Here is a 60948-nt window from a genome sequence, read left to right on the forward strand (position 1 = left end):
TAGAGGGGAAAGAAATTATTTTTTGATGGTTACGAGGCATCTGCGCCGTGCCATAAAAGCTCAAAGCTCGCACGAAAGGTACCACCCCTCTTGTGTCTGAACTGAAAAAAGTAATATAAGAACACCCCTGGAGTGTATATTGGTTTATTATTTTATAACGTTATTAATAATAAGGTATTACTTTAATAATAAAACCCTTGTTATAATTTTTTTTTCCATTTTTATCTAAAATTAACTAAAATTGATGAGCAGAAAGTACATAAAAAGGATTGTTGTATTTCTGTAATAAGTTTAATAATGAAATAAAACGATAGGGTGGTCCAAAAGGATAGAAGGAATGGGGTTACCACGAAAAAAATCAAAATCCAATTTCCTCTCATTCGTATTCATAAAAGGTTTTCACACCACCCGCACCCCAAGTTATCATAACTCGCCCCCCTGGTGACTTGTACAGTCAACGAAGGGCAGTCCAAAGTGTGTGGGTATCGCTCCCTTGTTTAATAGGGGAGTCAGCGTGATAATAGAGATATTTAGAAGGCAATTTAGAGTGTTATGATTAAGATTCGGGTATTTAACTAGCGGGTGATAATGCTTAATAATGTTAATATAAATGTGCTGGAATTTATGTAATACTCGTGCGACGAGTATTCTTTTTTCTATTAGATTAAAAAAAAACGCTTTTTAAGAAATACGTTCGTAGTGGGATTTCGAAGGCTGTTTAACTTTCTGGAAAACTCTTCGAAACGTTTCGCCCGACAATAACCGTAAACCATAAATTCGGCGATTCAATTTCGGGCCCGTTTCGACTGCGGCGCCGCCGAAAAATGTATAGAAAACAGGGTTCAATTTAAGTGCGAAGGCTCAGGGACCGTCGTCGTCGCCGTCCTGGCGCGCCTTGTAACGAGATTCGCTTTATATTCAAATGCGACAATCCGCCGTTCGCGTCGTTTTCGGCAATTTCGCCGGGCCGTAGCGGCCAGATGGAAACGCGAATGAAAAGTGGGGTAAAATTGCCGAGTTTGCCCGGTCTCCGTCCCGGGGTATAAGTAGTTTTTTATTCAAAGCACGCCCTCGTTTGAATTCCCCCAACTGCGAACGGGCCGCTATTAAGTATTCCCTGATTTCTGAAGGAAATTGTACGATGAGGGGATCTCCCTATTTTCGATGATGAAAACTCTTCCGGATTTTACCTAAAATTGCGAATAAGAATTTTTATTATATTGTTACAAAAACTAACTTTTTGACATCAATATAAATCACAATGAAACACGATATCTCTTAAACAAACAACTTTTATCGGCTAAAGCTTTATCGAAAATGTACCCTCCGCTCAAGATAACGAATCACCAAACGATTCTCTATTGTAAAATTAACAAGCGGCATTCAATTAATCCCGCGTCCGAAAAGCTCCGGACCGATTACATCATCGATCTGGTCGTTAACTTCACTTAGGTACCGAATGGGGGACTAAAAAGCCGGGGGGGTTCTCGTTATCTCTCCCTTTTTGGGAGAAAGAGGAAGCCCCGGACGGTGGCGACGCAATCGGCGCGGCATTATAATTCGCCGATTGTTAGGCTACAACAAACAAAATTGATCTAAATGCGTGATCTAAACATGACTCTCCCAAACTTTCGAGGGGTTGGTAACTGATGGGGTTCAATTATGGGGTACGATATCTTGTACGGATATCAGAATCTATATAAAATCTCATTTTTTATGCGTCTCAACTAGTAAAGTTGTTTTATAATTTTTACGATAACCTCTCTTCTTTTTAAAGTGTTGCAAATGTAATGAAAATTTGGAGATTATTCATATACAGCAAAATAACACAAGTTTTTTATATAAACATAGGAATCACTAAGGAATGAGCTTTATATAAAAAAAATCAAGGGGGTGGTGAATTTCATTCCCTTAGAGGGTGCTAGGGAAGTTTAAGGTATGCTTGAAAATAAGGTCTTAACCAGTAGTAAATTCGTAGAAAGTTTCAAATTCTACGGTTTATTTATAGCCGAAATAAAAAAGAAAGAGAGCCAATTTTTGGCTCAACTTTGATCACTAATACCTCGAAAACAAAAGAGTTACGACCTTATGTTTATATAATAAACTTGTGTTATTTTGGCAAGTACTACGTTCTAGTAAAGTTTCCCGATTAAAAACTGAACCACCCTGTATATGTATACAAAAAAGTTAAATTCTCATTTCTTAATAAATTTGAAGCTTTTAGTACTATTAACATAAAATTTGGTAGTTATATGTTTTCGAGCATGAGAAATACGAATTTGAAATTTGTTTTGTGATTACTCGTAGAGGGCGGTAGATACACACTATACGTTTGAGATATCAAGTCATGAGTATTTTGTCAGTTGAGGTATGGTGAATTAGAACCAGAAATCTGGAGGAGCTTTCAATTCTACACAAAAAAGGTAGTCTTGCTTACATTGCCCAAGTTATCTGCTTTTAATTGTTTCAAAGTAATTTTAAGGTTAACATTTAAAATCAATAACACACAGTAACTATAGCAATTAGAACCAATTGTCTGAAGTTAATATTTGCTTCATTAGGACAAAAATTGATCATAAACAAGAAACTTTAACATTTGATACTAAAACAAGTAATTATGTTAATTTAGTGCAAGAAATGAATTATTAAATATTGTTTAACTTATCTAAAAAAAAATGCAGTACACTTAAGGATTGTATTGTGTTTTTTTATAAATGAGTGTCTTTGAATTTTTGCTTCAACGATTTCGTATCCCAAGCTTTTCCCGCAGGCGGCGTGTATTTCCGTTCTAGCGCTTCAGCCGGATATTGGAAATACGATATTTATTACTTTTTATAAGATTAGGGTCGACGGGGGGTCGAATCACGACGGGGATTCTGTCCGCGTGAATTGACTTCAAGTTAGCCTCTGATCAATTGTGTACACTGCTATGAAAAGGATGGATATGGAACATAATATCACCGGAATTGTGTAACATTATATGGTATTGTTAATTGAAAGAATAAAAAAAGCTTCTTTTTGTAATTATAAAGATTAATCTAAAATTAAAATCGCCCTGAAAAAAAAATTGAGATATTTTTTCTTCTGTAATAATAGTAATTTTAAGGGAACGTTGGGAAAAGAAGGAAAATCGCATTTCCCGGTTTAAATCCGAGTGAAAATGGAAAACGGGAAAAGGGGCGACACTCAAATCGGAACGCCAGTTTTACAGCCCGCAATTTAAATATAAATATTTCAACCCAACCGTCGTAAAAACGTCGGGCCAAATTCTAATGTTGCTGAATTATTGCCGGGGAAATTAAAGTCAGCAAAAGGCGTCTCCGTTGGCGAGGGACGATTTTCATATAAACGGGTCTTTTTCTTCTCGCGCGTAATAACGTCGTCGTAACGTCCCTGATATTACGAGTGGAAACCGCCCCCTTTTCGCGTGCTCTTATATACGTCCTGAAATTCATTCGCGGCTCCCGCTGTAATTGCCAAAGTTTCCCAATTGAAAAAGGCCTCGGCGCGAACGGCCCGGGAAACGAGATGACGGGATTTACGTTTTTCGAAAATTGCCTCCAGCAATAACCGGTCTTCCTTCTCGAACGTCCCCCATTAATTCAATTGCCATCATAAATTTCCACCGTTTAATTCATTCGGAAGATGCCACTCTCGGTTCCTTCATTTTCATTTCCAATTTTAAATCAGTATTTTCCAACCGTCTAAATTATAATTTATAGGTAATGCGATTTCATACTACATTTCTAATTAAAACGATTTCATTCTTTAGTTAAGTTTGTACATCAATTAAAAAAAATCTAAACGTATGCGTCAATAAAAACGCGTATGGGTCGCCTGTAAATCACAAAATCCAATATGTATTCAAAGGAGAATTAGAGGTAATAAAACGATGCCACGACCGACTCAACGTATACAATGGGCTTTAAGCGCTACACTCATTTGCATAGATTTAAGCGTTATATGTTCAGACACCCCACGTTGGACGCGTAACTCGCTTGTAATCGACGAATATTATTATTATCATTATTATTATTTTCATAAAAGGTTGCGATCAATCACGTTACGACGCGGCACGTGCGTTCCTAAATACGCCTACCAAGAAACGCACGGCGTGATTAAGGCCTCACCATTAGATCATTTAAGTCGGCGGTTCACGTATGTGGTACGTTATGAGAAGGCGTCCATAAATAAACGTATGCAAATGTACTGTTTGATTATTTGCTGGGTTATTTCGGTTAGGGTTGGGTTCGTATACGCTTGGTCTATGCAAAACGACGACAGAATATTTTAATACTTAATGTTACTCCTATTTTAGCATTAATAAAGATTTTTTTAATTGAAATTAGATAATGATGAATAACAAATTTAGGTTTTATTTATTTTTATAGTAGCCTATAACGTAGACAAGGACAAAATCAGTATGATAATTAACGTACATCACACACGAAAAGATAAAATAGATGAGTCTATGTGCAATTCATCAACAGTTTATTCAAAATCTCGCAACTCACTTCATCAGATCACTTCATTACGAAGATTTAAACTGAAAACGACCCGAACTTTATTTCAGATTTTGAGAAGTGATAAAGAAATTTCTCGAAATGAGTGTAGAAGAAAGACATTTTGTTTCAATAGAAACAGAAATATCAAAGAGTGTGGTAGAAAAATTCTTTAATCATGTGTTATACTAAATCAAGTATTTAGATCCCTTTCTAACCGTTATAGTCTTTTTTCAATATCCCTCATCTCTGCCCAGTGTCTTCTTTTCTTGTTTTGGGTTTTGTTCTCTAAGTCTAGTATTTGTTCCCTTTCTAGCCTCTGTTCAGTCACTTTCTTCTAATATCAGTTTATTTTCAGCCTTCCTCTATTCTGTCTATCTGTTTGTTTTCTGTCTCATCTTCTCTATTAAGTCTCTATTTCTCCTTGTTGCACAGTGTCTTTATTCTAGTCCCAGTTTCATTCCTGTTAGTCTCTACAACAATCCTAAATATATGTATAGACTTACTCAAAATGTTGAAATAGTTTCCTTTCTGCCAGAGTCTTTCCGTTTTCTAATATCGGTCTATTCTTTGTCATTATTCTCTTCCTTTAGTATTCATCTTCCATATTTAGACCCTTCACTACTATTACAGTCTCTTTCCAGTCTTCTTTTTCTGTGTCCAGCATCAATTTTGCCTTTCCAGTCACTGTTCGGTTTCTTATTACCAGTGGCTCTTTCTATTTAATCCCTATTTCATCTTTCCAGTTCATGTTCAATCCTTTCTATCACTACCAGTCTGTTTTCAGTTTCCTTTCTTTCTGACCATCCATGAAGGAGATTCATCTCTTTTCACCTTCTGTTCCACGAATGCTATCTATTACCAGTCTCCTTCCAAACATCCACATCTCTAATTCCATTTTAAAATTAGTTGTTCATTGCTGAGACTTCTTGAAATGAAATCAAAATTCGGAATATACTGAAAAACTAATAAGCAAAGCAATCTTTACACAAACATTTTTAGTATTACTATACTTGTTAACATTATCCTAAGTTAATAAACGATTAATTATTATTAATCTGTTTTATATTTCCCCAAGGAAATAATTGTTACAAAAGCTTTTTGTTGGTGAAAAATAAAAAAATAAAAAGGTGACAAAAGTAGATTTTCTTGTTAACATTAAAACATCGAAGCAATTTCGCAGTTGCGTAACCACAGGATAAGCTCGTTAACACCCCACACCCACCCCCGCAATAAAAATCAAATCCTTGTAGCATATTTTCGCCAGGGATATTAGGTTACTTTATACCGCCCGTCGTACGGCCGTATACAATAAATAAGTCGGTAATCCAATATGCACCCCCTTATGGGAAAAACGACGGGGACCCCCCGTTAGGCGTGCGGTTACTCGGGATTAGCCCCGCGCTATTTTTTGCCCTATCACCCTAGCACACTATCCCGTTTTTCTTTCTCTTTTATTTCGCACTATATACAGCTTCAAGGCAGCTAGCATATTGTTATAACGACGATTATTAAACGATCCAATTTATGGGGTTCCGTTTTTGATTTATCTCCTCACCCCCTACCCGATTTGTTTGCGAAGGAATTACGCCCGATACCGAGTTGTTTAATCTTTGTTACGGGTTGTTTGATTTTCTCACACCGCCGAATACGGTCGTAATTGCGATTATTAATGACTATTTTTTTTTTTGGTGTGTGAGAAGAGTCGCGTGCGCTATCGAAATCGCTTCGGGTCGTTTTTATTTTCAAAGCCGTATCTTTACGGCCCTTCTCTGGTCGTTATTGTGATAGACGGGCTTAATACCTCGTAAACGACGCCCGGTATTTTATTATCCGATCATCCGAAATTAAACTTGTAGCGGAAATTGTAATCTTTCTATACATAATGGTCGGTGTTTTCAAAGTATGGTTCAAATGAAAATTTCTTTGTATAAGTATTAACTTAAAAGTGGATTTGATTGTAGAAAATATATATAAACCACATCCATCGATCATCAAGAAACGATTTTATTCGGTTTAGAATCATATCTTGTAAATTTAATGTCTGTAATATGTGACATGTTAAACAGTCAGTTTAAAAGTCAAGTTGACAGATTGAGACAGCCTGTAATTTTTTAGATTGTTTTGTTTTTTTCTTATTAATTCTGCTCAAACTGGTTATCTTCGCTGATTGAATGTTGTCATGTATTAATGGTTTTTGTTGTCTTATTTCTAGAGTTAAGCATTTGTAGTTCCATTTCAACCTGCATCGAACACGCAAAAACAACATTTATATCAACTTTAGGAATACAGACGATTCAGCGACAGGAGACTTCGGGAATTTGATTTTCATACAGACATTTGTGAGTTTCAACGAGATTGAGGTTGATTGTGAAGAAACCACCTATTTCAATAAATAATTAAATGATCCTGCTCACTTTAAAGTCACCACGGATGGTAAAACATTTTTAAGTGAAGACATCAGATAAGTCTCATAACTAACTCACTCAAGGGAATGGCTTATCTTTGGACAGTTCTGCAGCAGAATCTTTTAAGATTAATACTTTAAACTTGTCTATTATCTTTTCTCCTTCCAACCTCAGTTCAGTCACTTTCTTCTAATATTAGTTTATTTCCAACCTTCCTCTTTTCTGTCTCGTCCATTTATACCTATACATGTAGTCTTCATTTTCTCTATTAAGTCCCTCTCTGGTTTTTACTATCTGTTTCCAGTCTTTCTCCTCTTTGCATAGTGTCTTTATTCTATCACTTTTCTATCCTGAATATAGTTTGGTTGCTTTTACAGTTTGTATTGAATCTGTTTTTCTAATATCGGTCTTTATCCAGGCTTCCTCTTGTACAGGGTGTCCAAATTTCGATGGGTTTGCAGGGTATCTCAGTTATTATGAAAGATAGAAAGTTGCGGCTTTCGCGAACCTGGGCAACTTTTTTGTGAAACTTACAATGGCGCAAACCAAATTTTCATAGCCCTCTTTGTTTTTGATATACAAGGGAGTGTTTCAAAATTTACGATTTTCAGACACCTCCTGTATCTCGGCTATCCCTAAACTTAAAAACGGGTTCTAATAGATTTTTTCACGTAGAATCCAATGGTGCACGTAGAATTTTTCTAGTAATCACGGTTTTTGAGTTATAAAGAGCTGAGTATTTTAGAAGTTAAGTATTCAGTATTTGAGTTGTGTTTATAACTCAAAAACCGTGATGACTAGAAAAAGTCTACGTGCACCATTGGATTTCACGTGAAAAATCTATTAGAACCCGTTTTTACTTTCTTATTAAGTTTCCGGATAGCCGAGATACCGGAGGTGTCTGAAAACTGTAAATTTCAAACACTACCTGTATATCAAAAACGAAGAGGGCTATGAAAATTTGGTTTGCGCCATTGTAAGTTTCACAAAAAAGTAGCTCAGGTTCGCGAAAGCCGCAACTTTCCATCTTTCATAATAACTGAGATACCTTGCAAACCCATCGAAATTTGGACACCCTGTACTCTTCTTCTAGTTTTCGTATTCACTATCTAGTATCTTTATTACTGTTGTAGTTTATTTCCAGTTTCCAGTATCAGTTTCATCAAATTCATCAGTTTCTCTCTGCCCGGCAACAATTTTTTGTCCTGTCACTCTTTGGTTTCTTGTATGCAATAGTGGCTTTCTCAGAGGAAAAGTTTACAATGTAGTACCTCGAAAATCCTTGGCTTGTCATCGATAAGGTTGCTACAGGTTTTAAAACAAGTAAGATGCGAACTACAGCGATGGTTTGTGCAAATGTTAGTGGTGACTATGCAATATCAAATTGTCATTGGAAAAAGTAAGAAACTAAGGTGTTTCAAAAATGTTCCAAGCCTGCTTCCAACTAGTTATAGAGTACAAAAAACAATTTATTACCATATTGTGCGATACCTGGGTAAATTGGAAAGCTCTGCCTCGAAAATCCTTAGCTTGCCATCGAAAAGATTGGTACCGGTTTTAAAACAAGTAAGAAGCGAATTACAGTACGAAACCAAGGTGTTTCAAAAGAGCACAAAAAAGTGTCTGGATGGTGACAATTTACAGAGTAGGAAAAAATTTGTGATAGTTTTGCATAAAGGTAAACTTAACTGAAAAGAAGGATGGAACTATTTTCTTAAAAGCAAAAATATTAGATGAGGAGACAATGAAATTAAAGCAGAAACATTTAAAAATGTAAAAGAGGTGGCAGAATTAGTTTCTGATTTTCATGTTTACGATGAATCTGATCCTGCAGAATGCTTAAATATGGACAAACAAGATGAAATTCGCTATGAGAACGGTATTGCAACCTCAGTAGAAGTGAAGATGAAGATGACAATCTAACTGATGATAACTTTTATGACTGCAATGTTTTGGTACGAAACGTAGGTGGTATGACTTAGTAGACAGAAAATGAGTTTCAAAATAATTTTCAATTTGCGGAAAAATGTCCACAGCAAATAAAACTTTGAAAATTCGAAAATTTCAATAAAACGCAATTACCGGTTTTCGGGAGTTTGACCGAACGCTCGTTTTATCTGGCAAATAATAAATCGAATCGGCCGCTCGGTTGCGGCAATGCGACAATGACGCGGTGTAGCATACAAAAAGCTCGGCCGTTATCGGGGGTCCGCTTTTAATATCAAACACCGCCGACCGCGCTCGCGAAAAATGATGCCCATTCGTCGCAACGCGTCGGAACGATGGTTCGTGAATTACGCCCGCCTATGTGCAAATTGATTATTAAAAAGTTTCGTCACACCAAAACGTCCGGTCTTTTGTTCGTAGAGTTAGTGTTGTTTGTGCCGTTTCAATGGCGAGCTTTCGAATGCTTTTGTTTGCCGTACGGTAGTTAGATTGTATGTGGATGATTTAAAATGTTTTTTTAACTGTATTTTAATAAAAATAAAATTAGTTTTATGTTCCTGATTGGTATTTTAACTAAAGTTTAAATTCTTATTTGAAGTTATTTCTTGATCGTTATAAACTCAATTTCAGCACAATGAAGGTCAATTTTCAGAGTCAACGGAGGGAAACAGTGGCAGGCAGCCCTTTTGTACGTTTACTGTTGAGTTCGGCGGCCACCAGGGGGTACGCAATCGAGCGCCGTCGCCCCCTAGCGGCGCTGGCGCGATTGTGAGCGAGCCGGGCCGTGTAACAGTTTAATTTGCACATTAGCGCCCGCCGGAGAAAGGCGAAATTAATTAAGCCCATTATCGCCTATCATCTGTTTTAATTGCCAGCCGCCGAGCGCGAGAGTCGGTCGCCATCTTGTTTTTGCCCGAAGGGATTCGACAAAATGGCTGGTACTTTGGCGTCGACGGAGACGAGTCGATGCGGAACAAAGAACAATTCACTAAACAAATAGCGGGTTGGTTTAATGTTGCGTGGTTATCTCGTTTTTGAATGTTATTTAATAAGCAGATTATTACATTGAGGGAAAAAATTGATGTGCGTATAATAAATGATTTAGAATAAAAAAATTCACCCTCTTATAGAATAGAATGGTTAACACCACCCTAATCTTAAATTTTAAACGACTATACAGAGAATTACAAGTTCGGCCTATCCGCTCTACGACCCATTTAACACCATTAAGATCGTTGGGAAAGCGTCGGTTTGAATTTTTAACCCTTGGTTGTAGAGGGTAGGGAGAATTGATTAAACGGTCCGAGATTATGATTATCACTATTACGTCGAGGGGGCTAAAATAAACCGAGCTCCCGTTCCCTTTAGACGCCCTCCTCAAAGATCTTTATCTTGATGTATTGGCGTCTAGTATTTTCCACAACGCGCCACTAACTCAATCACGAAAAGTAAAGCGGGGTAGGGTGGTAGGAAATTACTTTCCATCTCGCTTCTTTTTCGTATTAAAGTCAAGTTATTAACTAAGGTTGACGTCCGTCCGAATTTAATTTCCGTTAATATTGTTTAATTTGCTTTGTACACCTACATAGTAGTCTGTATGCGGGGTTTGATTAACGTGCAAATGAGCGCGACAGAGTGATATAGGTGGCGCTGGTGGCCAGACGAAGTGAGAAGGAAAAACTCGCACCGTTTTAGTCGGAGATGGCGCCATCTCGGTACAAAGGCGGTCCATAATTGGTTTGTTTTAATTTACGCGACGGTAGGGAAAACAATTAACGCCAGCCTTTATAGTTTTAATTACTTCATTTTCGCCGGCCGCGAAATCGAGCTGCCGGTTTATAAGCGACACAATTTACCGACCGACGCGGACAATAGACTCGACTATCTAAATATAACAACCTTATCTTCATCGGGTGTCTTTTCGCTTCAGGGCACCCTTTGACGTTAAGCTTATTTGTAGGCGGCGCAATGTCATAGACGTTTGTCGATAACACGTGCCCAACAGAGACTTTGCCACGTGTCCGTTTCAGATTATATAACTTTGTAAGCTCGAACTACCAGTTTCCGTTCGATGTTTGTTTAAACAAATGATTGATGGCGTTCGTTTGTCATCGCGCGGCGATTAGTAACGAGCGGTGGTTAAAAATCGCGAAGGCAACGGTTATTTGATGATTGATTGAACGAGCGAAGAGACTATCTTAATTATCTTTGTTAAAATGGTTACCTTTGATCTATTTTTTGAATGACATAACCACGAATGTTTTCGGTATTTTCACAGCGGTAACTTGTCGGTTTATGTATCGTGCAAACATGTAATAAATTGTGACTGTGTTATTGGCTAATTTACTATTTCGCGTGTCTTAAATAAAGTGGCCCGCATAAAACAAAAGGGAATGTCATAAAATAACGAATGTTCAATTCAAAAATAGGGGAATCTTACATAAATATTTTACATCTACTCATAAATCAAATTATAACGATTATTTCAATTCGAAACAAAAACATATACTTATTATTATTAACTCTTATTTATTACAACTTAATTATTTACAATGCTGTTTTATATTAAAAAAGTAATTTTAACCCTCTAGTCCTCATTATCGATGTAGAAGATACATCAATGTTACTATTTCATGTAGTTTCAATGAAACATCCGTTAGAGATTCCATGAACTAAAATAACATTATTACATTACGCAATCTTTTTAGGTCAAGTATAATCAGTATAGAGATACAAGAAAATATGCAAATATAAATCATCTTCCTAGATGTTCAAAACAATATTAAAAGATAGGTGTTCAAAAGAAGTGTTTTTCTTCGTCCGACGTTCTTAGTTGTTGAAGAAACCACATGATGGTTAGCCAAATGAGGCAGGTATTAAGATTAGATAGGGGATTTGAGAGCTACGTATTTTTCTGGGTTATACAGGTGCCCATTATATATGGAATATAGTATACAGGTGTCTCAGCAAAACCGGTCATTAGACGTTTCTGGGGTTCTGGCCAAAATATAAATTTGAGAATTCAGATTTAAGCATAATCAATTGCGTTCTCTTCGACTAAAATATTTTCAGATTTCTAGCACTTCCGGTTATACACTATATATTTTTACAAATTTGGGTTTGTCTATTTTCAAGGTTTATTAAAAGCTTTACTTTTTGCAATTTGATTAGGCCGTTCTCAAATTATTCGAATTTTTCTAGAAAAATCTGCTCCAGCAGACATGTGTTTAAAAAATCAGAAAACACTCGATTTGTGGGATATCAATTTAGGATTCAGAACATGCTTAAGCAACACGATGGAGTATGTTTTGGTGCCGAGAACGGCTGTCTAGAATATTTGGTCACTTTACTATGGCACGTTAACTTTTCGAAATTTAGAAGTACCATAACTCCTATTTTATTACTTAGTCGTCTTCGGTGCCTTATTTTACATCCTTTATATCCCATATGTCGTATACCTATTAATGTAGTTTGGAAGATAATTAGGGTTTTTTGAAAAATGCACACATATCACAAATGCCAGATATCCGAGATCGTCAAGTACCTCGAATTATTACCGTAAATTAAATTTACATACAAAATAAAAGAAATAAACGAAAAATTAGTGTACATCTCCACTGATTCGAGGTACTTCGAGGTACTTGACGATCTCGGATGTCTAGATTATTGCCATTAGTTAAATTTTCTTAATAAACAATTTTTACATTTTTTTCAAAAATTTTCTGATATAAGGGTACTAAAATTTTACGTCATCGTAAAGAGAAAAGAAATCTCTATCAAATGAGCCTAACGAAAGGGTACATTGCCAAGTGCTATTCGTTGCTCATTTGTTTTCTGCAATAAAAACAATTGAATGCTGTCTTATTATGGCAAATAAAATATTAAACAACTTTTGTATAAAATGTTTTTTTATAAAGTTGATACATACCAAGATATATACTATATTCCATACATAATGGGTTCTATACAGGGTATAGAGTCTATATTATAGACATAGGGTATATCTTGGGGCAGTCCTGGGCACTTAGGACGCTTCTATTGGAAATTATCCCCTTTTGTATAGACCCTTTAAGGGATGCTTACTGTACTGGTCCAGACATAGAGAGTCCAAAACTATTAATATACCCTTATTCTATTTGTAATAAAGCACTTAAAAATGAAAAAAGAAATTAATTAATGAGTCTTAGCATGGTGGCAGAATAGCTGGGATCTAGAAACCAAAGCTAGGGCAACTTGCCGTTGTAGACGCATGCAAGCAATGACCTGCCAGGTTGGTTTAGCGTAGGAATTTAATGGATCACGGTCTCACCAGGACAAAGTTACATAAATTGAGTCTAATTGACACATGGTTGAGCGTCCACGGGAACGTGGAATCTCTAGACAAACCTATCAAGCACTAAAAAAATGTTCGAATTGTTAAAGATATTTGATGATGTGATATTTATAATAAGGAGACAGGAAAATGATACAATTTAGTGAAATAGGCAGAAATAATGTCTAGTCCTCGGAGCCTACTGCCGGGATAATCCATCGTGGTGATCCTCTTTGGGGATGATGGCGACCTAGAAGAAAATACGATCTTTTATCTTATCTCATCTTTTATTACAATTATAGGCTGTATAGGTTCAGGCAACATGACGTGAATAATCTGCTCAAAGTATCGAAAGGGAATGAAGAACCCAAGCTCAGTATGGCTCATCAGCGACCAACCTCAAAGAGCCCATAATTGAACCTCAATAAGTCAAAATTGTAAAAATTGGTGGCAAAAAAGATATGGTGGAGATGAGGGAAAGAGTAGAGATGCAATCTAAAAAATAGTCATCAGAAAATACAAAGACTTAATTTGCTTGTTTCTACATCATCACCTTCATGGACTTGGAAAAAGCGCTTATTGGTGTGTCAAGGAATAAAATATGGGAAATACTATAGGGAAGAGGAATTTTAGGAGAAACGTTAAGAGTTACACAGGTGAGTCCAAGGATGGCGAAGAAATTCCAAGAAATTAGGGAGTGTAAGAAGGAGCACGGAAAATTTTTCGCCTGTTGAAGTTGGAGATCATCGGAATGAAGATGAACCAAAATGAAACAAAAGTTATGGTGATACGCAATGAACAAAAAATGTGGAAATACAAACCAACGATACAAATATTAAGTAAGTGAAGCTTTAAGTACTTTGAGGTGGAAAGAGAAAATGATGTTGTCTTTTTTCGCCGATTGATGTTACTAGTTTTAACACATGACCAGTTTTAATATTTGTCATTTTTTATTATATCTAAAAAAAGATCCATCTGTTTAATTAATTTCGAATATTTTTTTCTTGGCACACTGAAAGACTCACAAACCTTATTTATGCGTGTTAATTAAGCGCGGCGGCTATTTCAGAATCGGGTACTGAACGCGCTCTTTTGTGCTGACGGGTTTATAAAACGGAAGATAAACGTCGGCCGATTAGGCCCGGAGCACTATTTTTGTTGGACGTCGCTCTTCTAGCGTTCATTTACTGCTTCCTCATCCTCGACTAACGAAAATTACACGTACCGGCAAGTTAGTAACAAAACGAATTTAAACCTCTGAATTTAATTTCACCAGACAGACAAGATAGTAACAAATAAACTCAAAAAAGGGGATTAAAAAAAGATAGATGAAACGAGTACATACGTTTAAACATGTCGAGGGCGCGCCGTATCTGTAACTAGGGAACGTTTTCAGAGAAAAAAAAACCAACAGGATCGAGCGGTACGCGCTGTCCCATCGGAAATTACAGCCCAGAGCTGCCCATAGTGGAGTTGTTATCTTTGACAGAAAACGTGGGGCGCGCGCGGGTATTCAATGTTTTCGCGTTTTCTTTTTATTCGGTCTTGTGATGGCAAAAACCCGGTATAGGGGATAACCGAATGAGCAAAAAATACTCATTCGCTACCTGGTTATTATTGTAGTAAAAATTGTTTCTGTAAGTTTTGCAATTAAAGAAGATGTTAGTAACGTTAAAACGCCACACTAATGTTTGGTTAGCTCAATTGGTCGCCGGAGGGCACCCGTTTATTGGCAGACCCTTAAATTTTAATGACCTATCGTAAATAATTTCTTGGTCGTTTTCAAAACTACATAAAAGTGTGCATTAGTATAGCAGCTGGGTTATATTTATGATACTTTTTTTTAACGTTTTTAATCGATTAGGAGCTCGTTTAACTTTACTACTTACTAAATTAACTCACTATGAATTGCTTCATTTTCATAAATAGATATTTTAATTTTTTTTTTAATAAAATTATGCATTCCAATTTTTTATAAAATACAAATATTGGTTTATATTTTGATATAGCTTATTCATGTACCTAGAGAAAGTTTTTGAGTTTGATTGTTTAGTTTGGAAAATTGAGTTGTTTCAATATAGCATCTTGCGCAACAAAGTACATCGCCCCCTCGACATAAATAATAAAACGAAGACCGGGCGAAGATGTAGGTCTGCGACGGAGTCGTTCGGACAGCAGAATGGGCTTGAAGGCACGAAGCTGACCGCGGATGACGTCCCGGCCATCTTGGACCATCCCGCGCAATAATAAAGTCGCTGCTATATGTTACGTACCTACACCTATGTACGGATCTCGAATTGAATTATTGTCCGGTAATCGATTGGTTGAACGCAATCCCTGCATTTTCCCTTGGATTAAGATGTGAAATCGATGAAGAGTAATACTTAAGTAGTACGTGGGCATAGGAAGAGTGGCTCTTAAATCACTGCTCTCGAACAGTTGGGTAATGAATTGTTCCTTGCAGACAATCAATATTGTGTTCCAAGTTAATTTTAGTTTGTTTGAAAAAAACTAAAAGTAAAAAAGAGAATAGTGTGAAAACAACCGGATGACAATAAAAGTGTACATATTCACTTTTGCGGTTTGGTGCAGTAATATAAACAATAGTTGGATGTGTACACATCCGTTCAAAAGTCCTAAATCGTTCGGTAAACACAGAAGGCGTGGTTGCGGTGCTCTCGACTTTCGGCAGTTTGTTTGGCGACCGAAGATCGTGTGTATTTTTCAGATTATCAAATAAACGCAAACGGCGTCGGTCACCGTAAAGTCCAGTCCAGACAGATTATTACCTGGAATTGCCTTACATACTTCTCTTCGTTAACACACTTCTGGTTGGTGCCAACTGTAGAAGACTACGTTTCGAACGAAGAGACCATCGCGTCATTGCAATTATTTCGGACTTCGTTTCGCGTAACAGCCGACGGACCAATCACGGCGAGGGTCCTCTTTAAAATGGAAATTGCCTCACTTCCTGTCCCTCATGCAAACGAGGTTTTATTGTTCAGCTAATTGTTGTGCAAAATGCTGTTACGCTGCGTCGTTACGGCACCAGCTATATATTATCTCTACCATCGGACCGAGCGTTGAAAGAAAGGCACTCTGTAACGAGGCATTGTTGAAATTTCCTCGTGACGTCTCAATACCTTTAAGTTATTTATTAATTATACTGGCTAAGCGATCGCCGTTCTATTCTAACTATTAAATAGGTCGACTATTCCTTATTGGGTGACATTAAATACAAAGCGTTCACTTAATACAAAAGATTATTTCAAAACATTATAAATACAAAATTTACTCTGTATGTGAGATACAAATGAGAAAGATAGAGTTTGTTAACGGGTTGGTGGGGAATCACGAGGAGTAATTATCCCCGTAATTGCTAGATGGCGTCCGGGCCTAGATTAGCCATTGTTTTACAATTCCCGCGGCGCAAGATAAATGAAGGTGCAATTGTTGCTCGTTTGTTTCCGCAGATAGCGCGACTTATGGTATATTTTGTCGTCGACGTCGCGCTCCCCACCGACGTTGGGGCCATTGTCAACGGCGCCGCCCCAACCGCCCGCTCGCGCCCCACCGTTCCGGGGCAAAAACTTTTAATTACGAACGCCGAGAAATTAATTACACCGCGCTTTTTGGCGGGGTGAGGGCGGAGCGCTAAGTAATGGCCGAAAGGGAGAGGAAAAAAGGGCAGGAGCGACGCCCTCCGCCAGCTACTCTACTAAGTACTAAATCACTTTATTGTTATGGTCTAAGTAAAGGTAATTAAGCTCGTCTTTTGTGTTCATTCTTTTAGCCTCTTCTTTAACCTTTTTATATCAACTTCTTTTTTTAGCTCCTATTTAGTATAATAATAAGTGATAATTTATTATCAAACGAAATTTAGTTTATAAGGGATTATTATTTTTTAGATTACGTTAGATTACAAATTAAAATTTATATACAGGGAGTTGCAGAATTTAATACACAAATTTCCACCTCACTTGCTTTGTCAAAATTAAATTCGTTTAAGGCTAGATACGCATTTAACGTGTGTCCAAACAAAGGTGTCTTCGCACATGGTATACAGTACTACTTTGGTATGTCCATACTTGCACGAGGCAGATTATGCAGTGGAAGCCACCAAAATCCCATATGTCTAGATCATAGCAGTGGCTATCGAATTCTAGAGATCGAAATCTAGAATCTAAAACTAGAATTAGAATAGTATAGCCGTCTTAAGAGACACACGGCTAAACCCCAATGCTTCTAGTTCTCGCGTTTGTTGTTAGTTTTAGTGCTGGCGATAGTTCTAGTATAGTTCATTAAAAATATACAACAAGCTAGCGCTAAATAACAATTAAAACCAGAACTAACAGTAGACCTAGAACTAGAAACATTGGGGTTGAACCTAAAACTTGCTTGTACAGTAACTTGTCACTGGATAAACGACATTTTAGACAGATAGCATTATTTTGTTGTTTTTGAACACATTCATGTAAAGGAAAATGCATATGCAGAACAGAAATCTGAAACTAAGTCAATCCAGGTATAAAGTTTGGTTCAGGTTAATTTTGTTTACAAATGTCAATCAATCAGGGAAAGAATGTTGAGTAAGGTTACTTTTCTTTTGAAATATCAATTATACCGTGAAAGAATGTTAGGTAATGCTAGTTTTGTTTACAAATGTCAACGTAGTCCTACTGCTACGTAGCCCAAACGTTCCAAATTGTACTAGGGCTTTATAACATACGTATGTCTCTGGAGTTGGAACAATGAAATGTTGTGATGCGATAAAATCCTGAACACAGAACACGTTATGAGGTGTACCTTACATATTTGGAAAGTTACTAATATATAGCAAAATGTGTAGTATTTTATAAACTCAAACAATACTGCATACAGCTTGGTCTTGAAAACTTTCCACATTAGTAAACGTTTGCCGTTTAAAATGTATTATCAATTTGAAAATGAAAAGTTAATATTTGGAAATATTAACTTAATAACTTTTGTAATCTGCAACATAGTATTCATTAAACAGGTCACATAAAAATATCAATGGAAATTCTTGAAATGCTGGGACACATGAATAGAGAAGGATCTACTAAAAGAGAAACAGATGCGCCATTTGCACCATGTATTAGAAGATTGGCGAACAATACAGGAAAAAATGTAACCTCTCCTAAGCCACCACAGTTCCTGAAGCTTGTTTTTCAATCTACACGTTCTGTTTCAACTAAACTTAGGGAGCTTGTTAGGAAAGTTTGGAAATATATTCTTGACCATTGTATAGTTTTGTATCAATGTATCAACGATGTAGGGCCTCACCCGCAAGCGACCTCGGCTCAATTATGATATATATTCTTCATTATGGTGTAGCTTACATTGATGTAGGCACAGAATAACGAGAAATGACACTAACGTCAATTCGTTTGACATTGGCGGCACCTCTTTTTGTGACCTCGATTTAAAATCCGCCATATTATCGCGAGTTACCAAAGGCACAGAATAAGCAGAAGTGACAATCCCGCCAAATCTTTACCACCAATAGCAGCAATACCTTGGCAACTCGCCATAATATGGCGTCAGTGATACCGTCAGTATCACTTCTGGTTGTTCTGTGATATAGGTTCGATGTAGCGCCTCGGCCACAAACGACCTTGGCTTCATTAATACATAAATCCTTCGAAATCGTGTAGTTTTACATCGACACATCTATATCATAGATATAACGCCAATTGTACCATGTCAGAAGAATTATGTTAAAACCATTTTATAATTTGTAAAGGTTTTAAAATGTAAGATTATGAATTTATTTATTAGTTATTCGTTAAGATTCAATTATTAACATAAAAAGTAATAAACTATCGTTGATTTGTATCTCGTGGACGATAAATAATCCCTTTACTCTTCATTTCTACTCGAATATCTTTAGAAACATCTTTTGGGCCCTGTATCTCGTTAGTTCTTTGTTCACTTTTTGACTCATTGTAACCAGATGCAAATTATTTTTGAACTGTGTTAATTTTCTTGGACTATGGGGAAACTTCACATTGAAGCTTACGCATCAAAGCTGTTATTTCATGTTTGATAAGGCAGATACATTCCCTAAAAATCTTAAGAAATTCTTTTGTTAATTAATTTCTCATTACCAATAAACCACACGACTCATCAAATTTATCACGCTGTAGGTAGATAAATTAATGTTAACTAATAAATGTTTAAAAATAACTAAAAATTTTTGTATTAAAAGATTAGTGATCGAAAAGTTATTTTTAAGCCGGTCCTCCTTTCAGACATCGGTCGTCGTCGCCAGGATTCCAAAGCACAAAGGTCCTTCTGTAAGCTCGCTGCGTTATCTCGATCTAAATTAGTAAAATCTTGTCCATTAATTAACCGTTATCTCGCCCGTTATCATTATACGCTATAGCCCATAATTTCCCGTGTCGTCAGCTGTTAAAATGACATGTTTATTGGCGCTTATTTTTAACTGTTACCAGCCACCATCGACGCGTCAAGTCATTGGCGTGGTTGTTTTCGTATAACTTGACATTGTAACAGTCAAGTTATATTATACACCCTGTATAATACGGTTGTAAGCCACCTGTCCAAGCTGAAGATGTCACAAAAAGTCGATAGCGAGGTATATTATTGTATACGTTATTGACCCAGAGGTACACTGCATAATGCGACAATGAACGAAAGGTGGTCGAGTCTGTTAAGATCCACTTATGGGAATGGAGTGTGGTCTATTGTGGTGTATTGTAAAGAGGGGTTTTTCACAATATACTAAGACGAATCGATTACCGCTTTTATTGTTAAACTGAAGTGTTCGACGGGGTGAGAAAAAAATTTTCAAGTGGCCAACTCTTAAAACTCTTGATATTTATTTAAAATTATAAAGTTTTAATACGCGATTTACGACTCGCAATTATTTACGAGGTTGTTACAAGCTTTTCTGGAACTATTCCACCCAGATTAAACACGAAAAATAAAATTTCGTAAACGTCGGAAATATTAAAATAATAAATGTCGACGCCTTCGCGAATCATCAAATGTGTGCGTATCTCACACAGGATTTTCGGACATTTACGAAACAACTTATTTAAACACAGTTCATTAAATAAATTATTCATCTCTTAAACTGTGCGTGACATTGTTCTCAATTTCGTTGGCAACCGTCGAGACTCGCAAGATTTTTATTTCTTTTTGACTAGCGTCGTTTATCAAAGCAAATTATCCTCTACTTGTCATGGAAAGTATAAAAAATTATATTCGCTGTATTATATATAAACGTTTTACATGTAATCGTGTCTAAATGCTAATTTAACAGTTAGTTAATTTGTTTATTTACCCAATTAAGCGGAGAGAATTAAATTACCCGTGCTAATGCCGCGAATGTCAAATCGGATGTAATGATTCAACGTATTACCATATTATACTGGTGTAATTAACAGTCATGTCATGCATGATCTATGCAGTGTAATTTAATATATGTACAGAACTACCCAAAAGTTTCCAAACCATAATTTTAACTCAATAAATTGGAATCAGATGACAACTTTTATGTTGCTGTCTGCTCTGCATTCATTAAAAATGTTTACCTTTTATAACCTAAGCTTCTTAAGTTATGTTTTTATGTGTTAATAGCAGCTGTTATTAGGACGGTCTTATTATTGGGTCAATTAGTGTGGATTAAAGAGGCAATTAGCTTATAAAGAGCCCGGTTTGATTATTGCGGAACTGGTTTGTTACGGTAATTAAGATCAAAAAAAAAAAAACAATTGTAAAGATAATATCTGGAATAACTAAATGATTAGTCGTTTGGAAAAGATTTAAATTTTTCTGTTTTTTTTGTTGTTGTGTAGTTTTCTTTTCTGGGATGTATTACATCAAAGGATAGACATTAAACAATAAATAATATGTTTTATAACTCCCGCGGACACCGAGCCTCTCATAAATATTCATCACCCTAATGGATTTTTTATTCCGTGTCGATAATTCACGTCAGGAACACCGCTCGCAAAGGGGCCCCACCATTCCTAATTATGAGGAATTTTAATTTTTCGATCTAATCCTCGAAATAATCTGGAATAATTAAGGACGTAGGCGATACGAAGCGGGCGAGGAGCGTAAAAATAAGGCGAGAGCGGTGCGCGATTCAAGTTAAAAAGGATCGAGAAACTCGGCTGCTCGCTTTCCATGGTTCTCGCAACCGGAATTAATTTGTATACCGAGACAGTGGTAGGAATAAATCAAGCCCCCGTATCTTGACTTTTCGATCGCCAACTTTTCGGTCGGAAACTACCGACCCTCGGACCCCACTACGGTTTAAAATTAAAACGGACCCAACACGAGAACCTCACCTACATACAACCAAAACCTTTACACAGTGTACTTACATAAAAGATTGAAAATTTATCATTTAAGTACAGTAAAACTCGATATAACGATTATAACACTAGCATTAGAACTAACACTTCTTTATAAACATTCGGGTTTAGCCGTCTTCGGGTCGCAGGGCTAAATCCGAATGTTTCTAGTTCTAGGACTAGTGTTACTTCTAATGCTAGTGTTAGTTCTAGTTTTAGTTGTTATTCAGTACTAGATTGTTGCATACCTTTATTGAATTAGCACTAGACTTAGAACTAGAAACATTCGGGTTTAGCCGGTTTTAATATCCGGCTTTGGCCGGATATTAAAAACGTATTACTTAGTACTCCACCATTAACAGGAATTAGTATCTCTTTTAGGTGTTGGACACTGCAGATAATAAACAAGTTCAACCCCAATAGGACTTGTTTCTTTGAATACAACTTTATTTATATCAGGTTTGTCATTAGCAACCTCATTGTAACAATCCCAATACGATATATAAAATCTCTTATTGCAGTTTCGTTAAGTTTTCTTCTCTTCGCTTGTAATTCATCATCACATTCATTGCTAACAGAACTGTCGCTGTTATCACTTTCGATTATTAATTAAAGTATCCTCTTTTTAATGCAACAAACCGTTTTGAAAAATTGCTTTCAGTTCTTGAGAAATAAATTTTTGAAATGATCGACAATTTTTTCGAATTTTGCAATTTTTGCCGATTAAGTTTTAAAAATTCGTATAAAATCCAGTTCTTGGAATATGAGTATGAAAATCTCCTAAAGTATTAATAAAAGTGTCTTCTTTCCAATGAACCAACCCCTTTTGAAAAACAGCTTTTCGTTTTTGAGAAAACAATATTTGAAGTTTTGATAAAATTTTCGATGTTGCAATTTTCATCGATAACTTTCAAAATTCGCTATAAAATTCATTTCTTGAAGCATCCTTGTGGAAATATCACCACTTATTAATTGAAGTATCCTCTCTGTATTGCAACAAGCCTTATTGAAAAATCGCTTTTAGTTTTTGAGAAATAATTTTTTGAAATGATCGACAATTTTTTCGAATTTTGCAATTTTCACCGATTAAGTTTTAAAAATTCGTATAAAATCCAGTTCTTGGAATATGAGTATGAAAATCTCCTAAAGTGTTAATAAAAGTGTCTTCTTTCCAATGTACCAACCCGTTTTGAAAAATAGCTTTTCGTTTTTGAGAAAACAATATTTGAAGTTTTGAAAAAATTTTCGATGTTGCAATTTTCATCGATAACTTTCAAAATTCGCTATAAAATTCATTTCTTGAAGCATCCTTGTGGAAATATCACCACTTATTAATTGAAGTATCCTCTCTGTAATGCAACAAGCCGTTTTGAAAAATCGCTTTTAGTTTTTGAGAAATAATTTTTTGAAATGATCGACAATTTTTTCGAATTTTGTAATTTTCACCGATTATGTTTTAAAAATTCGTATAAAATCCAGTTCTTGGAATATAAGTATGAAAATCTCCTAAAGTGTTAATAAAAGTGTCTTCTTTCCAATGAACCAACCCGTTTTGAAAAATAGCACATCGTTTTTGAGAAAACAATATTTGAAGTTTTGATAACATTTTCGATGTTGCAATTTTCATCGATAACTTGCAAAATTCGCTATAAAATTCATTTCTTGAAGAATCCTTGTGGAAATATCATCAATTATTAATTAAACTATTCTCTTTTAATGCAAAAAGTCGTTTTGAAAAATTACTTTCAGTTCTTGAGAAATATATTTTTGAAATTATCAACAATTTTTTCGAATTTTGCAATTTTCGCCGATTAAGTTTTAAAAATTCGTATAAAATCCAGTTCTTGGAATATGAGTATGAAAGTCTCCTAAACTGTTAATAAAAGTGTCTTCTTTCCAATGTACCAACCCGTTTTGAAAAATAGCTTTTCGTTTTTAAGAAAACAATATTTGAAGTTTTGAAAAAATTTTCGATGTTGCAATTTTCATCGATAACTTTCAAAATTCGCTATAAAATTCATTTCTTGAAGCATCCTTGTGGAAATATCACCACTTATTTATTGAAGTATCCTCTCTGTAATGCAACAAGCCTTATTGAAAAATCGCTTTTAGTTTTTGAGAAATAATTTTTTGAAATGATCGACAATTTTTTCGAATTTTGCAATTCTCACCGATTATGTTTTAAAAATTCGTATAAAATCCAGTTCTTGGAATATGAGTATGAAAATCTCCTAAAGTATTAATAAAAGTGTCTTCTTTCCAATGAACCAACCCCTTTTGAAAAATAGCTTTTCGTTTTTGAGAAAACAATATTTAAAGTTTTGATAAAATTATCGATGTTGCAATTTTCATCGATAACTTTCTAAATTCGCTATAAAATTCATTTCTTGAAGCATCCTTGTGGAAATATCACCACTTATTAATTGAAGTATCCTCTCTGTAATGCAACAAGCCTTATTGAAAAATCGCTTTTAGTTTTTGAGAAATAAATCTTTGAAATGATCGAAAATTTTTTCGAATTTTGTAATTTTCGCCGTTTAAGGTTTAAAAATTCGTATAAAATCCAGTTCTTGGAATATGAGTATGAAAATCTCCTAAACTGTTAATAAAAGTGTCTTCTTTCCGATGTACCAACCCGTTTTGAAAAATAGCTTTTAGTTTTTGAGAAAACAATATTTAAAGTTTTGATAACATTTTCGATGTTGCAATTTTCATCGATAACTTTCAAAATTCGCTATAAAATTCATTTCTTGAAGCATCCTTGTGGAAATATCACCACTTATTAATTGAAGTATCCTCTCTGTAATGCAACAAGCCGTTTTGAAAAATCACTTTCAGTTCTTGAGAAATAAATCTTTGAAATGATCGACAATTTTTTCGAATTTTGCAATTTTCGCCGATTAAGCTTTAAAAATTCGTATAAAATCCAGTTCTTGGAATATGAGTATGAAAATCTCCTAAAGTGTTAATAAAAGTGTCTTCTTTCCAATGTACCAACCCGTTTTGAAAAATAGCTTTTAGTTTTTGAGAAAACAATATTTAAAGTTTTGATAACATTTTCGATGTTGCAATTTTCATCGATAACTTTCAAAATTCTCTATAAAATTCATTTCTTGAAGCATCCTTGTGGAAATATCACCACTTATTAATTGAAGTATCCTCTCTGTAATGCAACAAGCCGTTTTGAAAAATCACTTTCAGTTCTTGAGAAATAAATCTTTGAAATGATCGACAATTTTTTCGAATTTTGCAATTTTCGCCGATTAAGCTTTAAAAATTCGTATAAAATCCAGTTCTTGGAATATGAGTATGAAAATCTCCTAAAGTGTTAATAAAAGTGTCTTCTTTCCAATGTACCAACCCGTTTTGAAAAATAGCTTTTAGTTTTTGAGAAAACAATATTTAAAGTTTTGATAACATTTTCGATGTTGCAATTTTCATGGATAACATTCAAAATTCGCTATAAAATTCATTTCTTGAAGGATCCTTGTGGAAATATCACCACTTATTAATTGAAGTATCCTCTCTGTAATGCAACAAGCCTTATTGAAAAATCGCTTTTAGTTTTTGAGAAATAATTTTTTGAAATGATCAACAATTTTTTCGAATTTTGCAACTTTCACCGATTATGTTTTAAAAATTCGTATAAAATCCAGTTCTTGGAATATGAGTATGAAAATCTCCTAAAGTGTTAATAAAAGTGTCTTCTTTCCAATGTACCAACCCGTTTTGAAAAATAACTTTTAGTTTTTGAGAAAACAATATTTAAAGTTTTGATAAAATTTTCGATGTTGCAATTTTCATCGATACCTTTCAAAATTCGCTATAAAATTCATTTCTTGAAGAATCCTTGTGGAAATATCATCAATTATGAATTAAAGTATCCGGCCGAAGGGGATGCCGAATATCCGGTATCCGGCTTTTCGCAAAATCACTATCCGTTCCATCACTAGTTTCTAGTTCTAGGTGTAACGTTAGTTCTAATGACAGTGCTATGTAGCACTAGTTAGCACTAGATATAGCTAAATTGTATGTTTTTATTGAACTAAAATTAGAACTAACACTAGACATAGAACAAGAATCTTGCTCTAGGTCTAGTGTTAGTTCTAGTTTTAATTGTTATTCAGCGGTGACGAACGGGTCTTCGAGTAGTGCTTCCGGGATGTAACAATTTTTTTAGATTTTACAGATCTATGTATAAATATAGAGCCACGTAGACTGAATGTAACGGTATGGAGAGCTGTCCGAATTTGTGTGCATTAAAATCATTCATATTGGCGATAACGGACACTCCCTTTTCCGTATTTATCCGTTATATTTTACTGTATTTATCCTTAAAAGGATTTAAAATAGATTAGTTTGTATACAGTTCGTGTCGAAAATAAGCCTCCCAAATGGGTTAATTAGTTTTTATTATAGTAATTAATACAAACATCTTCGATTTTTCGAAGGACACTCGTCCAAATTGAAATTACTCTAATAATAAGAAGAACCCGTAGAGAAATAATAAGTACAATTACCTCTATTGAGTATCATTTTGTGACGGTTTAATTCCAATTCCACTTATGCCCACATCTGTCTCAATATACGAACGTCGACCGGTTGTTACGGTCAAAACGATGAATGTCATCTGTACGTGAGCCCTTTTTGACGAATGACACCATCCATTATGCCGCGTCTCCAGCTTTCATACTCAACAATCGACGTTTGTATTGAAAGAGATATTAATATCGGGCGTCGTTATTGCCATTTTGTATGCGCCTGTTATTGATGTAAGCCGCATATCTGAATTACGACTGACATCGTTTAATGTAAATTGTCGCTTCTTTCCACGTCTTCCTCCAACTGACATTATTTGGTATCATTTTCTAAATTATTATAATTGATGTAAGTTTGTTTTCAAAGAGAACTTTGAAATAAATTCAAAAACAGTTATGATGATATAAATTTTCGAAAATCTTAAATGTCGTAAAAGTCACGAACAAACAAAGTGGACGTTAAAATATATAAAAAGCACTTTTACACTTTCCCATCAATTACCGATAAAGAATTAATCGCCTCACGTATAGAAAATATGGTCTTTTTATTACCCAATCACTTATTATACGGCCCCGTGTATAATTGAGTCGTTAAACGTCCTCTTCACCATCTCCTTCATCCTCGCTCACCACGATTCTTCCTCGTACAGTACCGAAAGCATAAGACGCATAAATATCCAAACTACAACTTAATCGGTCACGAACAACCATCAACGAGACCAATTTATCATTGATATCCTTGTTTTCTTTCGGTCGGGAACGGTTTTGTTCACTTTTAGGGCTTGTTCAAACCAAAACGACTTTCACAATATTAGAAAAAAATATAAATTTTTATTATTTAATAAACAACGTAACAAAAACAAAATTAAAATAATGATTTTTGAATAACGTTAATTAAAATAACTCGATATTTCTAAATAAAATCTTTTGTGTACTGAGTATATACTCATCTTAAATGATTCTTGTTTGAAGCTGTTGTTTTCTATGAAGGTCGGGGGTCTTTCGTTGTAGGGGTCCAATTATCAGACCATTCAGTGCTTCAGCTGTTAGTTCTATTCAATGTGTTATTTTTGATTCGCCTTTTACTTGTTTCCTATCATTTCAGTTGAAATAATTAATTAATTTTGCAATGAATATATGATGTTTCAAAAAAAATCTAATAAAATAAAATGTAATAAAGGGGAACGTGGAACGGAAAACTAATTATCGTCGGCTTTTCGCTAATTGTTAATTAACCAACCAGGCCCGGATTACCATAAATAATTAAATTCCTGACCGGCGACTTATGAGTCAATGAATAACAATTAAATACGGCGGTCTGGGCTATATATACAGTATACGAATTAATTACCGAGGTATTTGAGAGCAAGCGAACGCTTGCGTTAGCACCAGAGACAAAATTATGCGCATCCAAATGAGTTATTACTGCTGCTGGTTTGGTGTGGTTTTAAAAATTGCTACTGTTACATTACGCATTATACGATTATAATTGGTGGGGTACTATTGACTGTTTATTTGTTAGTACTCGAATCCAAAATTAATTACTTCAATCAATTAATTATTTTTAGTTTGGTATATTAAAATAGAAAATTAAACGACATTTAATAAATTGGTTTTAATTAAACATATCTATCAAATCCGAAAAACATCTTTCTCAACTTAACTCAATCAAAATAAAAATTAGTAATGATTATAATAAGTTGTTAACTTCTTTTTATTCTTACTTTAGGGACTAACCCTGTTTTTCTTCCATTTCACCCCTTCCTTCCTCCTTTTTCCTATCTCACTTCCATTTCGATGGGTTGGGTTGTGATGACGATATCCAACTTTCATACCAGCTTTTATGTGGTCTCCCTGGGAGTCGCTTGGTGTCTGGTTTTTGCGTTTTGATTTTCATTGCCAACCTTGCCTCACCCATCCTGTCAACATGATCTCTCCAATATCTTCTCCCATTATCTCTCTCCATTATATTCTCACATTAAATATACAGATAGATCCATTTGGTTACGGTCTATTATCGAAAAATAAAGTGCAATAAAGTGTTGTTGGCAAAACACATAAAGAAGTTGACATGGTTTCTGAAAAAAAGGGATGACTATAGAAGAGAATGGATTTCTAAATGGATTTACGAGGAAATATGGTAATCTGTTCTATGTGGAACGAGATTATTGGTAAATTAAGCAATCCTACAATATCTAAATTAAAAAAAAAAAAATCATCATTACAATAATTGTATCAGACATGCCCTAGGGGTAATGTTTTTGCTAGGAGAAGTTGGAGAAGGCAAACCTGTTTATCACACAACGCAGACACTTGTGGGCACAGAAAAAAATCGATTATAGAGAAAAAGCTACTGGCTTAAAGTCTTTGCTATTAAACAAATTAAGCCATACTTGTACGAAAAAACATTGTGAGGCTTTGGGTACGTAAGGGTCCTAATTCCTGACTTATGAGATTAAGGATAAAGCTGAAGAAATAAAACTTTGAAAAGGTTATAATAAAGAAAAGCTCAAAAATCATATGGGTGCCCCATCATAAGTTAAGCTCATGTAAGCTTAGCTTATGCTAAGCGTCTTTATAGATTAGAATAGATAATTCAGAATGTCTATCCACATTTTAGTCACAACGCATAAACTGAAAACCCAACCCAGAACAGGAATAACATAACCAAAGATATAAATAAATACGAAACTAATGCAAAATCGTTTATCCTACAATTTTGTTAAAAAAATCTCATAAAAATCAGGCGAATTTGTGCATGTTGTTTTAAAGCCTAAATTTACAGTAATCTAACTAGTAAATCGTTTAACTGTCGTCGAAATGTCATAAATGCCTCAAAAAACATAATCCTGCAAAATCAAGTAAAAACTTACGTGCATTAATTAACTTTATCGCTTAAATTTTTTATACTGTAGTGATAAAAAAGATTAAAATAGGAAAAAAATACCTGCAGGTGTATTAATATTGCTAATGATTGCTCTGATAGTTTAATCGGATTTATGAAGCTTTATGTAACTTTCCGAGGTAGAAAGATTAATTTCAAAACGATTATTGCAATTAGTATTAACTAGATGTAAATAACTTTTTTGTGTATATATTAATTTTTTGCAGATTTTGAAAAGGGATGGTGTTTTTATTACCGAAGGTGAGTTATTTCTATAAAATAACGTAGATATTCCTTCTTGGATTATTTTAGAACTTGGCATAAGTAGATATGAAAATATATCATACGCACACATTACTATTTACAAGATAATTTGTAAGATAACTTTCCACTTTGATGTCGTTAATGCATTCGAGAACATTACCATAAACCACCCAATAATGAATTTAAACTTAAGTGAACACGCGTTTCCATTAGGTCTGTGTAATAAACCAAAATATTAATGGAAAATTTCCGTGCCAACTTATCTCAATGGAATTCGTAACAATATTTTTTCATTCCTCGCCTCAAAAAATGTTATTGTTAACGGTTTATTATTAGATTTAAAAAATTTTTTCGTTTCGAATTACGCCAAATCGAACGATTTTTCTTCATTATTTTTCAGAATGAATTCCGTTAAATGATGAATGTGTATAAATCATGTGATAATAATGCAATATATAATTGCGGTTCTTTGAACATAACAAAAAAAAATAATTACATCTCACTGGTGATAAGAAAATCAATTACAAGAGATTGGGAGCGCAATTTCAAAATGAGAGCCATTTATCGTTTCGCGATGACCCCATCGTCTAATTTCAATGTAAACAACGGCCAGATATCTGCAATAATAATTACCACTTGATAAAATTAATTACACGCTTTGAGTAAATTTGTATTTCAAATTGGTCATCGCTAATTTTGTTCATGAGTAATCTATATTATTAAATTTGAACTTTAAGACCGGATCAAACTGACACCAAATTTTTTTATCATTCAATTTCATTATGTCCTATTTTAAAAAAAAAATTGATGTTTAAATAACACATATTTCATTATCTTACTTAATTGTAGAAAAATAAACAATTTTTTATCGTAATGATTATTAAAAATTCAAAACTTTATTTACAAAGTGTGTTCTCTTCTTAATATACAAGAACAAAATATTTTGATTAACAAAATGTCGAATTTAATTTAATTGGATGTAACCCCTGGGTCATCGGTTTGTCCAAAAATTCTTTTGAATTGATTTATATTTAGTTCAGCATCAACAATTTACGTCAGTTATTTCATTGACAAACCGTGTTTCTTTTTTGCTTTATACCGATCGACCTCGTTTCTTGTTAAATATGCTAAATGTAGATAACAAAAAAAAATTATCGACAAGGAACACCCAAAAGTCAGCCGGTTGGTCAGATGCGATCAAATACGTTTTTGTTGTAACAGACCCTTTTTTTTGAACACACTGACTGGAAAAAATTCCCCCAATTACAGCCAGTGTGGACGAGACTGCTAAGATCTAATCTATTTTAATTCGGCTACCGAGAACTACCGTGGAGGTAGCACGTAATGTAAAAGAACCTCCCGTTAATGGAGCTGTAATTCTTGTTGTCAGCAACCAATCTCAAAATTAATATTATTATCATTTTTCGATTATGTGGTTTGAATTTTTAAGGAATTTAAATAAAAATACAAGTTGGCACATAATTCTATTTATTTACAAACTTTTCGCATCTCAATATTTTATACATACAATATAGAAAAGAAGAAAAATAAAAACAAAATAAAAATAATAATATCCGTAATACAAAATAAAAAATATCGTAATAAATTAAAGTAATAATAATTATTTACAAGTAAGCTATAATAATAATAACAACAACAACGTCGAACTATTTTCAGATTGACATTGCCCTTTATTATTACCATAATCATCACAATATATTTACTCCGCCTTTTCGGAAGGGGAGCAAGAAATAAATTACATATTGCAACTGTGGAATCACGTATACGGTTTCCTCTCTTATTCCAGTTAGAGCCCTCCCTTCCCGTTTCCAAATTCTCTATTTCTTTAGGACATATGAGGGCTAGGCGTCCGAACGTTACCGGTGCCACCACCGCTTTGGGGTGAGGCCAAATGGGGTGACGGTTGGGGTATCAACCCCATTGGAGCCATCGGGGGTCTGGTCGCCCCCAAAAGCGAAGCCAAAGGGTGAGCCGCCGCTCCATGCTGAAAATATCCTTGCAAAGCGGGGTGAGGATATAGCGCGTGTGGATGTCTTGAAAAGGAGGCCATTTTTAACTTTTCTAGTTCCGCTTCTTGTAAACGTTTAGCTTTTGCTCTTCTGTTTTGAAACCAAATTTTAACCTGAAAATAATAATAAAAATTAATAATTATTACAATTAATTTTTAATTTTGGAGATCATTTAATTGATTTTGATCACTTTCCTTGTCATTTTGAATTATTAGATGTATTAGAACTTAAAATTAATTGATCAAAATAATATTGTATTTCCAAATAATCTTTGTTAGACGTTCACGAGTAATTATCTGAATATCAGTCATATGACGAAGTTACGTGAAGATCACACTTATATTTACCAAGACTATAGGTTGACCACATCTACAGTTCATTACTGGAGTTATAAACAGTAGAAGTAGCTTGATCTTGAAATAAAATGCAATCTCATTTTCTGTAAGTAAGTACATGATATAGCTGTTGTGTAAAGATAAAGTAAATCTCTTGTTCTTATTCTGCAATAAATCTTCTATATTCTGCCAAAAAACTTTCAATCGAATAATCAAATGCTATTTCTAGATTCCTGAATTTCTTTTGTCATCAATGATCCGGCGTGACCCACACCAATGGAATCGTACAAACTCTCCTTCAACATTGGGTAATCAAAGTCTTTTAAAAAGATAATTCCTTAATAGATACCATTGCATACCACAAAGTATTCGGACAGGAGGCATTTTCCAAGGTCTGGTGTCTGTCATCCCAACGGTAACCTTGATTTGTCGCTCTAGAGACCCAGTTTCCTTGATTTGTTTTAAAAAAAACTGACCGGACAACTCTTATGGGTTTATTCATCAATGGCTTTTTGGTAGGAGCACCACCATTACATCCAATCAGATGTGCATCCTTATGCCTGGTGTATGTGGTCCATCGTTTAAATGCGGTGCTTTCGAATGATTCTTCCCAGCACTTGCTGACTTTTTGTATCACTTCCGCATCTATAGAGAGCTGTTGACTTGATCCGCAGTGCCTTATCTACTCAGCAGATTGCAGAAAATCTACAGAGAACTGACTTTAAGAATCTTTTGGTTTCTGCATGCGTCCTATGTTATTGGCGAGTGTCTGGAAGTGTTAATTCACTTTCAAACAATGTCTAATTCACAAGCTTTTTGTTGTACTTCTTTTTACCAATTTAGAATTCTATAATTATATGTAGTATTTGTGCTACTACCATCCAGTCTCTGACAGTTTCTTTTGCTTTAATATTCGATAGAGTTTTTCTTGCTCTTTTGAAGTTGATACTGTTCAATTCACACTCTTTTCGTTCTTATGGTTACTGTACCAGAACATCCGCATCGAGTTGAAAATCAACGTCACTGCCTTTGCTTTCTTCTCTTTTACCTTTTAGTTTAATGGGTTCTAACCAACATGCAATATCTTTCAATCCTCATGGTGCAATTCATGACAATTGAATTGACTTGAGTATTTATCTGTATGATTTTTATATGTGGTCTTATATGAATACAGCTTGTAGAATAGCAAAATTTAAAGTCTTGTAACTCCACTTACACTAATAAAGTCTATTATTCATTGTTGAAAAATAATATTTCTAAGGTAAGTGTCTAGAAATAATAAGTTTAATGTTTAAATGAACCCAAAAAAAATTACAATGTGAAAGACATAAAAAGGTATTTCTAACAGTTCAGATTTCTCCAGTGAGGACAAATAAGCAATTTAGTTGGAAAGAAATTCCAGACATGCTGCAATTTGCGGTCAATCCGTATTACACCAAGTTAACAATCTCGTACTTAATTATTTCCATCTCAGTCAAGCGTTGATAAACGACTCTTTTAATGCATCAAGTTCAAATTATAACATGCTTAAATCCAAAACTAGATTTAAAGATTATAACGAAAGTCAAAATCAATTAAATGACCAATTTTGTTTTTTTACTTACTTGTGTTTCTGTTAATCGTAATGAACTTGAAAATTCGGCTCTTTCAGCTATGCTTAAATATTGTTTATCCCTGAATTTCTTCTCTAAAGCAAGCAGTTGTTGCGTAGTAAATGGTGTCCTAGGTTTTCTGTTCGGTTTGTGCTTCCGTAGATTACATTTCAGCTTCGGTGCTTCCCCGTTCGACTCTGAAAGGATAATAAACGTTTAATCCTCTTAATTAAGTAACCGAACGGTTCCTTATAAAGTATCTTGTTGTATAATCTAACGTCGTCTTCGTAACGACAAAAAGGTAGAAAAAAGTAAATAAAAGTCGTTAGAGTGAAATTAGCGATTCTTAAAGGAATGAAGTAGAAAGAATTTCGAACGTGGTAAAAAAGGAAACGGAAATTCGCAATTGCGCCTGCGTAATTGCATGACAATTGAGAGTCGCGACAATCGGCGCGCCGCGCGCCATCTGTCGTCGTTAGCCGGTGCGCGGGATATTTAAAGTGCCCCCGACGACGTCAAAATCGATTTATTTCGTCGAGCGACACTTTAATGCGCGCTCAATTTAAATTAATTGACTATTAAGATCTTGTCCTGGCGTTTTATTTACGACCTTCGTCTCGGGGCTTAATTCAAATCGCCGCGGACGTTTACAAATTCTTGCTATCGTCCCTGCTGATCGAATCGCGTATAAATTACGACGCGTTCTTCCACGCCGCGAACCGGGAATGAAAAGAAACGACCGGGATAATGAGAGACGTAATAACGAATCATTTAGATTACTTATATTAACGTGACTAATGCTTAATACCACAACAACAACAACAAAAAAAAGAAAGTAAACGTTAACTTGTCAGATAGACGTAACCTCACTTTTGTGTAACATCTCATGGCAATTAACCTTTCAAAACGTTCTTTAATTAAATTTAACATTTAACCGCAGGACGGTTATCTTATGCCTTTTGGTACGGTAGCTAATCTGCGAAGAGGAGACGGAGACAGCGAATAAAACGCGCCGACGTGTAAGAAGGTCGTAAAGTGGTCCGGGACGGTTGGCACCACTGCCCGGTAGCCATTACGGGCGCCCTCTTCTTATCTCGGAATTAAGTTTCGTGGAATTTTAAAACGCGCCCGATTGTTTATCGCAGCCCCGTTTTTTATTGTTTTTAAATTAAGCGATTAAGGCTTTGGGTCGTAAAGTTGCCGCGCGTTTTCGGACAGGAAAGCGTCCAACCTACTAATTGCCTTCAACTCAAAATTGACAGTCTTAAGATCCAACCTATAATTTGTTTAAAAAAATAATATCCAATAAAAAAATTTAAAGGATTCGTGATGACATGTTATCAACGTTTTTCTACTCTGAAAAGAGTTGAGCAGCAACTGTATTTTATACACCTTTTTTTTAGTTTTGATGAGCTATGAAATAAAACGCGGATTAAGGTATGGTTCGCGTGGCGCGATTAAACACCCCGTCAAAACGCATCGTTAAAATACGTCGATAAACCGCGTAGATATGGTTTATCACTATTATTTACAATTTATTTATCGTTGAGCAGAGTAGTGTTTATCGTTTGAATTTTTTCCTTCTGCTGAGATTGTTTATAACAAAATATACATTAAACCCATTTAGCTGAAATACACAAGAAATGTGTATAAATAAATCTTGGGATTAATGTATCGTGCTGATGTAGAAAGTAATTTTTATTGCTATTGAATAACATCCCAGAGAAATGGTGTGCAATAAATTATTGTTATTATTTATTTATCAAAACTTTAAGAACTCAAATAATATTAGACTGTAAATCTTCAAACTATACAGGCTGATTCAAAAAACCGCTGACAGACTTCTAGGACAGGTAATATATCAAAAATTAAGATGAAAAGTCTTAATATACATGGGCTTGCAAATGCCACCTTAACGAGATATAAGGGTGTCAAAGTTTCTTTAAAATTAAACGTTATCTACAATAAAAAAATCTTTTTTTAAATATTTTCAACGCCACTACTAATTTTGTCAAACGGACAGTATTTTCGTGTGAAGTGATCTTGATAAAAGCAACATCTTTTGATTGGATTAACAAATTTTCTACAAACGTGTTTTTCTTAAAAACTATTGCTTTGATGAAAGTTTTGTAAGAGACCAGATTGATAGATAATACACGAAAGCCCGTTTGACAAAATTAGCAATGGCGTAGACAATATTTTTAAAAAAGGGCTTTTTATTGCAGATAATGTTTAATTTTAAAGAAACTTTGACCCGATATATCTCGTTAAGGACGCATTTGCAACCCCCTACTCTAGAAGTCTGTCAGCGGTTTTTTGAATCACCCTGTATAATTGGAATCTTTCTTAACTTGTCGAGTATTGCACGACTGCTCGTCGTTTTGGTAAATTTGGTCAAAATACCACACAGCTTGTCAAAAACGCAAACGAGCACTTGGTTAAAACACAGAACCCCTGACAAACAGATGCGAGCATTAAATTTAAGCCATCAATGTCACTTGTATATTTTGAGTACATAAACGAATTTGAAACCTTGTGAGAGGATTACGATTATAGTGAGATATATGATTAGGTTAACAAGCTTAAAATGTATAGGTATTGTGTAGTCAACCTACTTTGAAAGCGTCAAATACCGATAGTGTTAGCAATCGTGGATTAGAACTGGTCATTCTTTATTAATTTTTAAACTTTTTATCATTTTTGTATTTATTACTTTCGAACATTTATATCCATTAGTCATTTCTATTCATTTATTTGATTGGCTTATAGCTTGGTAGTGGTTGTTAAAGTTGATTTTTTGTTAATTTATACCCTTACAGCACATGACTGATATTATTGAAGGCTTCATCATTGCCTATTTTGAACGTCATAAGTTGGAAACGCCGAAAAAGTATTGTTGGGTGAACTCAAAATGGGATCAAAATTAGTTTTAATAAGAAAAGGGTTTTATAATAAAGGTTTCCACATATATTTTTCCATTATATAGGGATTTGGGAGTAGATGATGGCTTAGTCGTAGATTCTATGACTTGCCTGACAAAAGACTTGCAATACTTTTTACTTTTACTTGCAAATACTTTGAATGTAAGTCATTGGACAGTTTGGAAAATTCATAAGGACAATTTGTTGTATCCATACCATATTCAACGCGTTCAAGTACTACTACCTGCTGATTTTCCTCCACGTATTGCATTATATCAATGGATATTGCAAACATTAGTTCGCATCTCTCTATTCCTGACGCAGATTCTTTTTACCGATGAAGCCAGTTTCTCAAGAAATACTATAAGGAATTTTTATAATAATCATGTGTGGGCAAAATGAAAATCCACATGAGGTATGTGAAGATCATTTTCAAGAACATTCTTCTTGAATGTTTAGATTGGAATTGTGGATGATTTACTTTTTACCAGGAAGACTTACTGGTATGGTGTATTGCAACTTTTTGGCAGAAACGCTGCCTGAGTTTGGTTGCTCGTAATTTTTTAACAGCAACATACGGTAATCGCTGGAGTGGTCGAGGTGGGTGACACGCATGGCCAGCTCGATCCCCAGACTGAAACTCCCTGGATTATTTTTCTTGGGGATATCAGAAGTAGTACTTCAGTGGAGAATTTGGACGATTTGCGAAATCGGATGTAACTCAATTAGAAACGACCCTGGTGTGTTTGAAAGAGTTCGGCAGTCAATGACGAGAAGATTGAATGCTTGCAAATTTTGTTCGCCCTGTATCTTTGAAACAAAGCGGTTTTTCAAAAATTATCGTAGGACAAAATATTCTTAGAGTAGGCTAAGGAATAACCCCTTGCATTTGTGCCGCATGTGTACCTAACACCCTATATATTATAATTTATTATTTATATTGCTGTATTCTATGACCGCTGAAATTTAGATTTTAATATGCTTAATTATTAAGATATTATATTAATAATAATTTGTTTGTGTTAATGTGTTTTTTGATGTTTTTGAATTGATATTTTTTAAATAACGAACTAAATTGTTATGAAATACCGACATTGATAACCAAAAATTTAAACGTATTTACGCATTCCTTGTTTGTTGTAATTAGGTTGATGCCTTGAATATTTTTTTCAACATTCTTTCTTTATCAGAAAGAATAAAAAATTGGTGGTATCTAAATATAAAAAGACGATAATTGCCGTGACGATATTTTCATTGCAGTTCCGAGCATTTTTACAATTTCGTTTTACATTGTGTGCTGGTTGTTGTCGTTATTACGAGCCTTGATCGTAGTATTTTTACCCTGCCGGAATGCTAAATAGCGGGGTGGCAGCGCTCGGCGTCCTCCGTGATGGATGGTTATTAATCTACTAAACGCCGCCGGCAATAAATATCTGGTAATGATCGTTTAGCTGGCCCTTTAACTTCCGACACTGATATGTGGAGTTGAGAGATATTTGTGGACCATTTTTTATCCTCACAAGCGACGCGGCTTATGTTCCAACCCGGCCTACTATACTCTAAATATAGTTGTAAGCAGTTGCAGTCGGTTAGTACAGAAACTAACCAAATGATCTAACTGTCGTTTTTACAACATCATTAAAGAGGAAACTCTCCACTATTTTAAATCCATTAGTGAATAACGTCTTTTTTAAATATATCTGGATTTTTTTCGTTTACTAATAAACGTTTCAAGTACTATTTCAATTGGAAACAGAAACTGGAATGTGTCATCGCCGATGGCAATCATAAATCATAAACGTCAACGTAACTCAAAACACGATCATCATCGATTCATAATCAAGTCGTCATAGCTAGGTAACAGTTGAACGGCGTAACAAATGCTCGTTCGACTAACTCTAGCGACCAATTCTAGAAGCTCCCTACACAGACCACCGTATCGTGTATGATCGGAGAACGTCGGCCAATTGAATTTTTCGCTGTGGTTGTTTTTGCGCACGCCCGCAGATGGATCTGCGCTCGCGCGCACCTCATTACCATCAATTACGCTTGCAATCGCTTTGGAGAAATCGGCGCGTAAATACCGCAAGAGGGCGCCGTCTCAGATGCGACTTAATAACTGTAAAGTTGCCATTACGCCTCTGTACTGCCTCTAATTGGCTGTTCCAACGACTACCAATCCACTGATTTATTCTTAACTTTGTTCTTGTTAATGTGTATTGTACTAGCATTTCAATTGAGTTGAAGTTCTTCATTTTAATAAAACTTCTATATCCAGTTTCTAATCTGGCTACAAACTTACAATCATTTCGAAGGTAAAAGATAAAAACTTAATAAGTGTTATTATTATAAAAAAATCGTTTTATTACTATGCTAACGCGTAAACGAACTATTAGAAACAATGCATTATTCATAAAACAGTCCTGTTGATCCGCAGGAAGTTCCAACGATGAAATTATAGTTGGGATTAAGACTAAGCAATTCAATTAATTAATTAATTAGTCGCGGGGCACAATCGGCTACAGGCTCTCAGTATTTATTTGATGCAGGACAAAATGTCTTCACGCAGACCTACTCTGTAGAATTGCTCAATAGATGGCGGCTTGGGCTCCAGGTATACGTAACCGGTCCAGACCGGAGACTCGATGTATAAGAACTCGCCGGTTAATTAACTAATTAGTTGGCTCGTTTAAGGGAAATACGTAACAGCTCGCGTTTTGTATAGTTTAATTGGTCAACGGCCTCGTCATTATTTCTTTCTATGTCTATCGTTCTTCTATACAACAAAGACGTCCTGTTCATATGAGGGAGTACCTCAATATATTTAAATATTAATATTAGTTTAAATAGAATGTTTCTAGTTCTTGGTCTAATATTAATTCTAGTGATAATGCTAGGTAGTGCTAATTAACACTAGATATAGCTATGTTGCATATTTTTGTTGTACTAAAACTCTTAATTGTTATTCAGCAGTGACGTCACGAACGGGGCTTAGAGTTGTGCACCTGCTTATGGGATGTAGCAGTCTTCCTATAATTCTTGGTGTGGACTTTTGGCTATAACGAATACTTTCTTCCCTATATTAATCCGTTATATTGAAGTTTTACTGTACTAACAAAAATAATTAAAGGCAATAAAACGAAAACTTTACTAATTAAATGAAAGTCATTACAAACGCGATAATTCATATTCAATTAACTTGATAATTTAGTCGTAAAATTCGTACATCAAAAACGAGCGGGCGCCGCAACAGATATAAACTTTTTGAAACCAAACAACAACAATTCTTGTAATTTATTGCATTGATGTAGATAATTTTCACATAAAACTCTACCACTAATTTTATACGCTTATTGCGTTAGCGTTTTAACTCGGTCGACGTAATAAATTCGTTTTAAATTGATAGTTAGTGTTATTATTTTTTTTAATGAGATACCGTTTTCTAGCCGGTTTAATATTTGGAACACCAACGGCTATTATTATGTTACATAACATTTTTCAATTTATTAAAACGTATTTACTAGTTGTTTGTGAAATAAAATTCATTTAATCAGGTTACGATATGACAAAGTGCGGTAGTTATTCTTTCAGTAAAAGACGAAGTATCCTTATCGTTTATGCATGGAAAAACTAAAGGGATGGTTCGCTGGTAAACGGTGAGTCCCGCAAAAGGAATAGAGAACGAAACTGGAAACATCAGAAGCGTATCGCGAAATCGTCCAATTATCCTGCATGTATAACAAAAGAGCGTTGACGCGAATCCATCAAAACCCGTAGACAATGGTCGAGCGCTTGACGGATCTAAATTCGATTTAAGGCTTGATCCGCCGTGCTGTGACAGCAGCCCCCTTTGTTTCTGGTGATCCATGACAACCGATCACGGATTTATGCGATCCGGGGTACATCGAATATACAACGGCGGGGCTCTGTCCTGGAATTCAGGTATTCAAATTAATTTGCCCGAACTCGAAGAAAACGACGATTTCGAGGACGTTCTAAAACCAATTACTCCGCGTTACAACCTGTGTTTATAAAAAAATTTGACATCTTAAAATAAAACAGATCTTTTCGTAAACTTTATACAAAATACATGATAAGCTTTATAACAATTTTATGTATATGTAGAAAGTATATTTAATAAATGTGTTATACGAATTACGAATCAATTCTATGCATGATCACTATAAATGAATCACTAAAATTAAAATTTTAGAAAGTCATCAAATGTTAAGTTGTAGAACTGAAGTTCCAGCGAGATAACAATGTTAACCGTACCAACACTCCCAAATACTCCCAGTAGGGTAACAATAAATATGGGAAGATTTTGAGCAAGAAGCTAGAGTGTTGTTCACAATGGAGAGAATGAAAAACAGGTGCATATAAAGTTAAGATCATAATATAGAATTTAAGACTTCTGCTATGTAAGATGATATTATAGCTCTCAGGTATATGGGTACATGCAGCATAAAGTATCATGATTTTAAGGTTTGTCGTAGATATTAATCACAAATTTATCTAAACTGCAAGGCCAAGAAAATGCATTTTGTCTTTTATTTGTTATCACTAACATCCAGTTGGTTCTTTCTCCACTCTAAACATGAACATTGACTGCCATCTATTGTTTTCCATATAAAATGATAACTGATGTCCAGTTGAGTCTAAAGTTATCAAAAGTGTCATTACGAGATGGTGTAGAAACAACAACAAAATTTTGTAGTAAGGACAGATTCTTAGTAAAGTATGGGGTTGCATGGGAAACCTGACCAGAAATACACAGCGATGGTATTACTTATTATCAGGGTGATCTTTGATTAATTTCTTTTGATACAAATTGCTAGCAATATAGAAGCGCAAGTTAGATTTCCAGAAGTACAATCCATTCCATCTCGATTTGGAGTCAACATATAAGTTAAGTTAATAAATGATACAGGTTGATGATAAAAATGATTGAAAAAAAGTGATCAGGATGGAAAATTGTATTAGACTGTGCTAGGGTGATATGATAATTATAGAGAGAGTGGAAATTATAGAAGATATATTTGGTAGTTAGGCAAGGGCAATTTTGTGAAGCGCAAGAGAGTATATAGATAAAAAATAAAACATAAAAACGATGTATGAAGAACAATTATTTTCAGAATAGGTATAAGCAAGCCAAAGTTGTATCGTGTAAAACTGCTATCATTTAGAGTAAGTAAGTGTTGGATAAGCCTTAGTATTATTTTAGCTTGATAGGCAGGATAAGAAAGTCTATAAGAATGATTTTCCCATTTCCTTCCAGAAACTAAGACGTTGCTTGTATTTATGGAACATGTGAGCTATGTGTGTGGGCGAGAACATAGAATATTAGGTAACCTTAACATTTTTGCTTTTTGTGCTGAGTACGCCAATTGGATGCTTTATTGGGATCTTCGGCGCGTTTCTCTCTTTCTACCAAGGAAATGATTTTTATGGATATTTGAGGATACTATAGGATCCTTTTCCTGTGAGATGTCTGTAATGTTTAGGATTGTTTCATCTTTATGAACAATAATTGGATTATCTTTTATATAAGTAAAATTGTTGTTTAGGATTACATGAGTAATTACCTGTATAAGCTTGTCTGAGAAATTATCAATTATATCCTGTTAACCGAAAAACAGCTGCGGGCTGATAGCTATTACGAAAACAAAAAAGGGAAAAATCAATCCGGAAACGCGGTTAATTTATAGGTAATAATGGCGTCGAGTGGCCTTTGCAAAAACCACACAATGCCGCGATAAAAAGGCGCGCCGTCCTTCCTTATAAGCTTGCGGGTCATTATATCATGAGCGCCCGTAACATTTAACGTTCACGTCTCTCGACCGACTCGGTCAGAACAAAAACTGTCGATACGGCCGCGTCCGTTAATAACCGCGACTCGCACGGCTAATCGGGAAAATAAAACAAATACGTGCCCGCTTTCTGAGCCGGCAATAACAATATCGTTATGCCTCGGACGGCGTGGTCAATTAAACGTCCTTATACTTCGAATCGAAGCGTTTCTTTTCAACCACACCGTACATTCTAGATATCTAACTACAGTGTTTATCAAAACATAAGTAACATATGTTCAATAAGATAAAATTTTAAATTGCTAGAAATATAGATGCGCAAGTTAGATTTCAATCTCGATTTAGAGTCAACATATAAGTTAAGTCAATAAATTGCCCTGGTAGGTAGATAAACATCTGAGAATGGTCAAATGTGATAAATTAAACAATTTAGGCCAGAGAGGAACAAATCGGATTGCTTTTTCCTATCTGTTATTGGGATTTATGATTGCATAGCGTGATGGAATGCATTGTAGCCTGCTGGGAGTATGGAAGAGAAGCTTCGTGTACTGGTTCTAGCTTAGCTGCAAAAAACACCTTTCTTCTAATTCAAGGTTTGTGCCACCTTATTTGATTTTAATAGGCTTTGGTGTTTATTTCTTATCATCTTCCTCAATTTGTAAATTGTAACGATTTTGCACTACAGTGTCGGTTTCAGTTGTAATTAGATTTTGCGAAAACATTGTACAGGTCAAACATCAAAATTGTTCAATTAGAAACGAATTTTCTTTATTGGTTTTACACCTCGTAGTCTTAGACATTTGGTAGAAAAGGAAACATTATCATTGAAGTTTTTGGTCAGGTTTCCCATGGTGCATTTGTATATATTTTATAAACCATGAAACACACAAATTTTATCTAAGCAGAAACTAGAGTTCCAATCTTGTAATATGCCCAAAGTTGACAAAACCTTTTTGCACTTTTGATAACTTTAGACTCAACTGGATATCAGTTATCATTTTATATGGAAAATAATAAATGGCTGTCAATGTTCAGGACAATAAAAGATAAAATGTATAGAAGAGCCCTCCATTGGTTAGGTAGTTACTCACGTGCTCTTAATTGCCTTGGAAGTACAGCTGTCTTGACATTAATGGCACGCATGCATAAAGAAGTTTAGTTCCTTTCCAATCTTGATACACAAATAACTATATTTATTTACCAGTTTATATGGATACATTATGTGAAAAATTAAACTGATCTAGATCTTGTGTTATGATTCAAAGATTGAAGGTGTAGACACGTGTATACTTGGAAAGACAAAAAAAGGGGTTAAAAAAATGCTGCGACCTTTTTCGCTTCCATTAATCCGTTTCATCATCTTGACACATCAAAAGTTTTTTTCGGAGGCCGCCGAAGGTTCCGACGGCGCGTCGCGCAATATAAATTGGTTGTTTTTATTCGGGCCATCAGAGGGCGAGCGGTAACGAACGGCCTACCGGATTATTTTGACAGTTACACCGATAAATAAACTGTTTAGCGCAGCGGGCCGCGTACAACTTACGCCCGTTTAAAACGCAGTCACTCGGTTCTATATTTAACAGGTGTACGTCTCTTAAGCGAAATACCGTCAGAGGAAACTTGACTTATGGCCTTCGAGTGATTTTTCTTAACTGTCGTATATATTTATAGATTTGAAGAGTAATAATTTTAAATATTCGTCATTATTTTGAATAAAATATAAACGGTGTTTTCTTCGTCCGATTAAATCGGGTTTGAAAATAGCAACGACAAAGACAACGTTGTGGTGGGTTCGGATTCCGTGAAACCGTGGAAACCCTCTCGATAATTTACTAAGGTCCTTTATTTGGAGTTCGTTAATTGGAAGGTGAGAGCGCGGTTCGGGTAGCACGGTGAGCCGTTCGGCATTAAAAATTAGCCGGACGCGAGGCTCGCGGTCGTAAAAAGAGTCCCCGCAGGACCCTTTAGCTCCTGCGGAGCCCTCCTCCGCCTCCTTTTACCTTCTTCGCCGCGATACAGGTGCTCGTACACGACCCGGCCGGCAGATAAGTAATTATTTATTCGCGCTAATTGGTGTCACCGATATCTGGGGACGATGGCTCGAAAACCGGGAGCCGGTTAATTGAGCGCGGACGAGGACGCTGGGGCTTTTTTTCATTAATTAAAACATTGGCATTTGAATAAAATTTCCATTTAGAAGATGTTCGTATCGAAGACCTCTTACCCATCGAAGTCTACTTCATCTAATTGTAATCAATTTCTCTTTTACTTCTATTTATTTTTTCTTTAAATTGAATTACTCAAAATTCTTATTTTATACGAGGTGATACGAAAAAAAAGGTGATTTCTGGCAAAATTCACATTTTAAATAATAATGCTACAATTTATTATTGAGCGAATGTTTACAAAATATGACGTTCTAGTAACTTCAATAATTCATTCATGCTTTGAATGAGGTTGGTCCTCAAATTTTAAGTCTGGAGCTCACCGTTAACCCAAACAATTTGGTGGTATAGAGCTTACCAGCTCACCATCATATCCACGTCTAAAAGGAGGATATTACTTTTATGGACGTTTTACCCGTTACCAACAATATAAGTTGATCTCCATATAACAAACATTTTACAATATCTTCAAAGTAATCAAGATAACTAACAAGATGATGAGGTTGGTAACAATCTGGTTTTATTGTGTAATAAACTGCAATCATATTAAAGAGTTTTTAGACTTGGACTGCTTTTTTATTTTAGAATTCCATTCATTCGAAACATTTCAATGTTTCGGAATGCATAATCTGGGAAATACATATGACCTGGGGTTTCTTGTGGTTATTATTCATGAAAGTCAGAAGTAAATTTGGAAACTTTAGTTCATGAAATGAATCATTTAACAAGTCTTTTGAGATATGTATTATCAAAAATAAGTACTATTTCGGAAAGTAACCTTGTATACAAGAGATGTTTGTTGCAATTTATCATCGATGCCGTTTTAGTTCATATGAGATTAAATTTCTAACAATATATTTTAAACCAAAGTTAATTTATAACAATCAGTTGAAACATGTCAAAGACAAAGTTAAAACATAACTAATGCTGACAATACAAAACCTAAGATGAACGAAATGAGCAGATAAATAAGCTGCAAGAAATATCTTTCGGGCTACTAGTCCAAAACTCCAAGTTGTATCTGTATCCATAATTTTGTATTAACCTCCAAGGCGGAAAAGTACCAAATTTTTTTTCTTCTCGAAGGAAAAATATCATCAAAACGATATAAACGTGATTTCGATTCGTACTATACCATTGACTTTGAAATGAAAAAGACACATTAAAAACCATAAAAGAAGTGATCGATTAGTAATAGCAGTCTCTCTTCGAAACGTCAAGATCCTTCGACAGAATATCGCCCGTAAAAGATATTCGATCAAGCTGCTGATATGAACGTAAAAAATGAAAAACCGCAATACATTCCATTTAAGTGGTGCAAAAGTGCTCAAGCCCCGTGCCATGTCAAAATCTTGTTAATGAATAAGAAAGTTTTCACCTTAGAAAAAGCAAGACTGTATTCCTCCTTCTTCTTCCGCTAGGGATATAATGCAGAAAAGTCATCAATATCGGATATTCAGGGCTCGTCGTAGTATCTTTCGCCATTCTGGGTAACATTTTGAATGATGTTCTGAATGCTGTTATAAATTCATGAGCATCTCTACATTTTGGAAACATTAAGTGGATATAGTACTTAGCTTTCAACTTGATCCCCACTTCGAAATAGTCTCTCTATCCAAACAACTCGGGGACTACTCCCCACAATAGCTTAAACATCATAAAGACTGACCCCCAAAAAGACATTTAAAAAAAATAGAGGAGTTTCCTTCATCTGATTCCAAAAGCATGTGGAATCAATGGACTATTCTGCTCGAAGTGTCTCGCGTAGCACAGGCTGCACTACTCCTTACAGCAGTTTAAGCATCCTCAAGACTGATCACGATAAGACATAGGAGAAAGAGGAGTTTCTTTCATCTGATTCCAAAGCACCTATATGCGTGGTGGCATAAACGGCAGATTTTGAATTCCAATAAGTTTTCGGGCTTAAAAAAAGATATCATGTGATTATCTCTTTTTGTTGCTGCATTATAGTCAAAACTCAGGATTATCAAATGTGTTTTTGCTGAGCAAAAAACTATCAATCCTACTATCACAGATATAAGACTTCGATACATTTGGGCAATGCATACTATAATTTAGTAATAAATTGTTATCAACCTTTACCTTCCAGAATAAATAAAGCAGATATTAATGCGTTATCAATAGAACGAAGAAATGTTTCCATCCATCACTATTATAAAATAATGCGATATATATACACGGTTACATCACCTTTCTCTTACGGTATGTTGTGTTTATAAGAATTACAGGAATTAATAATTCATGAAGTTCTTTAATACTTGTTCAAAATTATCCTACATAACAAAACTGAAAAAAAATTAATCCTTAAATTTATTAAAAAACGTTTTATCCCCATTTTATTTTGTAACCTCAACATAAAATTATAGTGGTAGTAGTAAAAACATTTACTACCTCTTTAGTTTGAATATCTCTGTTTTCTCTTTGTATAGGCAGCTGTTAAACAAAACAGTAACCAAATATTATCAGCCGCCCCGTTAAGTGTTTCCTATCCGATTCTCGCCCTATCGGTCGATTTATGGCCGTGTTCGGCCCCCGAATCCTTTTATGTCATCATTAACACCGATAATTTACGTCCCCCTCGTCTTCACTCCCTTTTCGTTCAGCGCCACATTAGGTTCCCGAACGCCTTATCTTCTCACAATTCAGATAAGCGAGTATCTTGAAGCACCTACAGTTTTCGGAAGGCCTTCTCTTTAATATCAATTTAAAATTAGAATTTTAATGATTTGAAACTTTTGCGCGGCGTGGTATAAATGTTGTAATGTACGGTGAAATGGGAAAAGTTGTTGGACGTGATTGCGCGCAATCGCATACGGTCAACGTGGGGGTATTATGGATCGGCCTATTACCTGGTTTTAAAGGGGGGAAATAATTCAATTTGGACCATTTAATCCGTCACATTATGTAATTTACGACCTGATTTATGGTTATTAAATTTCAACGGCTTCCCTCGGTTACGTGCGAGCGCAACGAAACGTTTCCAACTGAAGTCACGAAGTTCTATTTTCGTTTTGGCGAACATAGTTGCTAATTGCTCGACCGCCAGCAAATTTATTAAATTTAATTTAAAATGGCATTGAAAGCAACCACAAACTAATTGCTTTACATGGTATGATAATTATTAATTGTTACTTAATTTACATAATAATTTGTCACATCAATTCAATTTTGTTATCAAATTCTTATCGAGGTGAGTTTTTTCGCAATTAGAATATTATTATTAATTGTTTTGTTTATCGCGGTATATAAAAGGGAAAGAAAAAGAAAATAGTTTTCATGTTAAGGTGATAGCATGTATTAATAATAAAATCTTGAATATGTGGTATAATAAAGTGGTTTGCGCCTTGCGTTCACCCATAAATGCATATTACGGTTAACGACAGTTGAGAAAATCTTGTTTATAATCCGTTTATGCGCCTATTAAACTGTACGCATGCAAAAACAATATTTTATCGCTTATAAATCTCATTTGGGGATAATAAATTATTTACGTTTCCAATCTGCTCAACTCTTCAACATAATCCACCGTTTAATTAAAATGTCGATTTATACGCCGTTATCTTTAATTCAATTTAAGTCCAAGAAAAAAATTATTTCGATAAGATTAATTAAATACTCACATCTTTATTATACAGTGTACCCAACGGAATTATCATTAAACTTGTAGGGGAGCCATGTTAACTCAAACTCTATTAACTTTTAAAATGTTGAAACATTTGCGATAGCAAACCATTTAAGTTGACGTTTTAAGACTCTTAGCAATTGCTTTACGCCTCGATTATGCTAACCTAACTTAAATGCAAATAAGATTTAAGTAATCCCATGTTTTCATTTTCAATTAGAACGTTGAATTTGCGTTTAAATTTCAGCTTTCGAGTTATTGGTGCATTATTAAAACTTATTTGTTACCGATTATAATATGATAACAAAATAATCTTTGGAGTGAAAAGTTAAATTTAAAAATCATTTTAATTGGCATAAGTATGATTTACGTTAACAAAGTTATTTTAATAAATAATTCTGTTTCAAAGAGAAAAAATTAAGTCGTATGAATGTATAAGTTACACGTATGAGTTAATCAAGGAAATGTTTTATGTTAAATCAGTAATTATTATGACAGCCCAGACATAATGAGTTATAGTCTCGTTTATAGCTATAATTTATTTTTTAAATATGGTTATTATATTCTTTGGTGTTCTTATTATTATTTATGTTATAGCAATGTATTCAGCGTAGGTACTTTATTCTAAGGATTTATTAGATTAGATAAGAATGTCTTTCAGAATGAAATGGATATTCATATCAAAGTAGTATTTTCATTTGTTTCTATGCAGCAATAAGCGTTCAAAAATATTCTATTACATAATAGTAATGATTATGACGTGGTTCCAATTGACTGAAACACGAACACAATTGGATCTGAAAATGGACTCCTTTATCCAGGTTAACAGAAACTTCACAAAGTTTCCATACTTTTTCTATGTTTTGGCTTTCCTTTGCCAATAGGCTAAGCAGTGTATCTAGGGACAATTTTTAAGTCCTCCGGTGAAAATAACTCTGATAACCCTATTCAGCAATTTACTGCATACCTCCAAAATCTAATCATATCAATAAACGTTTTGCCAATGTAGCTGATGGGATACATCTCCATCCAGGTTCCTGTTGTAGAAGAAGATGTAGTTTTTTAATAAGAAGGCATTATTAGGAATCCGATGTATTCAAGCAGCGAAAGCAGTTGGTTATGCTTCACTGTAAGAAAATTCATCAGACTGGTTTTGATATGAATGGATGTTTTTCCAATTCAAGTGCATTATTTAGAAGTCGATGCAACAATTCTGCCATGATGGCTCCAACAATTTCAAAACATAGAGCTGAGGCTGCTGAGATTTCTGCTAATACAACAAAATATAACATTGTATCTTCACTATTTTGCTTCATCAACTATAAGCACATACACTTTGTTTTAAGTGGGATTGCTACAATATTGTTGTATGTATCGATGTCGTGAGGTTTGCCAAGAGCTATCAAGTATATGTCGCATTTCGGTAAACACCCTCTATCTTCGTTGCTTTCCCCGAGGTTGGTCTAAATGGGTTCCTTCAGTTAATAAATCTGAGGCAAGGGACCGAAAACAAGACATGTTTACATCTGTATTCGAGTATGTGAAACTAAATCTACTAAGAAGTAAAGAAATCAATTTCCAACTCGGGAAGTAGATTTGCCATAATTTTGGAATGACCCAACCACTCATCTGTTGAGAAAAATCATTTATTCTGGATGACATCTCAAGCTTGGTATAGAAATAGCTTGTCAAAGTATTGGATAATGAATATGGCAGCAAACTTTCTTGACAACGAAGAAGCTCCCAAATAATACTATGGTTATAATACGAGTATCCAGCTCCATTAATATAGTCATCTATATCTATCTTCAGAGAATAATGCTCATGAAACATCAAATGAGATTGACCTGAACATATACACTTAAACTTTACACAACTTTTTTGCTTTTTGGTATATATTTAACGACTTCAATAGGATTATTGGAAAAATTGAAAAAAGAGGGTTGCCCAATGATATATTAAAAATTGCTGAGATATTTGCAAAAACAGTTATAATTTTATTATTGATGATATAATTCTTAAATTAAATTAAGTATATAATTCTAAAAATAATTAAATTAAAATATTCACAGCTAGTCATTCCTATATGTATAAATTAACTATCGCGATCGTTAATCATTTTCTAACGAAAAGAGCCGCTTACTTTGTAGACGAATAACTACATTAAATAACTGTAGTAATTAATTATATTTTTCCAATATTATTCTTGGTCATGAAAAGGCTTAGGAATTTTTTGAATATGTAAAATTTTGATTAGGTTAAAGTAATTAATTATTACTCGTTATATACCGTCTTAGAGAAAAAAAATTTAGCGCTCTTTTGATGTGAAAGATATTTCTTAATTTCCAATAATGCGTGGGATTATATAAAATTGGACATTTCTGATTAGTATAAGTAAAAATGCTTGTTCCTTCAATTTTTTGGAGGAAAAATTATTAGATTACCATTTCATGATATTCTCCTTCTGGAAAAACCTAGAATATCTTATAATTGGCGATAGTGGTATTAATATTACTAGCACACAAATTGTACCAAATAATCTTCGTGCACTAGGAAAGTTATGCTGGAAAAGATTCCTATAACTAGCTATTCAATCGAAAATAAAGTCTCCAAACTGACTAAGAAATCTGAATCATCTCTTTCCGCCAATAAAAACAGTTAAATATTTTCTGCTAGTAAAAGATGGTTAGATCCAAAACATAACTTGAAAATTACAGGCAAGGTTGCATCTACACATGAAAAATTCCCAAATGCCTTCACTAAAAAGTTAGAATCGGTTATTGAATATAATGGAATTGCACTAATCAAGTTTTTAAAGTGGACAAATGTGGATTATTTTGGAAACGAGTGGGTTGAAAGCATTTTCTTACGCCTTAAGATAAAAGTTTGAAACTAATAGCTACAAAAACATTGAATAGTAAGTCCGAGAGTCTGGGTATGATCTGATTTACTGAATGGTTCTCACATTGCTTTTTGCTGTATGTCTGAAGTGAAGAATTTTCTAAGGCAAACAATTTCAACAGTCAAGGTTCAAATGTGGGAACGATATTGATGTTTTTCTTAAATGATAACAACATTACTAAAATAATAAAAGGATTTAGGAAATGAAGGATCATAGTATTTTAATTCTACTTTCTTCTCAAAAGTAAATGATTAATTATATTACCCTGTTCCTTTTATCAGGAATAGATTTCAAATATGATCTCAAGCTAAAGTTGTTTCTGATAGCCACATAGCCAAATCGAAATAAGACATATATTGGGCTAAAAGTTAAAACGACGGAGTTACTATGATATTGAAGGACGAACCAGCAAGATCATAGCAGACCATATCGAATGAGCCCAATTGATGATCACTATTTGCGTAGAACATTCCCAAATTAAATCATTTTTTCTGGAATGGTGTAAATTATTTTCGCAACTTAACAACATGTTTACAACTCATAAAGTCTTTAATGTACGCGGTCATAAAACAGGACCAGATTAGGTATATTGAATCAGTGTATTGAGTACTTCGTTATCAGTTATCAACTCGAACCTATTATCACCTTTTATTTTTTATTTACCAGATTTAACCAGGATAAATATTAGTTAATATTAAGTTTTGCCAAGCATTATAAAATTTTTTTTTTTGTAAAAACGTGTACAAGTTAGTATGAAAATTGTAATATAGTCGAAGTTTTTATTTCTATTAGTCTTGACCATGACAAATTAAAAATAGTTAGCATCATATCGAAGTAAATTGATAAAGAGTACATAAAGCAAGAGAGGCGACGGTTAATGTGATGTAAAGAAATGTTTTCAAATATTTATTTTTGCTTGGTATAGGAATAATAATGCCGTTATTTAAATTATGGTAACCCAAAGGTAGCAATGCTAAGTAAACCTAAATACATTAACATTAATGTGATAATCAGGAATTATCAGCAATTAAAATATAATTTATTAAAATTATCTTGAGAGTTACCTTGTAACTAGATTGTTAGATTGTTGATTAATTATCATCTAATCCGAAAATGATACATAAATCTGTATCAATCATAATATTGACCTTAAAGACTCTGTAGTAATTGAAGCGACGGTTACCGAAAGATAAAAAAATCGTTAAATATAAAAATGATAATTGTAAAAAAATACATGATAAAATCAAATCTTATTTATAACAAAATCTTAATATCAAAATATTATTGAATATTGAGCGTATGTACATAAAATTAAATAAATTAATAAGAAAAGATTCTTACCTGAATTTAAATTTGGTACACCAAAAGGTGTAGGTCCTTGAAACATAGGTCCTGGTCCAGCAAATGGATTAACAAGACTTTGATGTGGCCAATTAGGATGAGCCGCTTGATAAACAGCGGCGGCTAATGCAGAGAAAGGTGTTGGTCTAATCGGGGCTTGATTCAACACATTTTCTCTACCAAAGTCTCTTTGCGCGACGAAACTTTCCGCGTCTTTAGCATCTTCCGAATCTTTGTTATCGGAATTAAGATCTTCGACGTCAACGATCGAGTCTTCGGCGTTTGAATCGTACTCTTCATCGCTTGATTGGTGTGGTGGGCTTGAATTTGGAAGGGTTGAGTTTTGGGAAACCGGCGATGTTGATCTGTTACTGTTATTGTTGTTATTATTATTATTGGTGTTCGGCCTGGTGTCCGCTAAAAGCGATGCCACACTGAAACTGATGTGTCCGTTTTTGTTCGATTTCTCGCACATAGCCTCAGACGAAGAAGTTCCAGAAGCACCGTTGTCGAGGCTCACGTTTTGGATGGTCATAGTTTTTCCAGTTTGTCGTTTTAACATTAATGATAACCCGGTCCTCGTGTCAAACCATCGCACATCCGAATGATTAAAAAAAAATAATGTTAATGAGTCGTTAAAAAATATTCACTTTTATTAAAACTTTTTTTTTAATTCGACCGATTTCAACGTAAAATTTTTATGAGTTATCGCAGTCATAATAGATGTATTATAAATATATGTACAAAACACCACTTCTACATCAGTACGATTCTGCTATAACACTAAAAGCTGCCTTCGTTTCATACCCCCGATTATCCTGCTGTACAGGCGGAGCTAAAATAGGCGTGGTGGAGAGATGAAGACGCCTTCGTACCTAAACGTTTCCACCAATCGGTAAACGTTTCATTTCCATGCAACTCTCACTTACTAACCGGTTGTCCTGCTGAATACTACTTAGTATAATTCCTTAAAAAGTACTAATAAATTAATTATTAATTTAGATTAATTTTTGCAAAAAATTATTTTTAAGTAACTAATTTTCTTTTACATTATTATCCATGGAGTTACTAATAATTAAATTCAACTGTTTTCCTTTTAACGCAACTTTCCGACGGAAACCTTCACTTATAGTAACCTTTATAGTTTAATAGCATTCTTTTTTTTAGATTATAGATAGTGTTATTCTATTTACCTTGATATTTAATAATTGCGTATCTAATTACCCACATGTTATAACACAATTTATATTAATTTTCCATTAAAAAATTAACCGGATACGATTAATAGATATTAAAACCAGCATCAATTAGCAAAGATTAGAGCAATTAAATTTGGATTAAAAATGTCATCATTTCGTTTAGATTTAACATAATAACTTAATATATATTTTATAAAACTCTTCTGTCAATTACAAAAATTTTTTTGTTAATATAAATTCAATTATTAATACAGGGTGATTTATTAGCTCATCATCAAACTTTGAGATATGATAGCTAATCCAATTACCAAAAAAAATTTAATGAAAGTTTTCTGCAGCGAATTTATTAATAGTCAGTAAAATAATTATTACATACAAGAACAAACTCAAAATGTACGCTTATAGCACTGAAGAGTATGCTGATATAATGGTGCTTGTCCATTGCAAAAACGAGAATATCAAGACAGATTTCCACAGCGTCATTTGCCATAATATTCAGTTTTTAGCGACTCTTTCAGAAGACTTCGAGAAACAGGTAATCTTGCTCCAGCAAAAGTTATTCAACAAACAGAATATTCAAAGTCTGCAGCCAGGAGATAATCAGCAAAGGTTAGCATTTTGTGAATGCTAACCTGCAACATGCCCAAAATAATAACTTCATTTCAAATGTTCTCTTGACAGATGAATATGAATTATATGGACATAATGAACATATTTGGGCATTACAAAATCCGGATGCGATTAGACCAAAAAAATTTCAACAACGTTTCAGTATCAACGTTTGGGGTTGGGGTGTACTTGAAGATATACGTCTTAATGTAATTCAAAATATGTGGTACCAGCACGATGTTGCCCCACATCATCGCGGAAGAGTAGTTGTCGAATGGTTAAACCAATATTTTTCAAACAAGTGGATTGGTAATAATGGTCCATTTGCTTGGCCACCTAGATCCCCCGACCTTAATCCATTGGATTTCTACTTATGAGTCATGTATAAAGAGGAAATTAACACATGAGAACAGTTATTAAACAGAATACAAATGGTTGCTACTGAAATAAGAAATCAACCAGACATTTTAATTCGGCTGAAGAACCCTTTAATTCGTCGTTGTAAAGCATGTATTCTAGCAGAAGGAGGCTATTTTGAATATTTGTAATATTTATGTGTTTTAAAAAAATGTTGCAGTTAATTATGTTAAAAATTAAAACTTTAAAGTGTTATAATTTTGTAAATAATTGAAATAGGACATATGTTCATTAACATTTTTTTTTGTAATAAATCAGCTAATAAATCACCCTGTATATTTTAACGATAACAAAATACTCAGATTGTCTCTGATTTTTTTTCTTGTATAAAACTAATGATACTGTTGGGTAAACTTAAACATATTAATATTAATGTGATAAATAGAAAGCTTTCAAATGACTTAAAATCCTATATTTCAAGTTCACGGCTAATACATTGATCTTCGTCAACACTTTATGACAGATGCAATTAAATTACATCTCTTTGAAATGAAACATATAGAAACGTATATTAATTGGTAACAGATGTTTAATTGGGTTACCTCGTAATTAAGTCCATTAAATTTATCCTTTTAAATAGTTGAGTTAGATAAGAATTTCTTTCAGAAATCTTATCGACACAGAATCTTAAAAGTTATTCTGCACATCTTTGCAATTATTCCAATCCTTTTTGCTTCCACGTATTTTTGCAATACATTTTGAGATTGCTCTCATTATTGCTCTCAACTTTATTGTATGATGATGCATAAATTCGAAGATTGTACTTGATCTCCATTACTGTCGTTTGGGTTTACAGTAACAGTATCAAAATTTTACAGCTTTCCCAAAAGCTTCTTTGCTACACTCTAAATCATCTAAATGATGCGATATTTTGTCGTTTGTCAAGCCTCAAGTGATAAAAATTCAATATTATATTCCCAGCTATCGAAATGCGCCAATATACGCTTGATCGACATTACGATATATTGAAACCTTATTTTCAAAATACTCGAGCAGTTACCGATTTTGCCAAAAATTGAATACCCAATTTGACTAAAATGAAGTGCCAACTGAGAATGGTGCCTCCACCTCAGAGTTTTAGACAGTTAACTGATCGGTTAAAAAAAAATGAGCGTCTTTCCCTAAGAATCATCTCTTCCCATAAAACTCATTTTCACGTTGGAGGTTAAGTGGACAAGCAAATGAGAAAAAAATCCTCATGCAATAATTGAAAAGCCAACACATTCAAATCGAGTGTTGGCTAAAGGCATCATCTTTAAATCATCTACTTAGAAACGATTAAAGCTTGGAGAAATAGTGGTTCATGCGATTAAATATGTATTAAAAAAATTGATGTAGAGACCGTAGTTAGCAATTGAGTATCATAACCCCAAGTCATCCTTTGAATATGCATCTTGTAAGAATTGAATTTATGTCTTGAGCGATCAGATTTCTTAATTTGGTGTTTCCAAAATTAGTAAGTTTCATTTTCATATTTAATTTTTTATTACTTTATTATTTCATTCTGTTACTTTATTATTGTGCTCCATCCTGCATTAGTTTGGGTTACTTGTAGTCACTTTGGGTTTGGAGTAGATAGTCTTCTCGATTGCGACATGGAAATTCATTCCTCCAAATACAGCAATTCTGCATCTGCTCTTCTTGAACAATAATGATGTGCTAATATTAATATAACAAAATGTTCTGGTTGATTCTAACCTGTTGATGCTGCTCATCTGCACGATATTTCCTCGATATTTATGATTCTGTGTGAGTAGTACTATAAACCGGACAGAACTTGGATTGTCATACAAAAGAACAAAAAAGAGCTATTAGATTTGACCCAACCCAACCCAAATAAATTGCGACAAGTCCGAAATACTTAACGGCGAATCTGAACAACTTTGTATTTGTGTTCTGGAAAATTACAAAATTCCAAGACGTGCGCAGACTTCTTGTTTTCTCGGATGGATTATTCAGTTTCAGCGAAGAGTTATGAACTAAAAAGCAATCAGGTTAGATGATGCAAATATCATACAACCATTGTTATAATCCACTTTTTTTGAGTTGCATCCAATTTTGAGCCACAATTTATTTCATGTTTACCAACAGACTCCTATTCCGACTTACGTGATAATTATGTCCCAAACCAACGATATAGTAGATGAACCAACTTTTCCAGAAATTCCAAAATTGTGCTCTGCTCCGAAAGTTCAACCGCGTACTATATGAACTGTAAGGCAGATTGTAAGTGTCAAATTAGTGCAAAGTGATGCTGGTAGAAGCCTGACAGCAGAGTAGACACCATTTGTTCAATGGGTTGTATTTAGTATTCTTGAAAATGTATATTAACACAGCAATGTTATATTTATGATTACTGCATATTTATGTACAATTATGTTTAAGTATTAATAACATAACCATAGCGTTAACATACAACCTGTATTAACGTATAATAACGTATGTACATATTTCGCTTCATTATTTCCGACATCATAACAAGAACAAAATTAGAATAATGTCAACGAATTTCCTGTTATTAATAACATTACATTTCTTCATTACACGCATATTGAGACCCTCAACACTAACGTAATTGCAAATAAGATTGCAATCAAACCATCTCGTATTTAATCAATAGTTGTTTTGTGTACGCATATGAGGGTAATTAGATAACGTCTTCTCAATGACTAAGTTCGCGAAGTTTTTCATTGCCGTTCGATTTATCCGGATGGTGGCTTTTCGCTTTTCGCATTAGGTGCATTTTCCGTAGCTGTACGATAAATATTATAGAATATAGGCATAGATATAGAAACTGTCGATAGGGGAAGGTGCCTATTAAACAAGTACCCTTATTGTGCAAGGAAATACGGAAGGAATGAAAACGTAACGTATTTCTAATGTTAAATACCCTGTGGAGTTGGGAAGTCTAAGTATTATTGGACAGATGGTTGGATTAAGTTGAAATTAGTTCAACAAGAACATGATAATAGTTTTTTTGTAAACTTTTAACACGTGACTGTTATTAAATTACTAAAATTTCTAAAATACTCAAAGCCAAATTGCAATTTGTATACGTCATATTTTTAATATTATAATATCCGTCCAAAGTGTCATTAAAATTCCGAAAATTCTCGGCGCGTTCTCAACTCAAAGCCTCTCAAAGCGATTGAATCGGACTACCATGGTAATTAGTACAAAAAACATCCGCACATGACAAGGGTGGCGCTCCAAGCCGGTGGCAACTCGATCCGAGTCTCGGAAAGAAGAAACTTAATACGTGTCTAATTAGCAAACGCGGTTTCTTCGGCCTTATTAGCCCCGTTCTCATCTCCACAAACAGCAACGTGTTTCCTATTTAACGTCTATTAGTGTGGACTATTACAAATTGATCTCGACGACGACGTCACAAATACCTATATATTCCGTCTGGTATAAAGTATTAATTCCTATAATCTGGAAACGCGATATTTTCAACCAAAACATTCCAAACCGATGACGACCATTGCGATTAATTATGATTTTAATCAGTAACTCAACACTTTCGAAAATAACGCGGATGACACGAACCGTTTTAATTTTACCTCGATCGAATGTTATGTTACAACCATTACTAAAAGATTTAATTATGCGATCAAATGTACCCATTGGAAATTTAAAAATAATGATAAAGTTTAATTATGAACAGAATTCAATATTGTTCTGATAATCATGTGACGACCAATTGTGTAACGAAAATATCAGTGTCGATTTTGAATTAAAATGTCCGTGATAGGAAATGACAAAATAACAATAGGCGTTGTGTTTAATAAAACTACCGGTATTTCAATGCACAAAATAGTTTTAATTTTATAAACACCTCTTTAACCAAAACGCCATCAGATTTGGCGAGTGTGTGCAAACCACAACTTTGAGTAACGCCCACTAATTAAAGCTCCGGGAGCTTTTAATTACCGCAGGAAGAGAAGAAGAATGGGAGAGAAGGGAAACGACCGAAGCCGCACCTCGCCAAAAACATGATTAATATTTGAGGAACATATGTCAGTTTAGCGCTGCATTCCTCCTAATGAGGCAGCGCTGCTGGCATTCTACCGGGACATTAGCCGGTCCCATATCCGGCCTCGTGGGGCCGCTGCCCCCCTCACCAAGAACACCATCGACCACGGAGATGGCCTCCGAACACACAGCGGAAGATCCCCCCGCTTTTCCTCTCTCATCACTATTTATGTCTTCGCGTTTATTTGTCTGCTCGTTTCAATGTGTGTATCGATATGTGACACCGAAGAAGTCGAGAAAGAGGAAGAAGATAAGATGCAGAGGAAAGAAATGAGGAGAAGCAAGAGAAAGAGGAGTCTCGTTTTGCGAGAGTGACACTGGGTGTATGGTAGCCCATTTGGGTTGCTCATTTGGTAGCGGTGGAAGCTGATACCATCGCACACCCTTTCGCCGGACGACGTTGGATGCTTATTACCAATTAGCGGATGCACTGGGGATTGTGTGTGGAGGCTTTTTTTTGATCCGTCGAGAGTTTTTTCGTCTATTCACTTCTTTTTTGGGACGAAAGTATTTGTGCCACCCAAGAAACACTCTGTGGAGACGACGTGCTTTAAAATTAATCCTTCGTATTTAAAAAAAAATCTTATTATATTGTAGATAGTAAAAAATATCATTAATAAATATTTAATGTAATGATAACATAAAACTACTAGTAACAAAATGCCTTAGCCAGGTATCCGTACTTTTACAATCGTAAAATGAGGTGTAAAACAGGACGTGAAGTAGATAGGGATGGCCGCAAAGAAATAATAAAACCGGTAGAAACAAAACGACCACCCAGTTGTTGGAACTATCCGGGGTTGAAAACATCGAGAACGTGTTTTGGGTTCGTCTTGGCTATTGTTAAATCAATTAAACGACCGGACCAGGTTCAATTTATGGTCCAATCAAAATAGTTGAGAAAACGAGAACGAAAATTAAAATGCTCGAAAAGTTTCTACCTCCGACGCGGACGATATCGGAAGCCAAAACCAGCAACCTTTCGGTTTGTTGTCGAAACGTTATGGCGAAAAAGCAGATGTCGCCGAGATCGTTAGCGTTGGTAAAGGGGCACAGATAAGGATCGACTATCCGTTGTAAATTGGCCCCTGTTGATAGTCGGCCATTTTTATAATAGGATAAATCTCCAAAAGCCATTGTGATCGTCTCTAACGAGCCTCTCTCCTCTCTATATAACACATACGATCGGTTCGGACGTAAGCCGTTCAAAAATAATGAACATTAAAACGGTTGATGTCTTTACTTTGCCCCTTTCGGTTTGTCCCGGTGCTTGTTAAACGACGAGCTTTTCTTCTCCCCGGCAACCGTGTTCGATGGCGCGTAGTTACCAATTACGCAGCTCAAACTTTATTCCATTCCTTTTTTCCTTAATTATCGAAAGATTATAGTACAACCCAAACGTCCCTATCAATCCGACGTTAACTTTCTCGGCAGTCGTTCTGTGTTGTCGCCTCTCACATCCTTCGTCTCGTCACGCATCGTGGACCTTCTAATAGTTGAGTGTTTAAAAGTGACTTATGTTCCGGAACGATTGATATACTGCTACCCTAACCGTTCGAGCGTGCCGCCACTGTTTCTTCTTCTCGTTTTCCTTATTACGTTACTCGCGAGCTTTTACAGTTCAGAAGAAGGGGGATGACTCTCAAGAATCGTGCTGCAGCACGTTTATTTTTGGAGTCAATGTAATCCGTCGTACGTCTTCATTTCCGGCAGATCATTTTACCATTTTAACCAATCAGATTTACCATACATATTGAAAAAGATGTACTTAGATTAACCTAAACTAAATTTACAAACTGCTTCATTTTATATTTATTATAAGATATGAATATTGAAATTGCATATATACAGGCTGTCCCGTTAAAGGTACGGAACGGCTGTATCTCGACAACGGTAAGGCTTAGAGGAACATGTCATTTACTAACGCAGAAGCATATGATAGATAGTATGATGATTTATTTTCAATGTTACGAATATGATGCAACTGCATGGCAAAAATGTGCAATGCAATTACCAGTCGAAAATAATTTCCAGCTATTTCGCTTGCCCAGTTTGCCTATAAGGATTTTTTTCCCAAACCTCTAGACCTTACCGTTGTTGAGATACAGCCGCTCCGTACCCTTAACGAGACACCTGTATATAAAAATTAAGCCTTATAATCTTTTTGAACAGCAACTATAAAATTAAAATGAAAACATCAATAATATTCGCCAACATCGCAAATGTTGGTCTCTCCCTAATAATCTCTTCCTAATTATCAGAAGTCTAAAGTATAAAAGAATTTTGAGAAAGAATTTACAAGGTCAACCATAGAATCAGTATAGTAGAAGTATTTCAGGATGATTATTAGGGATATCAATGATTTCTAATGATTTTAGGGACTTTCCAAGAATAATTGGAGTGTCCAAGAATGTCAACAAAATGCCTCGCATATTTACCTTTGGTTGTTAAAGAAATTCCAAGATTTGCACAGAATTTCAAGGAAATAAATGATATTTAAGCATTTCCAAGCCTTCCCTAGTGCTTTCAATGCAATCTTCCTATTTCCAAGACGTTTAAATTGGTATTTGCAAAAGATATTTGTAAAAATTTCCAAAATTACCAAATTTTTAAGACTTGTAAAAGTTTCATAATACTTTCATAATACATAATATTGGGGTTGCATTTATGCATCAACTACAACATGTACTCAATTTACTTATCAAAAACTACGTATTTCCCGAAGAATTTTCGAAATGTTTCCAAA

At 34.6% G+C, this 60948-nt stretch overlaps 1 protein-coding gene across 1 annotated transcript; it reads right to left on the reverse strand.

Annotated features, from left to right (window-relative positions):
* Positions 1 to 30674: 30674 nt before the first annotated feature.
* Positions 30675 to 52719, reverse strand: LOC111425982 (muscle segmentation homeobox protein Drop). The gene is made up of 3 exons (XM_023060305.2): positions 51943 to 52719; positions 33173 to 33357; positions 30675 to 31346 (listed from the first exon to the last, which is right to left on the reverse strand). The coding sequence occupies exons 1-3, from the start codon at positions 52502 to 52504 to the stop codon at positions 31050 to 31052; spliced, it is 1044 nt and encodes a 347-aa protein (XP_022916073.2). The 5' UTR covers positions 52505 to 52719; the 3' UTR covers positions 30675 to 31049.
* Between the last annotated feature and the right edge of the window lie 8229 nt (positions 52720 to 60948).

This window comes from Onthophagus taurus, chromosome 2 (assembly GCF_036711975.1).
Source record: "Onthophagus taurus isolate NC chromosome 2, IU_Otau_3.0, whole genome shotgun sequence".
Classification (NCBI taxonomy): domain Eukaryota; kingdom Metazoa; phylum Arthropoda; class Insecta; order Coleoptera; family Scarabaeidae; genus Onthophagus; species Onthophagus taurus.

What these genes read in the sequence shown, in the direction of transcription:
- LOC111425982 (XM_023060305.2), bottom strand. Translation starts at nt 52,504, where the DNA reads ATGTTAAAACGACAAACTGGAAAAACTATGACCATCCAAAACGTGAGC. An exon ending in TGTACCAAATTTAAATTCAG is followed by an intron (nt 33,358 to 51,942) that starts GTAAGAATCTTT and finishes TTATCCTTTCAG; the next exon opens with AGTCGAACGGGGAAGCACCG. An exon ending in TACGATTAACAGAAACACAA is followed by an intron (nt 31,347 to 33,172) that starts GTAAGTAAAAAA and finishes TATTATTTTCAG; the next exon opens with GTTAAAATTTGGTTTCAAAA.